This window comes from Bos taurus, chromosome 1 (assembly GCF_002263795.3).
Source record: "Bos taurus isolate L1 Dominette 01449 registration number 42190680 breed Hereford chromosome 1, ARS-UCD2.0, whole genome shotgun sequence".
NCBI lineage: Eukaryota > Metazoa > Chordata > Mammalia > Artiodactyla > Bovidae > Bos > Bos taurus.
In genome coordinates, this window is record NC_037328.1 from 143,978,507 (window position 1) to 144,049,295 (window position 70,789).

The following is a 70,789-nucleotide window of genomic DNA, read 5'->3' on the forward strand; positions in this document are numbered from 1 at the left end:
CGCCTGCACCAGCCATCCTCCTGCAGGTGAGGAGCCGGAGGCTGGGTGTGCGTGTCTGTGTTTGCACGCGTGTCTGCATGTGCACATGTGTCTGTGTGAACGGTAGCCTGTCCGAGGCTGATAGTTCGGGTCCCTGGAGCTGCCCTTTTGGACTTGGGGTCTGTCTCAGACCCCGCCCTGTGACCTGGCGATGTGGGTACAAGGGTGTCTGAGACATTGTTTTCTTGCATTTGACTTTTTAGAGTCAAAAACCTGTGCAAGTGGCAGAAGTTGTAAAGTGTTGCCCAGAGACTGGGGCTGGGGCTCCTGTCCTTGGGGGTGGGGTTGCAGGGTGAAGGGGGCCCTGGGGCTCCAGTGAGGGGCTGGGGAGGCAGTTGCTTGGGTGACCAGCCTCCAGCCGTGGATGGATCCCAGGCCTGGTCGGCATGACTGGGACCAGGGTGCTGTGTGCCCAGCTGGGCCCTGGTGGGTGAGCTCTCCTGTTCTAACCACAAGCCTCTGCTCTCCTCCCAACACTGTGGGGACATCAGGACCCATGATGCAACTGTCCCCGAGAGGACCATCTGTCATTGGGCATTTATGCTGCGAAAGGACACGTGAGGCCAAGAGAACACGGGTGTGTGTGCTCAGAAGGGTAGTGTGAGAACCCAGTGCATGCTGGGCACGGCCTCCACAGCTCCCTGTTCAAGTGTAGACAGGATTGAAATGGGAGTGCAGAAGCCAGAGCCACATTCATGAACCGCTGGAGAGTTGTAAACTGATCAGGTTAATTTGTAACAGTCTCAAGATCTACCCTTTAATCACCTTTGCCCCAGACTTCCACATCTGCTGGGAGCAGCTTCAGCCCCTGTGCAGGTGCTCTAAGAAATCAGCACAGGTCAGTGTTTCTCCTGTTAATAGTAAGACAGTCCACAGCAGGGGTGGTAGCTCCATGGAGCCACAGGGACTCAGGACTCTGACTCCTCAGTCCACAGCTTCTGTCCTCCTGGTTGTGACCTGCTGGTCTCAAGAAGGCTGCTCCCCCCCTTGCCATTTCATCTTCATTCCAGGTAGGAAGGAAGAGTGCATATCTGGGCCGTTTCCTTTTAAAGGGCTTTCCCCCAAGTTCCCCTCAGTGGCCTCCACCTCCCTCTTCCTGGCCAGACACGGGGTTCCCACTGGTCCCCTCTCCTTCCTGGCTGGGCCTGTGCTCGTGGACAGGATGTCTGTCCAGTTGGTACAGAAGCAGCTCCTTCTGCCACTTGGCAGAGCAGTCATTTTCCAGGAACTGTGTGTGTCCTTGACCCTTGGCCTGAATTTGGATTCTCTGTCCTCCCTCCTCACTGCTCTGCACGTGGGTGGCTCTTCACCGTGGACTTGCACTTCTTCTTTCAGTGTGGGGGCTGGTCAAGTCCCGGCTTCCAGTCTCTGAAAATAAGAAAAAGAAGGAGGCGGCCACAGTCTCTGGCTCCTCTCCGCACTTGGGGCCAGGCCAGCAGCCGTGGGCAGCAGTGCGCTCTCCCCTGGGCCCTGCAGCGCCGTCCCAGACCACTCTCCTGGCTGCTTCTGCCTTCCTGGCTTGCACAGAGTGAGTCATGGGTGAAAAGCCCCCATCTCCAGGCACAGGCAAGAGGCAGGATCTTTTTTCCCATCCTCCTAGGAGCTCCTGCCTCGCCAACGGGGCGGGGCTGAGGGCAGGATAAAAGCCACCTCGTGGGACTTAAGGGCCTTTGGGACTTGTCCTGCAGGCTGGTGCCCAGAGCCCAGGTAAGGGTGGCTGGGAGCTGCTCCCCACAGGGCCTCTCTCCTTCCCTCTGGAAGAGGCTCCAAGTCCTCCTGGGGAGAGGGGACAGGAGGTCAGGGCCACGCATCTCAGGTCTCCAAGTCTGTACCCTCTGTGGGCTCACGTCTCCCTGAGCTCCAGCTGCAGGAGAGGGGGCTGGGTTAGTGGTCTATCCAGGGTCCCTCCCCGCCTCTGCTGGCCTCCAATTTTGAGAACTTGCTCCTCATTAATGTGCTGAAATTTTTCATGGTTTGTCTGTCTTCACCCTGAGCTTCAAAAGACAGGCAAGGACCAGGGACCCAGAGGTCTTGTGTTCACCCATCCTGTGTCTGCCTCCAGCGCACCACACTTGACCCTGCTTCCATCAGGCTGTCATGGCTGAGTGATTCCTGGGTCTGTAGTGTCTCCCAGTCAGGGTGATCAGAAGCTTTCATCTGCCACAAACATTACACAAGTAACCAAACGGCAGAGCTGACGGTCCAATGTGCGATGCCTCAGACCTTGAAAACTAAGTAGCCATGAGAGCTAAAAACACACAGACTTCAAAGACTTGGATGAAGGGGTAATACAAAACATCTCATTACTGCCTTCTTAATATTGATTGCCTGTTAAAATGATGACATTTTGACTGTACTGGGTTAAATAAAATACATCACTAAAGTGAATTTTACCTTTCACTTTTTAAATGCAGTTTAAGATCCCCCCAGGCTCATGGTATCACCCTGTGCCAGCCTGCTGGGGTGCCACCTCCCTGATTTGCCTGGGACAGACTCTGAGTCTGCAGGGGAGGGCGGGGTTGGAGTTGGGGGGGGCGGTGATTGGCTGTCACTTCTGCCTTTCTCCACAGCCATATCTTGGGGATTATGTCAGGTTAACATGCAAGGGCTGGAGGAAGCTGTTCTGAAGGGTGAGGGTGGTGGCAGAATTAGGGGTGTGAAGCAGGGAGATGCCAGAGGGTGGGTCCCTGCCCAGGGGCTATGATGTGGAGAGGATAAACCTGGACCAGTAAGTACTTAGGTGTGGTGGGTTTTGTGCTACAAAAGAAACACAGAGACAGTTGAGAGAAGCATTCTGGGTGGTCTCGCTGGTGGCTGAGTTTCCCTGGAGCTGACATTGGTCGGCTGGACCGGGCAGAGGTGAGTGTTGGGCAGGGCATCTTGTCATCTACCCCTGTGAACTCCCCCTGGCCTCAGCGCCCATGACTTCCTGATCTGATTGTTTCAAGGAGTCGTGAGCTCTTCCAGGTACCCGGCCTCTCTAGGTGCCAGCCGTGGGGAGGGCCAAGGCCTGGGCTGTGGAGGTGCCCCGGAGGCCTACACTCCTGGACGCACAAACAGCAGGAGCCCGTGTCGAGGTCAGGGTCACTGGAGAAGTCTGACGCTGAGCACGTGAAGTGTGTGTTTGGAGTCAGAGCTTTCTCCTGATGGAGCTGGTTCTGTGAGCCAGCTTGCAAAGTCTAGAAAACATGCGTTGTGTCTGGGTGCTCAGGGCAGGACGAGACTGTAGCTCCCATCACGATGAGACAAGACACTGTGAAGCGAGAACGGTTGTTCACTAGGGGCTTACGAATGGCAGCCCGTTTTCCTGCCTGGTGTGGAACCGGGGGAGGTCAAAGTGACAGCCGTGTCACTGATCTGTTGAATGTGACTTAGGTGTCCTACAAAGCCGGACTTCCTGATTCTAAGCCCCAGACTTGCCCACCACCCATGGGCGACTGCAGCCCCCCACTGTAGGACAGGGCCACCCCAGGACACTCAGGCTGGGCAGGCCTGAGGACGGGCAGTCTGCAGGTCGGGGCAGGAAGGAGAGGCTGACACCAAGACCACTCGTGCTCAGAGGACGGGGGTGGGAGCAGCCGGAGGCCTGGCATGTTTTCCCAGTGGTCAGAAAATGCAAGTTCAACTGCACAGGGCCCCAGAGCCTGACCAGTAGATCAGGAGACACCAGGGTGGCCCCACAGTTAGGGCATCCAGGTGGGAACCAGAGGGCTCCTATCTGAGCCCCAGAAACTGGGGAGGGGGTAGTTAGCTTTGTGGGCTCTTGATAGCATGTGTGTGCCCATTGGAAAAGACGTCTTTTGATCACAGATGGGCAGGAAGGTCCCTGAGAGAAGGCTCCTAGTAGTCTGGCGTCCCAGGCAGGGACGAGCCTGCTCATCGGTGTCCCTCCACCCGCTGTGCCCCTAGGTGGTGGCGGGGACGGTTCATCCACAGCCTGGAGGCTAGCACATGGTGTGGTGCAGGAGGCGGGGTCATGCCCTCGGAACTGTGGAAGCCTGTGCTTTCCCAGGAGGAGCGGGCGGTCTGGCTGTGTTCACACGCCCCCGGTGAAGGATGAGGCTCCACTGTTGCCACACTTGGTCGGCCCGTGAGAGTCAGCCCGGCACGGGGCATGCAGGCCAGCTCGCCATCACACCGTCACCCACAGGGCTCTGGGACGAGGGCAGTAAACTGAGCCTGGGACAGCCTGTGGGGCTTAAACAGGAGCAGATTCGGGCCAGAGACAGGCAGGTGCCCCAGCAGTGGGGTGCCTCAGACTCTCCAGACGCCAGGGCTGGGAAGAACGCTAAGAGTCACAGGAGTGCACGGACGTCCTGGGCACACTGGCAGCTGAGCGAGTGTGGGCCGGGCTCTGCGGCCAGTGTGACCGCAGCCCGCGGGGATACCCAGTCCCACCGAGGGCCCACATCTCGCAGAGACCAGGTTGTGAGCGCACAGAAGTGTGTGTTCGAAGGCGGTTTCTCTTGTCCCATTAGACACCCTCTTGGAAGGCATGTGTCAAGTGATTAAAGCACTGTCCGCAACTGGGCTGAGTGGAAACTGCTACAGCTTTTTTGAGGACTAAGATGGCAGTACCTTTAAAAATAGAAAGTCTGTTTACACTTTGATCAGCCTTTTTTTTCTGGGGACTCTATCTAACCGAAATACTCAACAAGGGCTCTAGGATCCATATAAGGAGGCTCAATGTAGCATCGCTTGTAAAGGAGAAACGTCGGAAGTGACCCAAGTGTCCTCAGAAGGAGAAGGGTGATGTGGTTACCACATCTGTACAATGAAATACCCTGCAGCTGACTTTACCAGACTGAACGCAGTGACACTGACACCAGCGGTACTGGGCCCTGGGCTGCCCACCCCCACCCCACCCCTGCCACCTCCCCGGTCGAAGTGCTTTGCAAGAGTCGCTCGAAACCTGGTGACTTAGAAACTGCCACTGTATAGAGGAGGACACGGAGGCCCAGGGAGGCATGTGCACTTCTCAGGGGCACGCAGCGCAGTGGTGCCAAGACCAGGTTTGATCCCAGATGGTGCTGTCCTCGGTCCCCACTGCTTTTGAAGAGGAGAGGTTTGTATTGACCCGAGAGTCTCCTGCTACCATGCTCAGGCCACTCAGGCTGCTGCCACAGACTCCTCTAGCCTGGGGGCGGACACAAGCAGGCCTTCATTTCTCACAGTTCTAGAGGCTGGAAGCTCAAGGTCAAGGTGCTGGAAGTTTTGGTGTCTGGTGAGAACCCACTTCCTGGTTCCCTCCCCACTGGGTTTCCAGCCCCTGGTGCTGCCCGGGGAGGTGGGAGGTCCAGGTCCAGCCTGGCACCCTCCTCCTCTTCCTATGAGACGCTGCTGTGCCCCGGGGCGGGCATCCTGCCACGAGGAGCAGTGCGTCTGTGTGGTGCCGTCGCATTCTTGCTCTGCTTTCGCTCAGCACACGCAGGGGTGAGCAAGCCCTGCCCAGCTGCTGCCCTGAATGGATGTAAACTATTCGGTCACTCGAGCAGGTCCTTGGTGTAGACACCTGGCTTCTTCCTGTGCCCCAGCATCTGTAAGTATCACAGGAAGAGCCTTGATGCTCACGGTGTCGTGGCTTTCACAGCCTCTCAGGTCTGTTTTCTTGCATCAGGAGATCACGAAGACCAGAATGAGGGTCGTGTACATGCCCGCCTGGGAATGGCTGCAGTGTACATGTGGCAGTCACTTAGCTGAAGGTTAGAAATGTTAACAGCAGGTTTAGTTGAAATGGTTAGGAACAAAGTAAGCTGATTCATATGAGTTGTTAAAAATCACGATAATTGTTCAAACAGATTTCATGATTGAAACTATATTTTGTTTAAAAATTGCCTTCATCCTAGGAGCTTTCTTTGTGGGTGAGTGTCCAGTGGGTGGTACTAGTTCCTGGAAACCAAGAGATTCACTAAGAGGGGTGTGCATATGTGTTTCAAGTCCATGCAGAATACTGGGCTGCTTAAAGTTATCTCCTAATGAACCAAAGTTGTCCACATGCCAGTTTCCTTTTTTCCTATGCTGTCATCTTGCTTCAAGGACCAGCAGGTAGTTCTACAGGTGCTTCCAAGCACTGGACTCTTAAGTGCCTCCTGAAGGCCTGACAAATAGTCCCCTCGAAAAATAAGTGTGTTCTCATTGTCTGAATGCCTGAGGTGGCCAGGGGCTGCCAGAGAGCCTGGTCCCAAGTCTTTGGAAGGCTTTGCAGGTGGATCCCATGTTATCCTGGGCCACCTACCACGCTTGCCTCTCTGCCCGTGTTCACTGATCAGCCTGTACAGACACCGCTGGGTCACTGCCGCTGTGCAGACGGCACTGCTGGAGGTCCCAGGAGGCAGGAGGTGGAGGTCCCGGGCTCCTCCGAGGCCCTGGAGACCTGGCCGTGGGTTTTCCTGGGCTCGCGCCTCAGGCTGTTTACTCGTGTTTGGTTTGCATAGTAACTTGTGTCCTCCAAGGGCCCCGTGTGGTTTGGAAGGGCGTGGTGTCAGCTGGTCCCCGAGAGCACTGGCCTCCTTCCTGGGGCCTCCGCCACCGCCAGCTCGTTTACCCGGGAGCTTTTCACGTGTGGGGATTATTTTTGTTATTTACGTATTTATTCACGTATTTAAAGCTGTGGGAGGGCGGATCGGGTTGAAGAGTGAAACACAAAACCTCCAGGTGTGCGGGTGGGAGGTGGCCCGCCACGGTGCTGCCCTGTGTGTGCGGGTGGGAGGTGGCCTGCCACGGTGCCGCCCTGTGTGTCCGAGGCCGGTTCCCAGCAGAACGTGGCCCTGGGCCCTCCGGGCACGCAGACTGGAGCTGGTGAGAGCATCCTCTCTGGGGATGCTGGGGCTGCAGACGCCACCCCTCCCTGCTTCCTCCGGGAACCGTGGAGAAGGCCCTAGAAATTCACGCCCTTTCCAGTTTCGTGCTGCAGGAAAGCACCAGGAGCTCCGTGTCTAAGCGGTCAGCGGGGAGGTCGCCCTGGGCCAAATATAGAGTGCGGGTTAGGGGACCCTGTGAGGAGGGGAGCCCAGAGAGGCCTTCGGGCCAGGAAGTCGTGGGTGAGCACTTCTGGCAACGCGTCCCTTATTGAGGGTGCTCCCCCAGCTCTGGCGCTGAGCTCACTGGATAAACAGGCTGCTGTTTATAAACAGCCAGGCCTCCCCAGCGGGCGGGCGGCCTCTCCTCAACCCGTTAACCCAATAAATGCAGCCAGTCAGTGAGCAAGAGGCCCTCCTGGGGCAGAGGTGTCCGGACAGCTGAGAACTGGAGGCAGGGCAGAGAACCCGGAGCACCTCTCCTCTGAGACCAACGCCTGTTGCTGCCCATTGCCCTGAGCGCAGGGCACCAGGGTTGACAGTGTCTTTGGGGAACCAGGGTAGAGGGTGGTGGGCTGAGATTTCATAAGTGTCTGAGGCGTGGAGCTGTGTGGACCAGCTCCAGGACACCCGGCCCCTGGGGACTGCTGGACAGGCCAAGCTCAGCTCCTCTCTGGACATCTGGAGTACAGCCAGCAGCTGGGGACAGCGACCGGCTCAGAGGCTGCGTTAGCCAAACTGATTTCCAATCCTGGCTCTGCCAGTAGCATGGAGCCCTGGGACAGTGTTCTGTGGAGTCTGCAGCAGCATGCTGGTCCTTCAGTGAGTAATGCCTGGACAGGGCCCGGCACTTAGCATGACGCCCCCGCCACTGCGTGTCTCCATGTGTCCACTTTCCACTTGACTCTTGGCTCCTAGTTTCCAGGGTGGAAGCTCGTGGGCTTGTGGATGCCGGGGAAGGGGCCTAACTCTCACAAGGATTCTGTCTCACCTCCTGCCTCATGGGCCCTGTGGCCATCCTCAGGGGCCGCTGCCAGACCCCGGGTATTCAGGGACACCACCTCCCCCAGCTGCCCACCCACCCTCCGAGCTTGGCTCCAGCCCTGTGACTGCGGCAGGAGGCTGGGGACAGGACAGGACTTGGGAATGTCTCCAAGGCCTGGAGTCGAAGGTGACCCTTGGGATGCTGGCAGCGGTGATTTGGGGGGCCATGACCTGATTTGTGCTTCAGATGCATGGTTAGTTCTGGCTGCATGTGGAGAGGCCTGGGGAGCCTTTCTGGAGCAGGGCAGAACCAATTGAGGCTCAGAAGGTCCTTACAAATAGCTTTTTAAATGAGAACAGGCTTTAGGGCAAAGGTCAAATCCAGGTGCTGCTGGTCAAGGGTCAAGGCAGGGCTGTCTGTGCCCTTCCTGGAGGTCTGAGGGAGACCTCAGCTCAGTGATGGGTCACAATCACACGAGCAGATGCACCAGGGGCACTGCCGGATGCTGGGGGCTTGCTCTGTAGCCGTAGGTCAGTGCACAGCTCTGGGGGAGGGGCTGGGTCATTCCTCATCAGGAGGGCAGAGGCTGTGTCCTCTCCTGAGCTCCAAGTGTTTCCCAAGGAGCCAGCCTCCCAGGTCAGCAGTTCCTCTGCCTTGGTGGGGATTAAGGGCTGGAAAGCCTTAGCCAGTGGGGATGGTGCTGGGCAAAGCTTGCAGCCCCGCCCATATGCTCAGCGGACAAGTGATGACCGCTTTCTCCCCTGAAGCTCCTTGGGCCAGGAGCCCGAGGCTGGACTGGCAGAACGATGTGTCTAGAAGGAGCCGTACAGTAGCCCGTCCAGAGGCACAGGACAGCTGCCTTGGTTCACATGGGGCCGTCCACACCCTGAAGCCTCACGGTGGAGCTCAGACTGATCAGGCTTCTCCAGCTGTGTATTTACCAAGCAGGACACAGGGCTGCGAGGGGGCCAGGCTGGCAGCCAGAGCGGCTAGGACAACAGCCGGTTCAGGAGACGGTCTTTTATGCTGAGTGCTGCAAAGATGTGGAAAGCGATGACTGTCCTTCCACCCCAACACAGCGTGAAGAGCCCTCTGGAAACCCCTCTTCGTGCCTCGTGCGCCTGTGTCTGTGCAGGCCCTGTGTTGCAGGGCCACCTCTGTCCCTGGGTCATCCTGTCTCACCTTGGCCGCTCACAGCAGGTTCAGACGTCCCAGACTGGGGAGGCTTCAGGGTCAGAAGACAGGCCCCCACATTTGCTTGTGCAGGGGTCAGGTTCATTCTGCACCTCTCCCAAGGATAAGAGGGGCATCTTCCCCCTTGGTTCTTTACAGGGACCCGTGCCCACAGCAGCGCTGGAGCAGCCGTGCCCACCTGGTACCCAGGTTTGACACTGGGCAGTGCGTGTGGTCTCTGGGCCCTGCCTGGAGTTCAGGACTCGGCCCCACACAGAGGACATCAGCCCGAGGGCCATGCTTGACCGGCTAGCTCACCGCAAAACCCGCCCCAGGCTGAGTAGGGGGCTGTCAGGCCACTGGGGTTCCTGCGTGTGCCCTCCATCCACAGTCCAGATGGGGGGCTGGATGGGGCCCGCTGACCTGTCTCCTGGCCGAGCCCCGTGACACCACCTGCTTACTGTGGCTCCAGGTTGCAAGCCGCTTACTGGATTAGTGGGCTCCCACAAAGCCCCCGCGGTGGCCGAGGAGAGGCCCGAGTTTTCTATGCAGCTCCAGTTTGTCTCTGAGTTGGCCGCTGAGACCCACAGGCTGTTGTGGACGGCGGGACCCAGAAGCTGGGTCTTTGCTGGGCAGATGGTCCCGGTGGCCGCAGCCCGACAGACCCCGGCAGAGCGGTCCTGGCCGTGATCCCTCCAGTTAACCTTGGGTCGGAGGCTGACCCACACCGGCCGCCAGGCTCCTCTCACCAACTCTCAAGAAGGACCCGAAGATGCTGGCCAGCTACTCGGCCTGCCTATTCTGGGGCGTCTGCACCGCCCTGCTGGCCGTGGCTCTGGCCTACTACTTCTACTGGTGAGCATGGCTGGTGCCCGGGCTGAGCTGTCAGGGCGGGGGACGGGGGGCCACACTTACTTCTGCTTTTGTTGTGGCTCTGCACACTCTGTTCTCCAGGCTGACAAGCGGTCCCTTGCGGCAAACAAAGGGAAGGTTGGCAGAGTGTCTCCCTGAGGTGGGAGCTATGCACACGTAGTCTGTAAATTAAGTGGGAAAACCATGGTTTCCATCAAAGGGATGGCACTTGTTGTGGCCATAAATGTTGAGCTGGTTTATGGCGGATCCCCTACATCCTGGGCACAGCTGCAACGGGCGTGCCCTCCAGTTCTTTTGGTGAACACAGGGAGGTTCTGGGTGCCCTCTTCCAGTCTGGCCCCTCACAAGGCTGGGGGCCTGGGAGCTCCGAGCCCCGTTTCCGTCTGTAGAGATAGGACACACTGATGTCCCGTCCCTGCAGGCGACGACCTCATAGTACACAGGGCTGATGGTAATGGCACCTCCGGGGGGAAGCAACCCACACAGGACAGCACTCGCCTGATGGGAGCTGTCAGGGCAGCCGTGTGGAAGGCCAGACCCTAGATCCAGAGCTAACTTTACGTGCTAGATCTGAGAACGGGGTAACACCCCATGGAGAGACGTTGCCCCTCTGAAGGTTCCATCCCGGGTTGGTTTCCTCAGGACACCCTTAGTCTGGTTTGGAATTGAGTTTCCTGGTCTGGAAGCTCCCTTTCCTGTAGATCGATTAGTGCTGCTTCTGTTTCTGAGGAGAAGGGGCTGGGCCTGCGGCCAGGTAGGCGTGACCCCAGCCCTCCAGGCCACCGCCCTCCCCTCCCAAACTTAGGGTGAATTCATGCATGGAAGTGTTTGCACTCGGAGCTTCTGCAGACAGGGCTGGTGCTGTTTACAGGTGAGGATTACATGGAACCAAAAGATAAACACATTAGTGCAGGGAGGAATTAGCCCTAATTCCTCATTAGACTTGTGTCCCTTATTAAATGGGTTTCTGGCCTCTTTGAGGGTGAGTAGCAGCAGTCGCTGGTCTGGAGTGGCCCCCCATAGGAGCAGCGGCCACTTACTTTATCACAGACTCCGGGACACTTGAGGGTGAAGAACCACAGCACAGGTGTGTAGTACCACTGCCCAGGGAGCCTCCGTGTGGGCCGTCCTTGTGCCCCAGGGGTGGAGTGGGGGTGTCTGTCACCCCGTGGTGGTCGGTGGTGAGTCCAGGTAGGGACGGGCCAGCCAATGCGGGCTCTGAGGCTGCAGGCCTGCTGGGCATGGGACCGGGCTGGGGCTGGGGGTGGGGGTTGGTGGCCGCCCTGGTCAGAGGCTACATGGGCAGGGGAGGAGTGGGCTGCCTTCTAGTCTGGTTTGTCCTCCAACCTGCCCTCCTCTGACGCTTCTCCTGGCCACCGAAACGTCGCTTGATCCATAAATAGGCAGAGACACTGTTCCAGGAACATTCATGAAGCAGCAGTGGTCTGACCAGAGAGTCTGACAGCCCCCAGTGAGTCCCTGAGGCTCAGAACTGGGAGGGATGTCAAGGGTTTCCTTCTCTGGGGCTGTGGAACCACCCTCCCTGGTCAGTACTGGGTGGGAGCACCGCCTTTTCCTTGTCTGTTCTCCCCAGTGACCCTGCATCCTGTTCCGGGCGGGCACTGGCTCAGGCCCCCTGCAGAAGGGCGACTGGGGCCCAGAGCTCACTGTTCAGACAGACACAGCTCAGCTGTGTGTCAGAGGGTGTTGGGGAGGGGGTCCCGCTCGGGAGAGGGCCCTTCATCTTTGTGGGTGGGTGCGATCTCCAAGGACAGGGTGGCGGCCTCCATGCGTATCTTGGACGCCTCCTGGGAACAGCACAGGGAGTCCAGCTGGAGACGCTACCCCTGGCGGGACCTGGGTGGTGCAGTCACAGCAGGCCCTGACACATCCCAGCACCCAGGACAGAGGCCTCGCTTCATCTCATCCTCTCCATGGGCTGGGACTCTGGTCGTAGCAGGCTCCGACTCAAGCCGGGTGTGAACCTATCACTGACAAGGGTGCTGGATGTGGCCAGCATGGTCTGGGGGAGAAGGGGCCCCCGCCTGGCGAGGGGGCCCCTTTATGAGGGGAGTCTGGTCTGGCAGCGCAGTGCAGTCATGGGAAGTGCTACATGGAACCTCTGACTGGGGAGTGAGGTTGGGGACTGTCACCACATCTGGGCTCCGTGGCCAGGATGGAACCTGCTTTTCTCAGGAAGCCTTGCTTCAGACCCAGGGGGAAGATCCCAGGACCCCACTACAATGTATAAGAAAATGCTGGGTCGGCCTGATGAATCCATTTAGACTGTGTCCCACTGCCCAGGAGTGGGTCACGCAGGGGACACTGCGGGAACAGGGAGGCTCTGGTGGAGGCAGAGGCGGGGGCAACCTCGTTGTCTTCGGAGGAAAATAGGAAGACTGTGTTGCCCTTCTCTCGTATTGAAAATATTTTGTGAGTTCCTTAACCTTCCTGCGAAAACTGTTTGATCCATCAGCTCAGGAATTTTCCTCATTTTTAAAGAAAAAAGTTCCTGCCACTGAGAAATACCCTAAGAGGAGAAAGACATTTTAGCATTTTGTGTGTAGCATATGCAGACTCACAGTGGTTGCCCTGGCGGAATTCTCACTTTTTGTGCTCAGTCCCACAATCCCACTGGTCCCGTCTGGGCAGGTGTAGTTGGAAGCCTCCTAAACCTGGCTTGGTGGTAAGTTTCCCTCCTTGCCATCTTAGTTGAAGTGTGGTTATCGCTCTGGGCTTTTGGGATGTTTCAGGGAGGAAAAACCCTAGCACCAAAAACCTTGTTTGAACTTATAAAAGAAGTTGTTTTTCATGTTGGTGATTTATAACCATGTCAAATAATCAGATTCCAACCATACTCTTAGAAATGAAATGTGTAAATAATAATTAAAACCCCACTAATGTAGAGTGAAAAGACCCTGATGCAGAGAAAGATTGAAGGCAAAAGGAGAAGTAACTGGCCAGACCATTTCTTCCCCGCCCAGCTCCTCAGAGTGCATATCAGTTGCCTTCCAGAGGGAGTGCGGCACTGAGACATTGCCAAAGTAATGTGACAGTGAGACCCTGTTGTACAAGCCGTTTCTTGGGATTAGCAGTTGAAGTATGCGGTTTTACAAATGCTCAAAATGATTCAAATATCTGCTGTTTGTAGGGAAAATAGCACCTTTGTTTGCTCACCTGGGAACCTGAATACCCTTTAAAACTTGGCTTACAAAGGATCTTTCAGATCTCAGCTATTTATAAGCATGAGAGGGACCCTTCTCAACCCTCAGAGCCACCATATGCTACTGGGCTAAAGGTTGCCTTATTCTCATCTTCAGACCAGAAACTGACATTCAAAATGACCATTTCATGTGCCAAGGCCACAGACAGGGGAGACAGGGGGCAAGAGTCCAGTGTCGGGAGCCCCGGGCCCAGCACACTGGCCCAGCACAGGCTCCTCCTTTTTGGTGGAAAAAACCTAAGCAGGTGTATGGGGTCCTGGGCGCTGAGGGTGGACACTGAGACACTGATGGGATTGAAACTTTCTTCAGGTCCTTTTTGCCTGACAAAGTGCCAAGAGGATCTGTTTTTCGTCTTTAAAGATGTTATCATTTCATTATTGTTCAGTCATATCCGACTCTTTTCGACCCCAATAGTCAATGTTAATTTATGCACTGAGATGTCTTTACTTTTTATGATGATAAGAATAGCAACGTGCACTGGTTTAAAAGAAATCAAGCAGCAGAAATGGCTGAAAGGACAGGTGGTTCTCCAGCGGCCTCCCGGCAGCTCTGCTGCTCAGAAGAGGAGCCCCAAGACTGAGTCCTGGGGCTTACTCTGCAGTTTGCGCGTGCCTCTGTTTCGTCACCTAAATTTCATTCAGTTCTCCGACAGATTTCCACTGAGTACCCGCCGTGTCCCAGGCACTGTTCGAGACTTCTGGTTCTCAGTGTGTAAGACAGATCACGCCCCACTCTCAGCAGCGGGACCTGTCCAGTCCTCGCTGCGAGTGATGAGGGGTTTAGTCAGCTTACATGCCTCCTGTCTTCTGTCCTTCGCTGTCACTAAGTTTTGTTATTTATACTGTTATTTTTAGTTATTTTACTGGCCCCTTAAAACTTTAATATACTCAACTTATGACTTTTTGTTGGATCAACTTAGAAATCTCTTATGTAAAATCTCCATTATGTAAAAAATTTGGGTTTAGGATGTTCATATTCTGTTGTATAATTGCAATTAAATTCTCCATGTTTATTTTATGGATTGATTATAAATATTGAAGGTCCAGAAATAGAATTCACAGTAAAATTTTAAAAAGTTTTTGTTCCTGCAAGTGCCACAAAGGAGAAACTAGAAATCTAAGCCATTAAATCTTTGCCGCTTGGAGGAGGAAGTTTTAGGTACCTCGTGAAGTGATTGTGGGAAATCGTGCCCCCTGTTAATTTGATTTACATTTGGGTCACAGTTGCCTTGCACAGCATTTTTTATTACTTGAAAATCTTAATTGCTTTTTTTTTTTTTTTTTTGAGAAAAGAAACATTCCTTCTTCAATATCCAAAACTTCTAGCTCCTTAATTGTATTCTTTGTTGAATAAATTCTGTTTTCTTCTTGAAAGATTTCCTATGTTAATTTTGACCAATTTCTTTCCAGGCCATCTATAAAGGTGTTATCCTGGCATTTCTTTTTATTGCATAACTGGTCTGTTTTTTCTTTTTCTTAAAAAAAGGAACCTTCATTAGATTCCTTCTTGTTTTGCTGGACTACATCCTCAAGTAATCTTTTCACAAAGGATGAGTAGAAGTTAAGTTTTCTGAAACCTTGCCTGTCATGAGGTTGCCATAATCTTTGTCTTCATTCTTTGTATGAGTCAGCATCCCACTAGAAAACAAATGTGTGAAGCCAAGATTAGTAAAGGGGGGGGTGTTTACAAAAGTGTAGGCAGAGATTAAGGAAAGCAATAAGGAGGTTAAAAATAGCTTGAGTTAACAAGTTCTTGCAAATAGTGTGACTTTTTTCAGCCTTTTCTGTGTGTGTGCAGTGGATGGGGGAGTAAATGGTCCAGGGGACAATAGGAGGAGAATCATGGAATTAAATTTTGCTGTTCTTGGTCCTAGGGTTCAAATTCTGTGAAATTTGTAAGGTGACCACATTTTGGATTGTGCTTAAGCTTCAAATCCTGGAGGAAACACCTGTTGTGTTCCACGGCCATTGACCTAAATAAAGGTTTCAACCTGAAAGCACTCAGGAAGAGAATGCTACTGGCAGTGAACATGCTTAATATGAAAATAAAGTATCTGTAGTACGAATGCATTATTATTTCTTGGTTTAGTCAATAGACCCATCCTTGGTCTATATGTTACAATTTAGAAAAATCTGTGGACTAGGAGTGAGAGAGTCATGCAGGAAAGAAGAAAGAGCAACTCAGGATAATCATTCCTGGTCCTTTTCCCAAAGGGAACAGGACAGAGTGTGGGGCCGTTCACAAGAGGTGGGGAGCGTTCCAACCCCGGCAGTGCCAAATGCAGAGGGCTTGGAGTTTCTATGCTGACCAGAAGAGGCTAAAAATTCGTAAGCAATTTGACATTTTAAATGTTGTGAAATCATTGCCACTGTAATAGAGATCACTTAATAGATTAAATTAATCCTTAGTGAGTCTTTGCCATTTCATGGATTTAATTTTCTTTTCTTGCACTCAGTTCATTTTTCTATTTTGCTACTTGGTCTTTATGTCAAGTAGAGCATCGTGTCCTGAACATAGGTGGTCTGTGACATCGTCTCTTAGGATACAGAAACAGTGACTGTCCACAGCAGGTGCTTCGTAAGCATCTATTGAAAAAGGAGAAAAGTCCAGCTCTAGAAAGAGCTAGAGAGGTCATCACGTGGCCTCTTGTTCAGGCGTCAGTGTTAACTCTGTCACTGCTGGACAGATCTGTACTGCCCACCAGACTCCCTGGGCACTCTTTCCACAGCTGTATTAACAGTCAACCCAGGAAATGCTTGTCTAGCATGCCTTTTAAGTGTAAGTAGGTGTTGTTGTATCGCGCATCTTTGGGAGCAGATGTTGCTCACATAGTGGGGCTGTCAGTAGGAGACGTGGCTGTACCTTCACCTGCTGGATTTGTCGTCAGTCCCTGTGCCGTTTCCACTGAGTGCTGGGTGCTGGGTGGGGACAGGGCAGTCAGGCTGCTGCCTCTGGTTTGCCCTGACGTTTAGGGAAGGACGTTGTGGAACAAGGTCTGCCCTGGAGGCAGCGCCTCCCTCAGCCCCTGACCTGTCCTCCCTAAGCAGGATGATCTTAAAGGGATCACAGAAAGAGCTTGGTTCCCCCAAAAGAATAGAAAGCAAGGCCTGTTCCTCAGACACAGCCCTGCTCTTTCTGGAGTGCCCAGCAAGCCTCTAATGGCATCTCATCCAAGGTCTCGGAGTCTCCTTCCCCCCAAGGATGCGCCTTTCATGGGCACCAGTGCCGTGGACCCATCCTTGGACACTGCTGTCGATCTTGCAGGCTACAGAGAGGCATCCTTAGGGGTAAACTGGAGACCAAAGGGGTGTGGTGTAAACCTAGGTGGATTTGAGGAAAACGAGGAAGACAAAGCCAGCAGAGGTGGGACCCCCCCCCCCCTTAAAATCTCATCAGACTCCACAAGCATTTCATATCTTACTGGAAAAGCTGACTTCAGGGTGAGAAGCTTGTTGTAGGGGTGCAGCAAGGAGGGGATGGCCATCAGTTCTCAGTACCTGCCCCCCCAACACGCACACACAGGAGAGGTCTCCCCAGCATCCAGCATCCCCAGGCTTCCCCTGGGCAGCCACTTGTCACCGGATCATCCCAGTGGGGCTGCTGTCCTTGAAACTCCAACCCCAGTGATGCAGTGGGATGGAGCCTCCCTGGGGGCGGGGAGTGTGCTACGGCCTTGAAGGCAGCATGTCCACCCCGACCCACACTTCTCTTACCATTTTCCAGTCAGGCTACTGGTAGGAAAGAGAGGAGCAGCATACTGCTTGCCCTCTGGGGTCCTAACATCCCAGGGTGGCACCTTGGCTCTGCACCAGACCAGGAGGCACCTCAGGGCACCAGCCCCCACGGGAAGTAGGTGTGCAGTGTTCATGGCAGTCTCCGTTTCACTTTCTACCTAACGTTTCACGGGTGTGATTATGTCCTTTGAAGCATGTGTATATCTGAGATGCTCTGAGTTGGTGTTCAGGCAGGAAACTCAAGTAAGAGGCAGCTGCTGCGTGACGGGTGGCCCTCCTCCTCTGATTTGGGGTGAGTCTGGCCTTTTCCAAACCATCCTGAATCTGGGCTGCCTGGGAACCCAGGAGTGGGCTCTTCCACCACCCTGGACAGAGGCCCAGATGGACATTTGAAACCCATTGAGTTTACCCCTTGGAGTCACGGTGTGTCTTTAATGGGAAACGTGACAGGATTTTTTATCTTTGTAAATGACCTTGTTCATCTTTTGAGGTTTGTGTTCTGCTTACTAAAAATCTCTTGTTAATGACCTGCAGACTCTAGAGTGTGTAGGAGAAGCTTTCCCAGGCTTGCTGCATGGGGTTCGCTGGGGGTCATGGAGGAAAAGTCTGCAGGAGGGGAGACCTTCCCACACTGCCCAGCTGAGCTGCCTTTGCTGACCAACTCCTCACATGTCTGCCCTGGGGGCTGGGTCTCAGTCCTGCCCCTGCCAGGCACCCACCTCGCTCCACATTTCTTGTTAATTGGTTGTCCTATAACCCCACATCTCTGATGGGGTCAAGAAAAGTCATGAATTTGCACTTTGTCTGGCATTATCTCGTGGCAGGGTGGGAGTGATGAGCTCTCTGCATTCCTAAGGGGACACCAAGACTCCATATAACTTTTTAAATTATGAAATATATTGTCCATGTAGAAAAGTGAATTAACAACCAATTCATTGAATAATGGGCTTCCTTTGTGGCTCAGCTGGTAAAGAATTGCCTGCAATGTGGGAGACCTGGGTTTGATCCCTGGGTTGGGGAGATCCCCTGGAGAAGGGAAAGGCTATCCACTCCAGTATTCTGGCCTGGAGAATTCCATGGACTGTACAGTACATGGGGTTGCAATAATTATAAAGCAAACACCTGTTTCTCTAAGAATAAAACGTCGTTACTAAAGGGCAGACCATTGTCACAAAGTGACATCCAAGTGGCTTCGCCTGTTTCGTGCATGTGCGTGTCCACGTGTGTGTCTGTGCAGGTGGACAGCTGCCTTGGTGTGCGGGGCACCTGCAGTGTCCTCAGGCCCAGAGGTTTGTCACAGGCCTATTGTGCAGTCATCAAGCTGGGAGCTCTTCACCTCCCTCCCACCTCCTGCCCCAAAAGTCACCACTACCCAGACCAGTAAGACCATCAGGACACCTTAGGAAAGACGGTCGATTCTGGAGCTCAAAGAGTAGGGTAGGTGGGGTGTAGGGGGCCCGGAGGTCCCCCTCAGGCCTCTGTCCCTGGGCATCTGTCCCAGCCCCTCTCCTCAGCCAGCTACCCCACTTCCTGCCTGGGGGCACTGTTTCCACAGTGGAAGCCCCCCGGGGACATGACAGCACTCCCCCCGCCCACCTGGTCCTTGGGGTGCGGTTTGCAGGCCCTTCTTCTAGGGCCTGGCAGGAGCTTCTGGCCTCCTTTGGCGGTGGCCCAGGGGCACAGCGACCCTTTAGTCCATGTGGCCCCTCTGGCCTGTGGTCAGGAGGGATGCTGGCTGTGCAGGGTGCCTGCCTCCATCCTGGGCAGCCAGAGTTGTCTGTCCAGCCTTCACCAGCTGCAGTGATGCCCCACACATCTCCCACAGGGCTGCAGACATGACAGTTGCCTCTTCCTGCATCCCAAGCCCTCTTCCTCCAGCCTGCACAGGCCCTCTGCAGCCAGCAGCACCCGCCCATCCAGAGTGTGGCAGGGTGTTGAGAGTCTCCGATGAGACTGTCAGGTGAAGGGCTTCATCAGCTGTCCCATAACGTTGTTCTTTCAGGAAGCTTTTCCTGAGGTGGCTCGTGATGACATGTGAGTGGCGCAAGCTTCAGGAGTCATGCTGCCGCACGTCACACACGTACGTGATAAACACGGTGTCCCCTAGTCAGCCTTGCTGGAGCGCCGTGTGTGGTATGCCAGGCCTGCGTGCACAGCAGGAGCGGACGTGGTGAGGGTGCGCCCACAGGGGTTCGGGTCACCGGAATGCCCACTGAACTGCTTGTGACTTGTGTCCCCTCTGCCTCTTGAAATGGCGGCTGCTAGTGGAGTCTCAGCTGCTCACCAATGCCACTGCCCGCAGCAGAGGTCCTTCCTCCTCACGTGGATCCCTTCATGCTCCTGAGATGGCCCCACGCCCATCCCTGGAGCAGTCGCTCAAACTGGGGGTGAGGTTACCTTTATGGCTTAGATCTGGGGCTGGCAGTCCCCTCCTGGGCCCAAGGATGGGCGCTGCTGCCACGGCAGAGCTCTCGGGTGGGGGAGGATTGTTACGGAAGCCTGAAGGAGCCATTCAGTATATCCTTTCGTGGTACTTTTCTTACCCCTTTGGTTGAGAGATACAGAACACCAAGAGTCTCGTGAGCCCAGTGATGGTTTTAGGTTAACTTTGTATCCTCTTTATTGTACATGCAGTAGAAATACAAGTTTGCCTAAAGGTAAGTGCAAAGGAACGTCTGCCGTGTGAGATGTCATGTGAGACATGTCCTGCGTCATCTGCTTAGTTGGTAGCAACACTCAGGACACTCGACTATCTGGTCTCCCCCTGGCAACTGCAGGGTCGCCTGGCCCAGCTGCCTAGGGCTCCAGGAGGCCCCTCCTTGTTAGCCGACTGCCCACCAGGCTGTTGGTCTGTGTCATTGGCCTGATGTCTGGTCACAGGCCGGGAACACACCCTGAAGAGCAGAGGCTTCGTCATACGTGATGGTACCTTGAGGCCGTTCCAGGTTCTTTTTCATGGTTGTTTGGTTTTCTTTGCTGTTTGTTTTCCCATGTGGACCATAGAGTCAGCATTTCCAGTTCCAGGGGTGAGGGAGAGAGGACCTCTTGGTGTTCCATTTAGGGTTCGATTACATCTGTAAATGAACTTAGAAAGCATGGCTTATGTGTTATTTATGTGTTACTATCTAACAAACCACCTCAAAAAGTCATGATTGAAAACAACCCCCATTTTCTTATCTCGCAATTCTGTGGGCCAGCGCTCTGGGCTATGCCCAAGAGCGCGGTCTGCTGCTGGTCTCACCTGGGGTCTCGGGTAGCTGCAGTCAGCTGGCAGCCTGCCTGGGGCTGTGGGTCCATCTTTGCTCCCTGGGGGCCCACCTTCCAGCTGGCTAGATGAAGTCTCTTCCCCTGGTGCCTCGAGGGTGCAGGGAAGCTGCAAGGCCTCTGAAGGCCCAGGCTCAGGATGGGATGTCACCCCATTCTGTTTAGGGGTGAGCTTTGCAGCCAGCCCAGGCTCCAGGGGCCGGGGAGCAGACCCCCACGTCTTGATCGGGGAGCAGTGCTGGTTTACTGGGTGTGAGCACAGGGGGCACTGTTGCCCTACTGCACGGCATCTTCCCATTTGGTTAGTTGTGCTTTCGTCTCCTTCTGGTCCTAAGGTTTACGCGTATGAGCTCTGTTTATTTCTTCTGAAGTTTGTGAGTAGGTATTTTCATTTTTTTTTTTTCCCATCTTTTTTTATCGCAGAGGTACCCAGGGCCTTCTCCACTGTGTTTTCTGTCTTTGCGTGTTCACCTGGAGGTGTGCCCACTGGCCGTGCTTGCTGGCAGCCTGGACGTACAGCAGGGCTCTGTGTCTTTCTGGTCACTGAGCACTTGTTGCCACCCGTCTTGCTTTAGAGGGAATCCCTGGTACTGAAATTCCAATTTTATTCCTTTTTGCTAGAGAGGAACTACAGAGCAGCCCAAAGAGACATGCATTGAAGATGGCAGAGCTCCCAACAGCCTGAGCCCTAGATGACCACTGGGGTGGAGCTGCCATGCTACCTAGGCCCTGGATGATCACAGGAGGTGGAGCTGCCAGGCTCCCTGGGCCCCAAATGACCTCAGCGGGTGGAGCTGCCAGGCTGCCTGGGCCCCAGATGACCTTGGGGGGAGGAGCTGCCAGGCTCCCTGGGCCCTGGATGCCCACAGAGTTGGAGCTGCCGGGCTGCATCTTCAGTGCATGGCTTCCTGGGTTGCTCCATTGTCCCAAATGACCATCTGGGACCAGTGGCCTGAAATCTGTTAAGTCAGAAATAAACAAACTTCTGTACTGGGCCTCTTCATCACTTCAGTTATAGCAGGTTATTGCGGAGAAGGCAATGGCACCCCACTCCAGTACTCTTGCCTGGAAAATCCCATGGACCGAGGAGCCTGGTGCGCTGCAGTCCATGGGGTCACTAGAGTCAGACAGGACTGAGCGATTTCACTTTCACGCATTGGAGAAGGAAATGGCAACCCACTCCAGTGTTCTTGCCTGGAGAATCCCAGGGATGGAGGAGCCTAGTGGGCTGCCATCTATGGGGTCGCACAGAGTCGGACACGACTGAAGCGACTTAGCAGCAGCAGCAGCAGCAGGTTATTGAACACTATTATCAGTAGAACATTGACTTCAGGCACCGTATTGGTTTTATTCCTTTCAACGTGACCGTAACCACTTATTGGTTCCAGCAGCGCTTTGGTTACAGTGGGTTCTCTCGAGTCTACACAGCATACACCTTCTACCTGCAGACATTGCTGGTTTCACTCTCCTTTTCAGTTCTTAGGTGTCTTGGTGATTTCATATCCTGATGAGGGTCGGACCAGCAACAGATGATTATTAGCAAAGAAATACATCGAATTTCTCAGCCTTATTGAAACATAAGGTGGTCCCTGTAAGTGAATTTACCCAAGAACTGAAACCAGCCCCATTAAATCTCAAAACTAGGATTAATCTAACTTTTTGTTGGACTTGTGAAAGTGCCTCCTCTGATCCCCAGCTGCCTTCAGTGCCATGGTGACCGTGACACAGCCCCTGGCGCCAGGACAAGGTCACCGTGGACAACAGTTGCTGCATTATGTTCTCATCTGTGATGTCACCATGGGTCCGCTGGGTCTGCGAGCTGGCCCCGCACCGGACGCCCTCCGAGGTGTGCCGTCCCAGGTCTCGGGCTTGCCTTTGCCCTTGTGCTGCCGTCAGCAGGATGCCTGCCCCCAGTGCCCCCTGCCCCTCCTTTTCTCATCTGGCACTTCGGCTTGGCTGTGGGCCAGGAGGCCACCCAGTCCTGTGTGTCCGAGCTGTGTTAAAAGCGAGAGTGAGGAGGAGCCCATCCAGGAGCTAAGGCATCTGTTGTGAGTGAGGGTTCTGCCTCCCTGGTACCCTGGCCAGCTGCAAAGAAAGCAATGGGGTTTATTCTTGGTTTTGGTTGTGTTCAGAACAGTAAATAATTGAGATTATTTGCCAAATTAAGATAAAATTAGTTGGCAAATTTGTCATCTAAATTATCTTAGGATAACTTAAAAATATCTGAGATGGTATCTCTCTACTGTCCTCTGTTTCGAATAGTCGGTCCAGTTCATAGACTTTTTCCTCCAGTATTTCCTGACTGGAAACAACAGAACTATCAACATGCAAAACAAAAATGTAAGGCTTGCCCTAGCATAACCCACCCCCCAAGCAGTCAGCCAGCATGGCCTTTCTGTCCTGCACCTTCATAGCAGACCAGGTCTGCTCTGTTTGCTCTGCATATAGGCACTCAAATGTGGGGCCAGTGGATAAGTGAATGGATGGATGAGTGGGTGGGTGGATGGCTTGGTAGATGGATGGATGGGTGGATGGCAGGGTGGGTGGATGGATGGGTGGATGAGTGGGTGGGTGGATGGGTGGATGGATGATGGATGGATGAGTGGGTAGGTGGATGGCTGGGTAGGTGGGATGGATGGCTGGCTGTCAGGGTAGATGGATGGATGGGTGGATGGCAGGGTGGATGGATGGATGGATGAGTGGGTGGATGGATGAGTCGGTAGGTGGATGGCTGGGTAGGTGGATGGCTGGGTAGATGGATGAGTAGATGGTAGAGTATGGATAGGTGGATGGATGGATGGATAGCTAGATGGGTGGATGGATGGATGGATGATGGATGGATGAGTGTGTAGGTAGATGGCAAGGTAGGGGGATGGATTGGTGGATGGATGGCATGGTGGGTGCGTGGATGGATGGATGAATGGGTGGATGGGTGGGTGGGTGGATGGATTGGTAGATGGGTGGGTGGATGGATGGATGGATGAGTGGATGAGTGGGTGGGTGGATGGATGGATGAGTGGGTAGGTGGATGGATTGGTAGATGGATGGGTGGATGGCAGGGTGGGTGGATGGATGGATGGGTGGGTGGGTGGGTAGGTGGATGGATGGGTGGATGAGTGGGTAGGTGGATGGATTGGTAGATGGATAAGTAGGTGGATGGCTGGGTGAATGGGTGGGTGGATGGCTGGATGGGTAGATGGATGATGGATGGATGGATGGCTGGGTGGATGGATGGTGGATAGATGGATAGGTGGATGGATGGATGAAGGGATGAGTGAATGGATGGATAATGGATAGATGGGTGAGTGAGTGGGTAGATGGTAAGTGAGTGGATGGGACAGAGGAAGAGAAAGAAGAAAGAAGGGAAGGTAACAGCCTTGGTTCCCTTTCATCGTGGGCTTTGAATTTGGATTGCATATAACTAAACAGCTCTTTTTAATCCTGTAACCCAGACTTCCTATCTAGAACCACAAAAATGAGGCACTTTTGGCGTGTTTAATGTCTTTTCCCTTTACTAACCACTGTGCTCAGGGTCAGCCCTGCTCAGGACAGACTGCCCCAGCAGGGCAGGATGAGGCTGCCAGCCTTCTACTGCAGCTCTTATCAGGAATGGGGCAGCAGGGCAGCTGAAGTGGTGCCCCCAGCGCTGGCCAGTTCCTGCCCCCGCACAGAGTCAGACGGCTGCCCATGGGGCGGCACTGGATGCTAGAGGCTGGGGGTGCAGTTTCCTGTCTGCACCGCTCTTCCAACTGTCAGAGTAGACTGCATTGGCAGAGGCTGGAGGGCAGGCGTGGGCCCTTGTGTGTGAGTAGAAAAGCGGTCATCCACATGCAGAGAGGCATTCACCTCCCTGCAGGGAGCAGAGCAGCTGTCTGGGTGGTGTGGGAAAGAGCAGGCTGGAGACTTCAACTTCAGTTTCTGTGGGAAGGGTTTGTTGGAAAAATGGTGGGGGGGAGGGGGGCAGAGGTGCCTGGGAGGGAAATCTGAAGGCCGCGCCGCCTGACTGGCTAGTTCACGAGGAAGAGAGACAAAGGGACCAGTACCAGCCTGACGAGCATCTGGTGGTGCCTGAGGCTGGTGCAGGGGGTGTGAGCAGGGTGAGGCTGGGCCTCCTGGGCAGCAGGGCATGGGCATTGCAGGATCTGAGAATGAGGCCTGAATGTTTGTCATGGGTGTATTCCTCTGCTGGGGGGACCGTGACACACACCACAGGCCAGGGGCTTAAACAGCAGTCATCAGCTCTCCTGTCCTGGAGGCTGGAAGGCCAAGGCCAGGGTGTTGGACACTGTGAAGGGAGAAGCTGCGTGTGGAGGCTGCCTCCCCCATGTGCTCTTGTGGTCATCCTTCTTAAAAGGATGCTGGTCAGATTGGATTAGGACCCACCCTAGTGACCTCGCTTAACTTGACTGCCTTTGTTGAGACCATATTTCCAAACACAGCCACTCGCTGGGGTGCTTGGGGGTGGTTAGGACCCCAACACACCCTTGTGAGGGGATGCAGTTCACTCGTAACAGAATGCTGACGTCAGGACTGGCAGTGGTCAGTGGGCTGGGCCCTTCTGGGCGTGGTGGTGAGCTGGTCCCGGTACTCCTGGCTCTGGCTCTCACCCTTACCACCCTGAGCCCCGAGCAATGTGGCCACGGGAACCCCAGGCTCAGAAATAGTGGGATAACCCTGGAGGGGTGGTGTCAGAACCACAAGGGGCCTGCTTGTGAGCCAGGGGCCTGGGGCGGGGCAGGGGCTAGGAGGAGAGTCTGGTTCGGCTCCCAGCCCTCCCTGCTGTATCAGAGCTCCGGCGACTCCTGGGCGGCTGGGGTTAGAGTCTGTCTGGGATTCACCTGCCCTGGAACCATGTAAGCACAGCCTTGCGGAGCCCCTGGCCCCGCCCCCTCCCCACCTGGCCACCTCTGCTCTGCGCCTCTTCTCCCGAGTGAGGGGCAATACTACCCTGTGTCTCCCCATTGGGGAGCGTGAATGCAGCCCCTCCCCTGCCCTGAGAAGGTGGGGTCCTGGCGGCTTGTACGGGACCACAAACCCCTCAGGACTGGGCTGTGTAGGTGCCAGGCTTCTGGAGCAACCTAAATCTTATCCAGTGAAGGACTTAGGCTCAGGTTTCTTCTCCAGCTCAGCAACAGCATCTGAGAATTAATGAAAAGGTGCCAATATATTTTATTTTTAATTGGAGGATAATTGCTTTACAGTGTTGTGTTGGTCTCTGCCATACGTCACCGTGACTTGGCCATAGGTATACATTTGTCCCCTCTCAACTTCCCTCCCACCTCCCACTATAGTTTATCTTAAAACTTTATGGAATATTAGTGGTTACCTTGGTCAGGAAAATCCCCTGGAGAAGGAAATGGCAACCCACTCCAGTACACTTGCCTGGAAAATCCCGTGGATGAGGGATCCTTGTAGGCTACAGTCTATGGGGTCAAAAAGAGTCGGACACAACTGAGTGACTTTTTTTCTTTCTGGGGGCATTAGGGGATGAATGGATACCTGTTATGCCTCATGTTCTCTACCCTACATGCATTCTTTTATTCCAGGACACACCATGTGTTTTCTAAAAGCACGTACCAGCCTCAGTGAAAGAGCTGTGTATTGCTGTGGTTTGAAGCATCTCGCTTGTGTCATTAGGCTAAGCACATCACAAAGGCAGGCATGGTCCCTACAGCATCCATTACAGGGGGGCAGTTCTGGATCAGAACAGGCTTGGCCCGTGAAATAAGAGCTAGGCAGGAGGAGGCGTTGACTGAAACTGTGGGGTCAGAGGCAGTTGGAGATGGCTATTAACTCAGCATCTCCCATCAGATGGTGGGCTCAGCCCAGCAAGCTGAACTTTTTCCTGCAGACTCCTGGTGGCCCTGCCTTTACCAGGTGGTGGCAGGGACGGGAAGGTGCAGTGCGCTGGTGGGTGCAGCCAGAGCCCCCAGCGACACTCTGAACCTGAATCAGTCACGAGGGAACAGCCAGACATCCTGTAGAGGGATGTCCTGTAGACATCAGGACAGCTGGCCCGGGCTCTCAAGTGGGTGGGCAAGGGGGTTAGGTCAGAGAACAGGGGCATGTGATCGAATGTCCCAGCACCCCTCAAGCAGGGCCTGGATGGAAAGAAGTGGTACAGGTGGTTTGGGGACAGTGGGTGAAACTGGGCTACAGATGGGATATTCAACAATATGCTTATGTTGGGGTTAAATTTCTCAGATATGATCATGGTATTTTATGGTCAGTCAAATGCCCAGATTCTGAGGAAAAATAGGCTGAACTGTTTCAGAGTGCATTTTCATCAAATATTCCAGAAGGAAAATTTAAATTTAGCCCATAAACATGAAATGCAAAAATTAAATTTAAATATTCATATGTATTTTTGTTATATAATGTTAGGTTAATGTGATTGGTAGAAGACTTTCAATCATAATAAATTATATTCTAATAAGTTTCTGTAGAGGAGGTACAGTGGAAATACAAAATCAAGGAGAAAATGGAATGCATTTCTTGACTTTTAAAGAAAAGCTTGCTTTTTTTGTATTTTGAAAATGTATGGGGGTGGTGGCTATCAAGTCACAGTGGCATTTCGATCCCACCACTTAAGAGAAAGAAGTCCCTGACTTATGGTGATTCAGATCATGATTTTTGGACTTTCCAATGCACATTGGGTGAAAACCATACTTCAGATTGTGAATTTTAACCTTCTGGGCTGGGGGCGTGCGGTCAGGCCCTCTCTCTGATGCTGGACAGTGGTGGCCACAGCCCCGTCAGCCCCACCATCACGCGGGTGAACAACCCGCGCTGGACCCAGATGGCTGTCCTGTTTTTTACTTTTAGTACAGTATTCAGTAAATCACAAGAAATATCAGCACTTAGTTATAAAACAGGCCTTGTGTCAGGTGATTTGGCCCACTGTAGGCGAATGTGGGCATTCCAAGCACAGTTAAGGTGGGTGGGGCTCAGCTGTGATGTTTGGGAAGTTAGGTGTATTAAACATATTTCAACTTAATGACGGAGAAGGCAGTGGCAACCCACTCCAGTTCTTGCCTGGAGAATCCCAGGGATGGGGGAGCCTGGTGGGCTGCCGTCTATGGGATCGCACAGAGTCGGACACGACTGAAGTGACTTAGCAGCAGCAGCAGCAACTTAATGATATTTTCAACTCATGGTGGGGTTATTGAAATGTAATCCTGTTGTAAGTTAAGGAAGATCTATATATTTAGGCTTTCCTTTAAGTGTATGTATGTATTTTTCATCTGGCTGAGCTGGGTCTTTGTTGCTGTGTGTGGGCTTTCGCTAGTTGCGGTGTGCAGGCTTCTCTTTGTGGGGCTTCTCTTGCTGCGGAGCACAGGCTCTAGGCCCACGGGCTTCAGTAGTTGCGGCCTGTGGGCTTAGTTGCCCCGTGCCGTGTGGGACTTCCTGCACCAGGGATCGAGCCTGAGTCCCCCTGCATTGGCAGGAGGATTCTTGACCACTGGACCACCAGGGAAGTCCAGATCTGTATATTTAAAAAGTGAAACTTCACAATATACCAGAATTTATACCCCTTGCATATTTAAACTTGGGTTTAAAAATGTAGAAATCGACTTATAGTTTGTCTGGTGATATATTTTTTTTATTTAACATTTTTGATGTGGAGCATTTTTAAAGTCTTTGTTGAATTTGTTACAACATTGTTTCTGGCTTATGTTTTGGTTTTTCGACCAAGAGTCATGTGGGGTCTTAACTCCTTGATCAGGGATCAAACCTGCACCCCCTTCATTGGAAGGAAGTCTTAACCAGCAGATCACCAGGGAAGTCTTGTGATATATATAGTTTTGAAAATATTTTCAAGGGGCAGGCACAAGCCAGTGCTCTTGGGGGCTGCAGAGTTGATGCTTTCCCCCTTGCCGGCCTGCAGGCCTTGGGGGGAGCTGGGGAGGGTGTGAGCTGAATGGGCAACAGGCTTTCTTCTGCAGGGGGCGGGGCTGGTAAGCCCACTGTCATCGAAGGCCCCCCAGGTTAGTGTATGTGACTGATGTGTTATTAAAGCATTCAGGCCCGGGTGGCCCAGAGGTGGTGGGCGAGAGGCAGGGATGCCTAAACAGATGGTGGCCACTCTGTGCTCTCATGGGGGTGGGTTGGTGGGGGGCCTGAACTGCAACTGCTGATGCTCCTTAGAACAGGGTCTGGCCCACATCCAGGCACTGGAGACAGACTGACAATCTAGGCCAGTGGCCAGCAGCAGGGGGGCAGTCAACTCCTGGTCCACCAGAGTTCCGGGAAGGGGGTGGGCGGCCATTCCAGACAGGGGTGAGCACTTGCAGCAGCCAGTCCAAGAAAAAGGTGTGGCTCATAGGGCCTCTGTGGATGGACGTCCTTGACCAGAGATTCAGGGGCTGGACTGGGACTGGCAGGTGTTAAACGGCTTCCTGAGTGGAGGGCTGTGTCCATGCAGAGGCTTGCAGGGAAAGTGTGGGGCCAGAGATTGCACACCTGCTGCCGTCAGCAGGTGCACAGGTGAGCGGACAAACTGGAGATGGTGCTCCCACCAGAGACTGGATGGCAGCCGGGCTGGGCCCACAGATGGATACCCTGTGCGCCTCTTTATGTGAACCTTTAGAAAAGGAAGACTGATCCAGTGCCTGAATGCCAGGAGGTGCTGGCAGGAGTTGGGGAGCGTTGACTGGGAGGCGGGGCATTGACAGGGAAGGGGGCGTTGATGGAGAAGGTGGCATCCGGCCTCGGGTCCTTCCTTGTCCTCCTAGTGCCCCCCACGTGGCCGCAGACTTCACCCCCCCACACCCTCATGCAGCCACTTGGCACCCAAGGGCAGACGGAGGGCACCGTCTAGAGTCATGTGGCCTGGTCTCCCACTCAGCAGTGGAGCTGCTTGTGCCCCGGACAGCCTGGCATGGCCCACCCTGGAGGCCTCCCAAGCCTGTTCCACCCTCACCCCAGAGTGTGGGCACCTCTCTGGAGGACCTGGAGCGGCGGCCAGCGGCTGCCAGCTGTCCTGTGCCCAGCTCTGTTGCTTCTGTCCACAGGGGGATTTCAGGGCTGCTCACAGAACAAGTACAGCCGTGAAATGTGAGCTTCTGGTTTCACGTTTGAAACCAAGAAACCAAACTGCTGTTGAAGGGAAGCGGGGGAGAAGCTGACTAGGTTCCTGGGGGTCACCCCTTCCACCTTAGACCAAAACAAAAGCTTTTCAGCTAAAAAAGTCCACAACGGCTTGTGAGTTAAAAGGCATTAGTTGAATGTTTTATAGTGATTTCATGTGTAGTTTTGATTTTTTAAATAAGATGCTAAAACAAGAAAAGAAAAATTACCTATCATGGCTTTAGCTAGAGATAACATGCTGCGCTGCACTCAGTCGTCTCAGCCATGCCCAGCTCTTTGTGGCCTCATGGACTGTAGTCCACCAGCCTTCTCTGTCCGTGAAATTCTCCAGGCAAGAGTAACTGGAGTGGGTTCCCAACCCAGGGCTTGAACCTGTGTCTCTTACGTCTCCTGTGGGCGGGTTCTTTACCACTAGTGCCACCTGGGAAGCCAATCGCTATTGATATTTGTATGCATTTTTCTAGTCTTTTCTTTCTTGTATATATGAGGGTGTGTGTATGTGGTATGTGTATTTGGCATGTGTGTAGTGTGTATATGTGGTGTGTGCATGGTATTTGTGTATGTGGTGTGTGTGTGTACATGGTGTGTGTGTATTTGGTATGTGTGGTGTATGTGGTGTGTGGGTGTGTACATGCTGTGTGTGTATGTGGTGTTTGTGTACATGTGTGTATATGTACATGGTATGTGTGTGTACATGGTGTGTGTGTATTTGGTATGTGTGGTGTGTGTGCATGTGGTGTGTGTACATGTGTGTATGTGCATGGTATGTGTGTGTACATGGTGTGTGTGTGGTGTGTGCGTGTGCGTGCATGGTGTGTGTGTATATGTACATGGTATGTGTGTGAACGTGGTGTGTGTGTATGTGGTGTGTGCATGGTGTGTGTGGTGTGTGTGTGTACATACATGGTGTGTGTGTGTGTGGTGTGTGGGTGTGTACATGGTGGGTGTGTGTATGTGGTGTGTGTGTACATGGTATGTGCATGGTGTGTGTATATGTAGTGTGTATGTGTACATGGTATGTATGTGTGTGTGCATGGTGTGTGTGTGTGCATGGTGTGTGTACCTGGTGTTGGTGCGTGTGTACATGGGGTGTGTGTGTATGTGGTGTGTGTGTATGTGGTGTGCGTGGTGCCTGTGTGAACCATGTATCAGCTCCCCCTCCACCCCACACGTCCATCCGTCACTCTCAGGAGGGAAGGGCCTGAGGGTGCTGTGGGAGCCGCGGATCTGGGCTCTGGCGAGACCACTGTGGACCCCTTCTCCACTCGCCGCCCCTCACGCTGGGGTCCCTGCGCCCTCCTAACCGCTGCCCTGTCTTTGCAGGACGGCCATTCTCAGTGAAGGACCCTGCACTCGCTACTGAGCTGTGGCCATGGGCCTGCTCGCCTTCCTGAAGACCCAGTTCGTCGTGCACCTCCTCATCGGCTTCGTCTTCGTGGTGAGCGGGCTGGTCATCAACTCCATCCAGCTCTGCACGCTGGTCCTCTGGCCCGTGAACAAGCAGCTGTACCGCCGGCTGAACTGCCGCCTCGCCTACTCGCTCTGGAGCCGTGAGTGCTGCCTGCGGTGGGCATGGCATGGCGGGGGGAGGGGTCTGGGACAAGGACAGCCACCTTTCTGCTGGACAACCCCAAACAAGCCAGTGCAGGGTTCCGTGGGGTTAGTGCTTGTGACGATGAAACAAGATGGCCGTGGGCTCCACAGCCGGGAACTAGGGGGCCTCTCCTGGCCGCGAGGAATGTATGCAGTGCTCAGCCTGAGCCCTTCACTGGGCTGAACCACGCAATTTCCCCATACCCGAGCCTCTGGACCCACAGAACGGTGGCTCCGTGTGGTCTCACACGGTACCCTGGATACCTGAAAACAAGCACCGTGTCAGCGCACCACGAGTAGGCCCGACGCCTGCCGGCACGCAGCCGTCATAGGCCTCCAGCCCCCAAGCCTGGAGCACTCCCCTCGAGTGGCCTGTTATCACATGTAATTACTTCAGCATCTCTCTCTGAAGAAAAAGGACCTACCTGTCTCTTAATTAAATGTTTAGGCATGCACAGATGTTACCTGTGTGCACTTGTGATGTGCGTGCATTTGGGTGTGTAGTCACGCTCACCTGTCAGAGATTAGGAAGCTTGGTGACGACCCACGGCTGGCGAGGGGAACACACTGCAGGTTGGGGTTCCCAGGCACTTCTTTGGACCCATAACAATCAGCAACTTAAACAGTTCTATTTTTTGACCCTAATTATTCCACCAAATAAGAATGTAACCCAGAAAGATATCTATAAAAGTACGTATATGCACAGATATATTCATTTTTCCAGGTTTATATTAACTAATATAAAAATGAGCAGCCAAAATGCCCACTAACTGTGCTGTGTCCACTGGATGGAGGCCCACACAGCCTCTAAGACCAGCAGGGGCTCTCTCTTTCCTGGTATAGAGAACCAAGTTCAAGATACATTTTTAGGTGAAAACAGAAGCTAAAAACAAAGTACAGAGGTGCTACCATGATTTACTTTTAAAGACGCGTGTGATGTGTCTGCACTGGCGTGTGGCCGTCTCTCCTTAGAAAGTGTGGAAGTCAGAACAGAAAATGTGGCTGTCCTGGGAGTGGGGATGGGAGGGACTCTGCTGTTTTTTCCTTACAATTTACTTAGCATAAGAACACCTTTCTTCTACAATGAAGAGCAGGTAGTACCCATTTTATGTCCTATGGGAAACGGTGAGTCTGTGCAGCTGCCCCCGAGACCTCCCCCTCCCCAGTGTAGGAGGGCAGCTGAGCAGGCAGTGAGGTGTCCAAGCCCAGGTGTGCGTGCCCCCAACAGGGGACAGCAGCCCCGCCCATGCTTCCAGCCATAAACAGGCGAAGGTTTCAGTTCCCAGCTGCTTTTTTCCTAAATAAAAGGCCACCTTCCTGTGTGTGAGAAGGAGAATTAGAAATACTGCCATGCAGAGCAGTTAGCAGCGTCACCAGGGCAGATGGGTGCATGCCCAAAGGGCAAATGCTGACTTGTGAAAATCACAGCCTCCACTGGCAGTAGCGTTCTCAAGTCAAAGCACTTCTGCACAGCCAGACTCTGAGTAAAGCTGGCTTTTTTAAGGCTGTAAATAAAGGAAATCCCTCAGCCACACCCCTGCCTCTCCGCAGAAGAGAGTACTAAGATGGGGTATCAGCACTGCTTCCCAGGGCCCCACCTTGGCAGCTCCAAGAGACGGGCTGGGTCTCAGCCAGGACCTTGAAAGTTTGCTGAAATGAGCAGACTGGCAGTGCCCATGGGGTCAACAGAGGCAAACAGAAATGTGCTTTTGGCCTGAATTAGTCTCTAATTCAGTAGAATCACATAGACTGAAACAAGTCATATATGAACTCAAAACAATAAACATACAACGGAAGATTTAGACAAAAGACTACCCAAAGTCCCCAGATTTGAAGAAGAATCAAGGAGCACTTCTATGCATGAAAATTGTAATTATAATAATTTTTTACAGTAAAAACTTAGTGAATCTTATATCAGATTAGACACAGCTAGTAAGCAAGTGGGTGGACTGGACAATAATATGAAGAGCTCACCCCGACTGCAGTAGAGTGACAAGATGAAGAATAGGAAACAGGAGCTAAAGGAGGTAATGAGAACATGCAGGTCTATGAAACGGGTGTTGGACTCTGTCCCTGAGGAGTGAATAAGGACAAGCACTGTTGGAGGAGATGGTGGCTGAGAATTTTCCTGAAGGGAAAATTCAATGGTCAGGACTCAGCACTTTAGCTACTGTGCCCCAGGTTCAATCCCTGGTGGCCATGCTGGCCATTGGTGGGACAGAGCATCCTCAACACGCCGCCTTTCCACAGGCAGCTCTGCCAGACCCACTCTCCCGAGGGCTGCCTGTGTCTGTCTGTCTAAAAGTTGGTTCCTCCTCGCGGCCCCCACCTGGGCCAGACCTCTTGTTCTGGCCAGAAAGGCCCGGGTCCTGAGTGCTGCCAGGTGAGGGTGTACACTCAGCATGGCTTGTTCACAGTAGCCAGGATGTGGAGATGGCATCCACGTCCATCAACAGACCAACGGACAAGCAAAATGCCGTCCATTTGGACAATGGAGTACTATTTAAGAGGAAGAAAATCCTGCTGTTTGTGACAGTATGGATGAACCTGGAGGGCAGGACATGGAGGGAAACCAGGCAGTCGCAGAAGGACCAAGACTGCCTGATTCCTCCTTCAAGGGATCCACATGACCAAGCTCAGGGAAGCGGAGCAGAGAACGGTGGTGGCCGGGGCTGGGGGAGGGGAAGTGGCGAGCTGCGGTCCGATGGGTGGGAAGTGTCTGTTACCCAAGAGGAGTGAGTTCTAGAGCCCGCTTAGGGCCTGGAGCCTGCAGTTAACAGGACTCTGCTGTGCACTTGGACATCTGCACAGAGGGAGGCCTCAGGTTGAACGTCCTTACGGTGATAAGGAAGGACACCTCCTCGTTCCCAGGCAAACTGCTCTAGAGGCAGCAGCCTCAGCCACCGGCTCTTCCTTGACCAGCTGACACATGGAGGCTTCCCAGAAGGAAGCCGAGGAGGTGCAGGAGCAGGCCGTCACCAGGCTGCTCGTGGTCTGTCCCAGCCCCAGGGCCCTGCCGCCTGGGGAGGGGGTGTGGGTGGGGGCGTTGGCAAGTCCCCAGCAGCCACCTGTGCTTTCAGATGGACAGGTCAGCCTAGCCTTGGACCTCTTTCTTCTTAAATAGCAATAAGGAAGTGAAATTCACCCACTTAGAGCGTGGAGTAGTCCTCCCCATGTTCCCCCCGCCATCTCTCCCCCACCAAGCCCCACAGTCACTAATCTACTTCCTGTCCGCGTGGCTTTGCCTGTCCTGCGTGGTCCACGTGATGGAAGCGTCCACTGCGTGGGTGTTGTCTGACTCCCCACACTCAGAGCTCCGTGTTTCCCAGGTTCATCTGCATCCTGCTGCGTGTCAGGCCCACGTCCCCACTTCGGCTGAACGATGCTGCCCTGTATGGATGTGCACTGCCCATTTCTTCATCAGTTGTCACCCTTCTGGGCTGTTTCCACTCTCTGGCTTTGTGAATAACACTGCCAGGAACATCCATGTTCAAGTTTCTACACCGACATCTGTTCTCATTTCTACTGGGTATCTTCCTGGTGGTGGAATTGCTGGGTCATCTGGTTACTCTGTTTGGAGCATAGACGCAGCTGCCCTGTTTACATCCCCACCTGCAGCATTGGGCGTCCCAGGCCCTCTGTTCCTCGCTGGCACATGCTATTTGTCATCCATCTGTTGGATGGCAGCTGTCCTGTGAGTGTGACGCAGTGCCTGGCTGTGGCTTCGGCCTGCACTTTCCTGATGACCAGAGATGCCAAGCATCTTCTCATGTTGGCCATCTGTAAATCATCCGTGAACAACGTCTGTTGAAGACCTCTTGTCTTTCCATTCCTTGGACCTTTATTCACAACTTGACTGTTGGATGGAAGTGGCCAGGCTATCCCAGGGGCATAGTTTGCCCCTGTTGGTGGGCCTCCATCTCCTCAGGGCCCTGGTCCCTTGATGGAGCTTATGGCGAGTGTGTCCTGGAGCTGACCCCTTCATGGCCCGTCCTCTCCATGGTTTGAGAGTGTGCACGTGTCGTCTCAGAACTGGCCTTCCATCCGGTCCCACCTCATGTAAAAGAGGAATTTGAGAGCCCAGTACATGGGGGGAGCTGTGTGTCTCCTCACTTCTGTCTGGGCTGGTGCGGACCCTCATCGGGAAGGAGAAGGCAGCCCCCATGCCAAGTCCCATCCAGTGCCCTGGCAACCTCTGAAGAAGGCACAGTTGTCTCCTGCCAACAGGGAAGCAGGCCAGGAGCCCACTGTCTAAGTGCTGGGCTGTCCTGCCTCATCAGCCTTCCCAGGGCTGGTCCTCTCTGAAAACCGATAGGTTGGTGTCCAGCACACAAAGGACAGGTCTCTGAAATCCATCCTGAGCCTGGGAGCTACACTTCGTGGTCTGAGGCCACCCTTCTCAGGATGCCTGGCCATGGTGGGTGTGACACTCACTGCCTGGCTAGGTGCCCACTGCCTCCCCAGCCACCTCATCTGGGGACACAATGTGTGCCACCCCATGGGTCCAGAGCACGTGTGAAGACCATAGTTGTACGTGATGATACTGGTGTCCACCTCAGCCCTTTGTAAAGAGTAGTGTGGATGAGAGTAACAGTGCTTAACACGTGTCAGCCAAAGACCCCCCCGAGGGGGACCCTGGTTTTATTCACTTACTTCTGTATTTTGGAGCTTCCTCTGAAACTTTCCACAGAGCCCCAGACTTAGTTTTGGGGGCTGAGATTGGAACTCCACCACTTTTTCTCTGAGCTTTGGGAATAATAATAACAATAACTCAAGTTGTCTGCTAGAATCTGATGTCATTTATAGGCAGAGTGCCTGGTATACAGTTGGTATTCAATACCTTGTAATGAAATAATAATAATATAATTATGATGCTGTATCCTCTTAACAAGTGAATGTTTTGTTCACCATCTCATCCAATGGGTTATTTGATTTTTAAGAAAAGTGAAGATCTGATTTTTTTAAATATATATTTTAAATTAAGTCCTTTAGATATGTTGATTACCAAAAACAATCCACCTAAAATGGGTTTCCTCTTCCATTTCTTCTGGGTTTTTTTTGGCTGCTCTGGGTCCTCGCTGCGGCACACGGGCTTCCTCTAGTTGCTGTGTGCCAGGGCCGTGTCCCCTGCATCGCAAGGTGGATTTCTAACCATTAAGCCACCGGGGAAATCCCCCTTTTTTTCTGCTTCCATTTGACTTCTTCCCTGACTTTTGCTTAGAGAGGTAATTATAGGTTTAGAAAACTTAATTTATTACACACACACCATCGAAACTCATTTCCAGCAGAAAATCCCAATCTGGGTGATACTGTGCAAGCCCCGCCCACGTCAGGGAGCAGGGAGGGAGGGCTGGCCGGAGCATGGCGGTCTACACCTGGCTGACGTCCCCGCATGTGTCCGCAGAGCTGGTCATGCTCCTGGAGTGGTGGTCGTGCACGGAGTGCACCCTGTTCACCGACCAGGCCACGGTGGACACCTTTGGGAAGGAGCATGCAGTCATCATCCTCAACCACAACTTTGAAATTGACTTCCTCTGTGGGTGGACCATGTGCGAGCGCTTCGGCGTGCTGGGGGTGAGCAATGTAGGGGTCCCAGGAGGGTGTGGGGTGAGCGACATGGGGTCCCAAGGAGGGACTGGCATGGCTCCCTGGGCGGGTCTGGAGTCTCCAGGGCTCTGAGTTTTCGTTGGCTCTGTGTTTAGCCCCTGGTCCCTCTGGGCTAGGCATGTGAGCATGGCTGACCACATGGGTTCTGGGACTGCAGGCTGCCCCAGGGCTCCCTCCTGAGTCAGGTGTTACTGCCTTTCCTTTGCAATCCTTCCCCGTCGGCTCAGCTGCCTCAAATGAGAAAGGCTGAGGGGTCCCCTGCAGGGAAGCCCAGTGGGTGGTGGCCCTGGCATCATCCTCAGCAAGCCCCCAGCCTGGCAGCCGGAGCAGCCCTGAAGGCCCAGTATACCCTCTAGGCTCCCCTCCCGCCCGCACGCCCGCATACCAGCGTCGGCTAGATCTGCCCATGGATTCTCACCTAGTGGCACCCACACTCTGGGGCCCTGCCCATCCCAATGGCGTCATACTCAGTGCCAGGGTCTCCCGATGACAGCCAGTGCTAAGGGCTGCCTGCAGGGCGCTGCCCGTGGGGACTTCGTGGCCATAATGCACCAGCTGCTCCCCCTCTCTTCAGAGTTCCAAAGTCCTGGCAAAAAGGGAGCTGCTCTACGTGCCCCTCATCGGCTGGACGTGGTACTTCCTGGAGATTGTGTTCTGCAAACGGAAGTGGGAGGAAGACCGGGACACCGTCATCAAAGGCCTGAAGTCCTTGGCCAACTACCCCGAATACATGTGGGTGAGTGAGGCGGCGGGGCAAGGCCACACAAGCTGTGCTACCTTGGGCATCAGGAACGCAGCCAGGTTGTTAGTTGTAAAGCCAACAAGAGCCTCTGAGCTCCAGGGCCACGGCCCCGCCCCATGCACCTACGGAACCCCTCTTAGCCCACCTGCTTCCACCTGCTCCAGGTGGGCCCCGCACATCTGGGCCCACACAGAGGAGGTCCTGCTGGGCTGAGTTGGGAGCACCTCTGGAATGTTAGCGGAGAGTCTGCCCAGGCCCCCAGGCTGTTCTGTGGAGTCAGGTGTCAGGACAAGCCCTGTGAGCCGCAGTTCTGTGGGTCAGCGTGGACTTCAATTCCTAGGAGGTTTGCACTGCACTTAGAGCAGCCACCCTTCAAGAGCAGAGTGGAGCCTGGGGGGTCCTTTCTGAGCCCCTTGGTTGGAGTTTGACTGACAGCCATCTGAAATGATCGGTATCAATCGGTTTGAAATCAGTTCTTTGTGATTCTTCTTTCTGGTCTCTGATGGCAATTATTTGTGAGCCGGCTGTTTATGTATTTAGTGTCTGTAACTCACGTTGTGGAGAAGGAAATGGCAACCCACTCCAGTATTCTTGCCCGGAGAATCCTATGGATGGAGCAGCCCGGTGGGCTACAGTCCCTGGGGTCGCAAAGAGTCGGACATGACTGGGTGACTTCACTTCACTTTCACAACTCACATTGAGGCAGAGGGATGGGAGATTTTGCTTTCCACAGGCCACCTGGAGGCTGGCACCCAGGGACACCGAGTCTCACTTCTCTCCAGGAAGTGTCTTTTCAGTCCCTGGGAGTAAGTGCGGTGCTACCACTGTCTGTGAGGAGTCGTGTACAGACGTGACCGACGCATCTCTAACTGGCCTTTGTCCCCCACCACGCCCTAGTTCCTCCTGTACTGTGAGGGCACACGCTTCACGGAGAAGAAGCACCGCGTCAGCATGGAGGTGGCCGCCTCCAAGGGGCTGCCCGTCCTCAAGTACCACCTGCTGCCTCGGACCAAAGGCTTCACCACCGCAGTGCAGTGCCTCCGCGGCACAGGTAAGAGCTGCCCGCCCTGACCACCACCACCCCACTCCCAGCACAGTGGGAAATGGAATCCGTGATTTGCCAGAAACCAAATCAGTGTGTTCTGTGTAAGCTACAGAATGCCAGTGGCATTAAAAGGAGATCTGAGTTCGTGGGTTTACGTGTTGTAAGATTCCTGTGTCATTTTTTGAGGTGATAAAATACTAGTTAATGGAAAACAACTAAAGTGATCATTTTTTAAAAGTATGTAACTGAAAACCTGATAAAGGAAAAAATATATATCCAGTTAATCCAAAAGGACGGCAAAATCAAAGAAAGGGACAAAGCATAGGATGGATAGGAAACAGCCAGACATTAGCTTTAAACACAAGTGACTCAACTACACGCCCCAGTGAGAGATGGGAACCCTCACAACGGGCATCCAGGTGAAGAGCCACAATGGGCCAAGCTGCTGGATGTCACCTGTCACCCTCTGCACCCTCCCTGCAGTCACAGCTGTGTACGACGTCACGCTGAATTTCCGAGGAAACAAGAACCCGTCTCTGCTGGGGATCCTCTATGGGAAGAAGTACGAGGCGGACATGTGTGTCAGGTGAGCTACTGCCGCAGGCGGGGGCGGGCGGGGCCGGCGGGGCGGGCCGGCGGGGGTGGGGGCGGGGCCGGGACCGAGCCAGCCTGCACCTTCTGCGCGGCTCCTCCCCTCTCCAGGACGCCCCCACGCGGAGGTGCTGGGGCATTCCAGCATCCAGGACCCGCGCATGATGGGGCCTGTACAGAGCAAAGGAGGCTGCGCCAGGTGCAGGCAGAAGGTTCCAGAAGCTCCAAGGGAGGCGTGATCCCTCCCAGTGGAGGGAGCAGAGGCTTTGGGAAGAGGCTTTAGAGAGCTAAGACCTGCCAGTGAGTAGGCTGTTCATAGGCAGGAGAAGGACAAGCTGTCCCATCCTGAGCAGCATGCCCATGTGATGCCCTTTTCATGGTGTACAGCCATCTAGACCACCTGGGAGTGATGGTGGGGTCAGGGCCATGTCCTCCGCCTCCCTCTCCTGGCGATCGCGGGCTGAGTCGGCAGGTTCTGTGCTAGCCAGCCTGAACCCCCTTGGCTTAGAGGCAGCCAATACAGAGGCACATCAAGCTGAGTAACACAGGGCTGCTTGGGATGGTGGGATCCATGTCTGTAACGAAAGATCAAGGTCGGGGACTAGAGTTGTGTTGCAAGGTCATTCCTGTCTCACAGCCACACTCTGACCTCCACATTTCTCTGCCTCAGGAAAGGAAGACAAATCACCCACAAAGTCTGGTGGGGGGGCAGGGGGGTTGACACAGTAGTGGCCACCAGGGGCTGGTGATTTTTCTGGGGCCCTGGAAGGTCCCGTCCTCCTCAGGGAGCCCTCGAGGCAGATCTTGGTCTAGCCCCTGGGTAGTAAGGGGCTCCAGGCGTCCCAGATGTCCATGGTCAGAGCCAGCAGGTTGCAAAGCGGTTGGTGGAGAGGGGACCTACCTGGTCCAGCTCCAGACTGGTGCTCACACCTGCCCCCAGGTTGCACCGCCCTCCGCGTGGACATTCAGCTCCAGTGGGGAGGACTGGTGCTGTAATCTGCTCTTTTTCTCCTTTGTTGCAGAAAACGAGGGGCTGTACTCAGTATCTTAACAGATATATTTAGAATTTTGGAAGGGTTCAACTTACTGCTTTGTATTATGTACCGTTTGGGTGTTTTGGGCAAAAGCAATATTCCATTGTAATACAGGTATTACACATACCTGTAATCAAACAAGTCAGGGTTCGCACGACCCAGTGGAGTTTTGCTTCATTTTCCCATCCCCTACTGAAGATGCCCCAGGGGCCTGTGATTAGGCAGGGCCAGGGCCATGGGGACTGTGGCTTGAGGCTCTCCTGTGTCCATTCTGGCAGTTGGGGCCAGCATCCTCAAAGTGGCTTGAGTCGACTCTAGGAGATAGTATTCATATTGATCTCATCATTTAAAATTCTTATATATTTCATGCTTCATACATCAGACATACAACAGAACCTGTATGTGGTATCTGTGCAGTTAGGGGAGAACAGTCAGTTGAGTTTGACGCTGTGGGCAGTCATCTCTCTGCAGACAAGCCTCTCCTACTTCCTTTCCTTCCCGAGGTGGTGCCTGTGATGAGTCCTTCAAGTGATACCTCTCGGTGTGGTCTGGGGACTCCTGCAGTGCCCCACACCTTCCGGGTCCACAGAGATAAACCGTTTTGTTTACTAAGGGGTTAGCAGTCTTATTCTGTCCTCTCAGTGCACAGCGGAGTCTCCCGGAGGCTGCGTGATGTGTGGTCAGATGTCTGATTGCATGTTCTTGTAAAAATCCTCTTTTCATTTTCACCCACAAAAACCAAAGTCCTCAACTTTTAGAGGAAAAAAAAGGTTGATATTCCTTCAACATAGAAGATTTGCCTCTGGCTGTGGAAATTTCTCCTGTCTCTTCTCTCACCCTGGGCCCTCCGAGCGATAGGCAGTCAGGCCCGGCAGTGACCGCGGTCCGCTGGTTAAGTGCGCTCGGCGGCCCCTGCTGGCGATCCTCAGGTATTGCAGTGCCCTGGAAAGAGGTCCCGGTCTTACCAGGTAGATACCTCCCATCCTGGGGCTGGTAATTCAGCTGGTGATGTGATTTGTACACAAGCCACTGTCCCAATTGAAGTCAGCATTTGTTAGGTGAGATTAAATTTTCAAAATCTCTTCAGCTTTTCAGGCAAGTAGATTTCATTTGTGAAAGATGAAGTTTTCTTTGCCTCATGAAAGACACTCTCAGCGATGATCACATCCAAAGACGAACTGAAAGACCAAACCTGCTGCTGAGGCTAATGAACAGTCCCTTCCCAGTGGGGCTCACTGCTCCTGTCCATGGGGACACTCCTGAAGTGTCTCCGTGCAATGCTTCAGTGCTCCTGCACATTTGAAGCGCCTGCCAGGGCCCTCCGTGATCCCCCGCCGTCCTCCGAGGCACGGGACACTGCTCGAGGGCAAGTTACTTTGATGTTTGTGTGTTCTTAGAAATTGAGAGCCAGATTTGAATAGAAACGGCAGGACTTCATAAACTGTACCAGGAGAAGGTGAAGGCGCCCAGCTCCACAGCCCCCCCCCACCTCCAGCCCTACCCCTGGGGCCTCACAGAAGTTCCTGATGCACAAGAAATTACTTTCCCCTGTTTCAGTTTGATGTCATCTGGTGATTCACTTTGCTTTCAATCTTCTTAATGAAACAGGAGATTTCCTCTGGAAGAGATTCCACTGGATGAGAAGGAAGCAGCTCAGTGGCTTCATAAACTGTACCAGGAGAAGGTAAAGGCACCCAGCTCCCCCCACCTCCACCCCTACCCCTGGGGCCTCACAGAGGTTCCCAAGGGGCAGCTAACAGGGCAGGCAGGTAGCACGTGGACTGCCTCTAGAGACAGGCGTGATGTGCCACTCTCAAATTCTTCTTTCCAATCCTTTTCTGCATCTTTCATTTTTCCTAACTTTCAAGAAATTAACAAACTAGAGGAAAGTGTACTGGACATTACAGTGCTTATATAACCATTGCCGATAATATCACATTTGTTTCATTTTGTGTAAAAGAAATTGTAGGTATGCAACACACATTGTATGTGTGTGTGTATACATATGATTTAATATGTAAGAGACACACTATAGATGACACGACAGCTTTTTTGGTGACCCCACCCAGTCCCTCCTCCATTCCCCTGACATGTCTCACCCCTGACTCTTAGGTTTGTTTTATACACACGAACATACAGGGCACTAGGTTCTCATCTTCAGCAACAAAGAAGCTCAGATAATCAGAAAGCCCTTCTAGTATAAAACACATACCCTTTTATAAGGGTTTTAGCCAAGTAACAGGCGCTTCCCAGGTGGTGCAAGGGTAAAGAGTCCACCTGCCAATGCAAGAGACACAGGTTCGATCCCTGGGTCGGGAAGATCCCCTGGAGTAGGAAATGCAGCCCACTCAAGTCTTCTTGCATGGAGAATCCCATGGACAGAGGAGCCTGGTGGGTTCATGGTGTCGCAGAGAGTCAGGCATGACCGAGCACACGTGCAGCAGCAACCAAGTAATGTGTGAAATCTTCAGAGGAATTTAAGCAAACTTTTAAAATTAAAAAAATACAATGCATATCCTTTTAAATGCACTGACAGGTGCTAAAAAAAAGTAAGGGACCTCTCTCAGGAGCAAAAGAGGAGGTGGGACTGGGAGTCAGCCGGGAAGACTGTGAGTGGAAGCTCGAGGAGTCTGTTGGCCCGCCCACCCTGTGGTCTTGAGTTCTGATGCCTACATGGAAACAGAAAACATGGATTTGACTTCACTCGGGGCTGGAAGTTAGAACTGAAGACCCTGATGAAGCTGGGACCCTGTCGGACTTTCATCCTCATGGAGGCTTGAAACTGGAAACTGAACCTGCCAGCACAGGAGTGACTTTGAAGCTTGCCTTTCCCCTCTGAGTCTTGAAGCATCTCCCTGGTGATTCATAATCACAGCACTGTCCTTAAACAGGTGCGGGATTGACGTCAGACTAACAACATAGTTCAAGAACAAAATCAAAATATCAGCATAAAACAGTGGTTCCAGGTGAATCTCTCTAGAGTCCCTGAGAGAAGCACATGTAAAGCTAGAAGAGCACGGCTCCAGACTCAGCTGCTGAGACTTCTGCTGGAGACGCGCTCGTAACCGAGACCCGCCATGCGTGGGCACGACAAGCAGACAGAAGATTAAAGCCTCCTGAAACTTCAGCTGTGGAACCACTACTTGGCAGAGACTCAGATCAGCTTGCTTGAAATGACTAAGCGAAAAAGAAGGGATTGAGGACTTCCCTGGTGGTCCAGTGGGGAAGAATCCACCTGCCAATGCAGGGGTCATGAGTTCAACCCCTGGTCCGAGAAGATTCCACGTGCCTTGGGGCCACGAAGCCCACGTGCCACTGCTGAGCTCGTGTGGCACAACTACTGAAGCCTGTGCGCCCTAGAGCCCACGCTGTGCAACAGGAGAAGCCACGGCAATGAGAAGCCTGCACACCGCAACCAGTCGCCCCCACTCACCACGACTGGAGAAAGAGCACGGGCAACAACAAAGACCCGGCACCGCCAAAAATAAAAAGTGACAAATAAAAGAAGAAGGGATTGAAAACAAAAGAATAAGACCTATTAAAAATGGAACAGATTTGAGGAAACCCAAGTAAGATAGACAGGCATGAGAAATCTAGTAATTGACAGTAAAATCTTAGTTAACAGATTAGATAGAAGATTTGATACAGCCGAAGAGAGAATTAGAAGCTGGAGTCAAGACTGCTGGGAGAAATATCAACAACCCAGATATGCAGATAACACCACCCTCATGGCAGAAAGTGAAAAGGGACTAAAGAACCTCTTGATGAAAGAGGAGAGTGAAAAAGATGGCTTGAAATTCAGCATTCAAAAAATTAAGATCATGGCATTTGGTCTCATCAGTTCATAGCATATAGCAGGCGGAAAAGTGGAAGCAGTGACAGATTTTATTTTCTTGGGCTTCCAAATCACTGCGGATGGTGACTGCAGCCATGAAATTAAAAGATGCTTGCTCCTTAAAAAGAAGGCTATGGTAAACCTAGACAATGCAGAGACATCACTTGGCTGACAAAGGTCCATATAGTCAAAGCTAGGGTTTTTCCAGTAGTCATGTAAGGATGTGAAAGTCGGACCATAAAGAAGGCTGAGCACTGAAGAATTGATACTTTCGAGTTGTGGTGCTGCAGAAGACCCTTGAAGAGTCCCTTGGACTCCAAGGAAATCAAACCAGTCAATCCTAAAGGAAATCAGTCCTGACTATTCATTGGAAGGACTGATGCTGAAGCTGAAACTTCAATACTTTGGCCACCTGATGCGAAGAGCCAACTCATTGGAAAAGACCCTGATGCTGGGAAAGACTGAAGACAAAAGGAGAAGAGGATGGCAGAGGATGAGATGGCTAGATAGTACTACTGACTCAATGGACGTGAGCGTAAACTCCAGGAGATAGTGAAGGACAGAGAAACTTGGTATGCTGCAGTCCATGAGGTCCCAAAGAGTTGAATACAGCTTAGCAAATAACATCAACAAAGGTTTCGAGGAAATTACGCAGCATGTATCACAGAGGAAGTGAAAACATAAAAGGAAAGTTAAAAGATCCAGAGGCTACACAGATGTCCAGAAGGTAACAATTATCCCACCAGAGGATCAGGTGGGAAGAATGATAAAGCGCAGTTGTCAGGGATAACCATAAGACTTCCAGAGTTGAAGAACACGGGTTTTGTCAGGTTCAAGAAACACAAGTCAGGGATGGGATCAATAAAAAGAATGTATGTACATACATATGTGTACACATGCACACAAACATATATTACAGAAACATACATGAAATAGGATAAACAGGGAACAAAGAAAATAATAACAGCATAAACTATTTAAGCAGAAAACAAAGCTACAAAAGAGGAACCAGTGCACCAAAAGATTTCTTTAAGCATATTAATAAAATGGAAAACCTCGGGCAAGGCTGACCAATTAAAAGAAGGAATACAGTGTGTGTGCATCCCATGGTGGATGGGCAGAAAGACGTGCATGAGGGTGCAAAGGAGAGTGTGTCTCCGGATCAGGGTTAGTTTTTAAAAGTTGGAACCTCTTACAAAGAAGAGTGACATCTCCCAGAAACAGTATTTGCTTATTTAGCAGGAAGTGAGAAATAACCTAAAAGTGCATTATTAGAACATAGACACATTGTTTATTCATTTTCTGGGATTCAGTTAAAATGAATGAACTGCAGGCATATTCTAACTGAATCTTGAGAAAGGTGTATGAAAAGCAGACTGCGGTAGGCGTGTGATGTGATGCTACTCACAGAAAAGCACACAGCACAGGAGCGGTCCCGGACGTTGTCATAGAGGTGCCCATGCACGGGGTGCAGGCGTAAACCCTCCTGGGGAAGGAGACCGCACTGGCCTTTGGGTGTGTGAGGAATGGCTGACTGGTCGGGACGGGAGAGACCACCACCATCTGCATCGTCTGCTTAGGGGCAGGCGGGCAGAGTAGAGCGGGCTGAACAAACGGGCTTGAAAATGTTCTGGAACCCCACGGGAAGGGCCCTCGGGGTTGGGGGGCACGTGTGGGCACCCTGAGGTGTCCTCACAGATGTAAGGGTTGCAGCTGCTCCTGAGCTCTCAGGACTATGGTGCCCGCCCCATGCCCCCTGGGTTGGCAGGGGCAGCTGGTGTCTGACCACACACTGGAAGAGGCTGTGACACTGGGTATTTGTCAAGACCCCTGCCCTGTTTGTAATGTAATGCCAAACATAGCTGAAGAAGCTAAATGCAGAAAATAAAACAGAAAAAGGTGAGAAGAGGTGAGACCCAAGCCCCTGAGGTGATTAAGATCACGTGGGTGTTCATCTTTTTCCAGACTTGGCCCCAGACACATGCCTCATCATACATATTTTTATTTATATGGAATTGTATGGCACTTAGGTTCTTCAGAAAACTCAGACTATCGTGAGTGTATGTCCTTGCTGGCACGTGACATGTCGTAGCTGCAGAGAAGTCTGTCTCGGCATCTCGGCCGCTCAGTCAGGCAGCTGCTGCTCGGTGTGTAATGTGGCCCCATCTCCCTGTCGAGGATGCTGTCACATCCTCACCTGCTCCCTGTCCTGCCATCATTAGCCGCCAGGACACGGAGGAAGGAGAGGTTAAGTAGCTTTCTGTGCATGACCCAGCCAGCGGGCCATGGACTCCCAGCAGCGGTGGCTGCCACCCTCGCTCTGGAGGTGTCGCCAGAGATGGTGCAGGGCCCAGCAGATGCTGCAGTCCTGGGGCTTGGAGGTGCCTATTGTGCCCAGGCATGGGCTGATCATTTTCCTAGGAAACTTGCCTGATCGAAGGGTTTATGTTTCTCAAGCTTTTGATATGAGCCAACCACATATGAATGTCATGTCAGCTTCATCCCGTGGCCCGTGTCATGTGGTCCATCCACTTTAGGTAGAGTCATTTCTTGCTTTTGGGTTATAACAACAGCACAGGAAGGCCACTGTTCTGGTTGACTCTTTCAGGATGCGCTGCAGGAGATATATAACCAGAAGGGTGTGTTTCCTGGGCAGCAGTTCAAACCCACCCGCCGGCCATGGACGCTCCTCAACTTCCTCTTCTGGGCCACGCTCCTCCTGTCTCCTCTCTTCAGTTTTGTTTTGGGCGTCTTTGCCAGTGGATCCCCGCTCCTGATCCTGACGTTCCTGGGGTTTGTCGGGGCAGGTAATGAAGGGGAATGATGGCATGGCTCAAGGGTGGGAGGGAGCCTTCCGTGTGCTGGTGGCCATGCCCAGGCCTGGAGATGGTCACCCGGCAGCCGGGATCCAGGCCGAGCCTTGCCAGCCTCAGAGAGCATCTCTGACCACTGAGCCACGGGGCCATGACGACCTCCACCAGATTCCAGAAGGCTGGCCAGCCGGCCTGCCGCCTGCCTGGCATCTCGGGCCAAGAGCTGTGTGGGGAGGGTCCTGGCCACTGGGTCTGCACTTGGGTGGCTGGGGGCGTGGGCTGGCATGCTGGGCCGAGGTTCCCTAGGACACTGCCATTGCTTGCACTGTAGCAGTCGCAGGGGCACTAAGTGTCAGGCACTTCAGCCCCTCAGCCCTGGCTGAGAACTGCAGGCCTCAATGGGCCCACACCCACCGCTGCTCCCCGCTACCCAACCCCACAGGCTGACTGGGTGGGAGAAGGGCAGAGGACCCACCGCCCCTCGCTCCCAGGAAAGTCTGAGGTCAAAGGCAGGCCCCTCCCCCCATAGCGACTTTTCCAGGTTGATGGCAAGGCGATCAGCTAACCTAGCCTTTTTCCTGTTTTAAAGCTTCCTTTGGAGTCCGCCGACTAATAGGAGTGACTGAAATAGAAAAAGGCTCCAGCTATGGAAACCAAGAATTTAAGAAAAAGGAGTAATTAATGGCTGTGATTGAGCACACATAACCTGACGGTGGTATCCAATTAACTCAATTAAAAACAGAACAACGCACCTAGAGCGGGGGAAAAAGACACTTAGAAACTATTTTTCTTATTAACTGGTGACTAATATTGACCAATAAAACTTGAGCCAAGAGTAAAGCGGTCGGCAGACCTGCAGATGGAGACGCCAGCCTCGCCCCTGCGCAGGAGAGCCGGGCTGAGCGCCTGCTCTGGGGGGCGGCCGCTCCCGCCCCCAGGGATATGGGGGCTCCCCCGGCCCGAGGGAGGCTTTGGAAACGTTCTCTTCTCGCGCTTAGATCCCGTTTTCGGTTTTTATCGATTTTCTTGGGAATTTACCCCGGCCCTCGCCTCTTCCCCTGCACCCCCTGCGGACTCTACCCTGCTCCCGCTGAGAACTGTGTGCCTGGGTCCCCAGGCCCCCAGAGCACCTACCGGCCGCTACCAGCCCGCACCCGGCCTCCGGGCGGCGGGGACGTGGCCTGGCGAAAAGCACACTGGGCGGGGCTGCGGCGGGACACGCCCCCTCCCCCGGAGCGCCTACCTGCTGACACCTTGAATCCGTTTTAAAGCGAGTGGAGCCAGAGAAAACGCGGTGAGATGTCCAATTCTGCCCATGCCCGGAGCTTAGCTCCTGTCCCCCTTGCTCCCGGCGGACAGCGGCCTTTCATCCCACCGGGGACAGGGCTGCAGGGGGCCCGCCCCCCACCCCCAGCAGGGCCGGTGCGCCAGGGGCGCTATGCACTGGAGAGACCTCGGCCGCAGGGCTGGCAGATACTTTGAAAAGGCGGTGTCACATCACCCTGTCTTCTAAAGGTGATTGGAGACTGTTAACACTGAGCTTTTTAAAGGTTTTGTTTTCACAGTTGACCTGATGGAAACCAGAGGTGGGGAGCCTTCCCCACTCCGTCACCTCCCTTCTGAGCAGGTGCGTGTGTCCAGGAGGATGTTGGCCTTTGGGGGAGGCAGGGGAGTCCCTAGTGTCCGGGCAGCATCCTCTCCAGCCTGCAGCCAAAGGGAGGCGTTTCCTGCACTCTTGGGCCTCTTGGCCTGGCGGGGCTGGAAGCCTTGGGGTTGCCCAGCAGGGTGGACCTGGGCCGCCCCTCCAGCTCCGCCACCCGCCTGCATCCAACTTTCTTCTTAAACTTTCAACTTGCTTTTTTAAAGTCACACTCCCCTCATCTTTTTTAATAAGGGAAAGAAAAATAATGGGTGTTATCTCTGCTGTCCTGTAACCAGCATTCAAAATAGAGGCAGGTTGAATTTTCTGGGGTGGGGGGGGGTGGAATGAAAGAAAGAGGAATGGGCAAAATTATAAACCAAACTGAAAAAAATAATTATGCATTGGCCCTAAGTCTGAATTCTGGGGAGACCTGTGGAAACAGCAGATCGCCTTTATAGTGACACTATTGAATTTTGGGTCGGTGACCTTGGTAATGGCACCAAGGTCGCAGGGACGTGCCCCGCAGTTCTGTGCTCACTCACAGTGACCCCGAAGGCACACATGTCCTCTCGAGGCTGGGCACTGAGACAGTGTGGAAGCCAGCCGCCCTCTGCCCCAAAGCTTGCCTCCCGCTTCCCTTCGGGCGTGGAGCCTGGCACGCAGTAAGGCCACTTCCACCTGGGTGAGCGGCTCCCTTAGATCTTGTTTTTCTTCACATAACATGCTGCTCACCTGTGTGTGTGTGTGTGTGTGTGTCATTTGCTAATCCACTCATCCCTGAAGAGCTTAAAGGAAGAAGTTGAAGGGCACTACTGTGAAGCTACATTACCTGGAAAGTGCAAATTTAGATCTTTTACCATTTAATTAATAGTTCTTGCTTCCTAGCCAAGTTCCCTCCCCTTGAAATTGATACACAATATGTAAATTCTATACTGAGTCAGTAACCAGCTGTGAAGACTCCTGGGTGAATGGAGATTGAGACCACGTGTAGGTTTTAAATCTCAGTGACTTCCTTCTGATTTAACAAAGATTAGCTTGTGCATTTGAATACCAAGCCCTTTGAGAGCAATAAAAATTACACCATGAATGTTTGCTTTTTTTTTTTTTTTGGAGGGGTGGATCTTGCTTTTCATCCACTTCAGAGGGAAGAGGGGGGAGGCTCCTTTAGTTTTTTTAAATTAATAAATCTCAGAACAGTGCTTTTCTTACTTCTTCTCCTTTACCCCCTTTGTTACTGATGTTCTCATTGTCCAGAATCAGGCTGAGTGTTGGGACAGTCCTCCTGGTCACCACCGGGGAGGATGCACTCCAGACCCAGCACATGTGGCCCCAGGTCGGATCGGGCGGGACCAGGAATCCACGGTGTTGGGTGACCGCTCTGCCAGGGGAGAGGTTTGCTGAGTCTCTGGAGGTGTAGCTTTGTTGCTGCAGCAGCGTCCAGAGCCAGCCCCACTCCCACTGGAGAGACGAAAGGCAGCAGCTCCAGGCCTTGGGTCCCTCCCACAGGTGCCCGGTGAAGGCCGAGTTCTGAGTCCAGGCCGCGGGATGGTGTATTTCTCAGCTCAGGCCCCGGTGCTGTGTCTTCTGTTGCCGACACACGTGTCCTGGTGCCGCCTGGCAAGTAGAGTCTGGGTCCTGGGCCCTCCTTGTGTGTCCAGCCGTCCCTCTGGGGGGTTCCAGGGGCTTCTGGGGTGCCTGCACCACTGCAGCACGGTGGCCGTGTGATAGGTGCCCCTCTCATGGTCCTGTGACAGCCCTGGAACAGGTGAGCAGATGCTGGGGAAAGGCTTACCTGCTCAGGGGAGACCACTGACAGGATTTTTAACCCCAAAGAAGTGACCCTGGTCATCAGCTCCTTGGTGACAGTGTGCTGGACGCACAGCCCTGTCTGAGCCACAGCCCCCCTCTGAGAAGCAGAGTCAGACTGAAGAGATGGTCTCTGTATGAACTGCTCAGTAATGACTTGAATCAGCGACATGAGTAGTACTTGCTTGTAAAGGTGACGCAGGCGTGACCGCCTGCCAGGGCAGTTTGGAATCTCCGCCTTGTTTGCCCGGTCACCCCCCACCCCTGTGTGCGCCGTGGCATGTGCTCTTTTTCACTCTAACTCAGCCGCTGAGCACCGATGTCCACCTGCAGAAGAGTGGTGCATGCAGTCACGTGCAGGTCAGGCGCTGTCTCCAAGCTGTCCACACCCATGTGACCCCTGTTCGTGTCAGATTTGAAGAACAAGTCCCTCTCAGCATGTTGCTTTGTCTCTGCCTGAGACACCTAGAGACAAGCCACATAGAGTCTTCGGAGCCCGACTGACTTTCAGCTGAGCTGACCCTTGTGTACCGTGTGCTGTGAGTTTCTCACCACAGCTGCATGCAGCCCTGGCACGCACCGTGGCAGGCAGTGGTACCTTGTGGTTTCCCCTGGCAGTGTAACCAGGCTTAGGGGTTAAAATCGTCAGCCCAACGTGCCCACCTGCTTCCCTCTGAAGACAGCATGTCCCCCCTCTACGTGCCTGCCCCTCTCTAGCAAGATAGCTCCTGGGCAAAGGCAAGCCTCTCCCCAGTGCCCTTGGGGCCAGCCACACCCCTGACACCCCCAGACTTGTCCTGGGCCGTGAGTGGTGCTGCAGGCAGGCAGACTTTCCTGTGGGTTCTGCATCCTTGCATGTCAGGGCCAGGACGCACTTAAGCTGGGACCTTTTTGGGGTAGGTGATGTCACACTACATTCTGCTTGATGCAGGGGTGGACATGCATGAATTGAGTTCACCCCCAGCACTGGCCACTAGCTGACTCAGTGCAATGGAGGCATTCCTACAAATGCCCCGGAAGGAAATAAGAGCCCTCGGGGGAACCCAGGAACTCAGGGCAGTTGATTCCAGTCAGGCTGGCAGCAGCCGCACCCTCCTTTCAAAGACAATTGAAATGCTTTAAAATCTGAAGCTTTGTGATGACAAGTTCACTGGGAGTTTTCTTTTCCTATAAACTTTTCAGTTTCTTAACTTTTTGTTTGCAAAAGTATTTTGGACAGAAGTGGAACTGTGAATGAGATACTGAAATGCACTAAATTGTGTTAACTGGAGTTACTTGATGCCATGAAGAAATGCATCTGATCTACTCGTATTTATTGTCTCAGAATTGTACGTGGTGACAATCAAATGTTCCTTGCCTACATACCAGGAAATTCAACTGGCTTCTGAATCATAACGATCGTCAGCAAGTACTGTAACTGTAAATGAAAATCTCTCTCTTTGGAAAACAACACAAACCATCGACCGAAATGTGCGGGACAGATGTCGGCATTCTTTTTCCAATATTGATCCTCTGCCGTACCTGACCGTTGGCCAGCTTCAAAGGGTGATAAATTGTATACAGGGTGCAAATGTACTATATGGATGCTTCCTTTTGTACACTTCGTTTTTACAATTTTGCTACTGCTTTGTGTAGTGGAGGAGAGCGGTATTTTTGGTCTATGGGAGCCTGTCGGGGGTGGGGGGTGGGGGTGGGAGCTAACTTCGACTCTAAACGCCTGTATCCCGTGAGAACTGGCTGCACTTGCCGTGTGCTGCAAAGGTTGCTTTGTGCTCGGGTGTGCTCGAGCCTGCCTGAGCGGCGGTATTTTCTAGATAGAATGCTGTGGGCGTCATGCTTGTTTATTGAAATTGCTGCTGTGAAAGCGAGGGATAAAATATCCACACTATGAGACAGTGACTGCCTGCCTCCTCCTGTCCCTGTGCTGCTGGCCCGCGGAGGGTTTTCCCTGGGCACTTCTGGCCCTTGGGTTCCCTGCCTGCAGGCACCCTGAGGCTTGGACTGTTTCTGGAGACTGTCCTGTGATGACACTCTATGAGCCTCCCCATCTTGTGAAAGTTGCTTTTGGAAGGGAACTCAAGCAGAGCGATGGTCAGGCGAAAGCAAGGCAGAAAGATCAGCTGGTGCCTAAAGCATGCTCACTGACCCCTCTGCATAAAAACCAGTCTGAAAAGCCATCTAGGACAAAAAGGTTTCCAAAGTAGGCATGTATATATCAAAAACTATTTTTTTGTAAAAGCAAATTCACTCTGTGGAGAAAACCCAGGAACCCTTCTTTATAAAGAAAAATACTCTTGTCAGAACCAAGAGCTATTCCAGGGTCTGATTTGTCTGTCTTGTGAAAATAAATCGAGCTAAAAGACTCATGGTGTCACTTATGCTCTGGGCAAAGCCCCGAAGACATGCCTCTCTGCTCTGGGGCCAGTGCCGGTGGTGGGCATCTGCCCTGAGACCTGGGAAAGCCAGGCTCCGCTAGGCTCTCCTGACCCACACGTGTCTACCCATGACTTGGCTTTGCAAGTATATCCTGAACTCAGAGCATATGTGGACCGGTGCATGCCTACAGGCCCCCCATACACATGTGTACTGGTGCACACGCGCACACACACGCACAGGTACACACATACCCCAGACAGCAAAGGGAGAGCTTGAGGTGGTCATGTAGGAACAACCCCATTAGGAAATGGGATGAAACCCCAAGCCTGCCCTGGGCGCTCCCCTGCCCCGTATCTCCTCCCTGCATGGAGCCTGAGCACAGCCTGGTCCTGGCAGTTGCACAGGTATGGGTTTGAAAGTGCTCCCTAGAGGCTGAAACCTCAGTGGGGAGTTGAAAGTGTCCTGTGGTAGCTCAGAGGAAGGGGGCGAGGACGGGTGGTCTCTGGGCTCCAGTTCCACCGACTGGCAGGGTGTTCCACTCATAGGAGCCAGACCTCCTGCCAGGGCTTGGAGACTTAGAGGGACTCTGGGTCCTGTGGGTCTGAGAGCCCCGGGGAGGGGAACCCTGTCTGGGAAGGCGCAGCACACCTGCCCTGAGGGCTCTCCACCTCCCCCGGGGTCTGGGTCACCACTCAGGACTGAGGGCGTTCCTCCTCCCCCGGGGTCTGGGTCACCACTCAGGACTGAGGGCTCTCCACCTTCCCCGGGGTATGGGTCACCACTCAGGTCTGAGGGCTTTCCTCCTCTGCCAGGGTGTGGGTCACCACTCAGGACTAAGGGCTCTCCACCTTCCCCGGGGTCTGGGTCACCACTCAGGACTGAGGGCGTTCCTCCTCCCCCGGGGTCTGGGTCACCACTCAGGACTGAGGGCTTTCCTCCTCCGCCAGGGTGTGGGTCACCACTCAGGACTGAGGGCTCTCCACCTCCCTCAGGGTCTGGGTCACCACTCAGGACTAGGAAGCTCTGGATCATAGCCCCATCAGACTGTGCTAAAATGTTACCACTTACTGGTAAAGGACTTCAGTGACACCTCTTATTCAACAGTCAGTCCCTTCTGCCCAGGACTGTGTAAGAAAACCTGACCCACTGGGCCTACCCACGGCCATGGATGTCCCATCAACCCTATGAATGGCAGGGCGGAAGCTGCTGCCTCAGGCCCCTGCCTTCTGGATGCCACACGGAGCTGTGCAACTGTCTTGGGATGGCCCTTCAGTGCCCAAAGCCAGCCGGGCAGGTAGGAGTTGTCGGCCCCTCCTGCTCAAGCCCTTTTCTGTGGCTTCCAACCAGAACAGAGGCTGAGACCATTGCCCCTCTTCAGTGAGAGACTTGGTGCAGAGGGAAGTGGGTGCTGTGTGCCCTGGTAAGGCTCAAGGTCTGGAGGAGTGTGCCCTGCACGGAGCCGCTCCCAGGGCCAGGGGGTTGGAGAGACGCCCACCTTCCAGTGTGGGAGGTATGTAGTCCAGACACCCCTCCTCGGCCTCGCTGGCCTGTCTCCTGGGGACAGCCTGGCACATCTGTGGTGTCCTTGGCACGAGGGTGAGTGCTCACCGTGCTGAGTCGGGACAGCTGTGAGCAATGCACTGGCGAGAACTGTTTCTTCCCGGTGGCTCAGTTTCTTGCACACACCCCAGGATCTGATGAGCTCAGGGTTGCTGCGGGTGGGAGGTGGAGGCACATGTGTGCACCTTCCTGCCAGGCCACGCGGCAGACGGGCCTCAGAGCCCAGCGTGGCCACTGAAGCTGAGCTGCCCCTTGCGGTATTCCTGTGTCCTGTCCCCAAGAGGGGAAACTCATTTTACTATTCTGAACGCTGTTCCCGCTTTGACTTTTTTTTTTTCCGCACTGGCTGGTCGGATCTTAGTTCCCCGAGCTTGGATTGAACCCAGGCCCTCAGCTGTGAGAGCTCAGAGTCCTGACCGCTGGGTCTGTTGTCACAACCGTGTGTTAACAGGTCAGCATGTGGAATCTCCTCAGGAGACTCCCAGAAGACTCCTCCCACTGGTAGATGTAAGTGACCCACGAGGCATCACTGGGCCTTCCTCCTGCTTGTCCTTCATCCCAGAATGAGCACCCAGAATAGCCAGCCAGGCACTGGAGCGCAGTCTGAAGATCGAAGGAGGCCATCCCTCTGGACAGCAGCCAGCAGAGTGGATGCCTCTTGGCGGGACAGCCAGGTCTCCAGAGTTAGGGGAGGTGGGGAACTGGAAGGTGGACCTGGGGTCTCAGCCAACAAATGGTTTCCAGGTCCTCCAGGCCTGCTGAGCTCAGCTGGCCACCCCTCCCCATGCCCACCGGTGCCCCGAGAAGCAAGAGAGCTGACCTTACACCAGTGACCCAAGAAGCAAGAGGGCACACCTGCCGAGTCCCGTGCTGTCAGCTCCCTCCCAGAGGGAGAGACAGAGGCTGGCTCACCCAGTTAGGAAGGGGAAATAAGGGCTGGTCACCTGTCAAAGGCAGGTTTTCCTGCTGTACAAGGGAGGAGAGCCAGGGAGGCTTGAGCCCTAATCCCCATGCCAAGGCAGGGGCTCTGGAAGGCTGGGTGCCCTGAAGGAAGGGCACAGGGCAGGGGTGCGGGCCATGGCCGGGCCACCAGGGTGAGCTAACTGGACATGCCAAGGCTCCCCAGGACAGGAGGTGGTGTGTACATTGGAGCGAGGGGCCCAGAGGTATCGACTAAAAAAGTCACAGCTTAAAAACTTAGAATTATATTTATTTATGGGAATGTTTAGGGCTTCAAGCCTGGGAGACAGGTCCCAAGTAGTCCCAAGAAACTGCTCCAAGGAGGTGGAGGAAAGAGTCAGGTTATACAGAAGCTTGCAACAAAGGGAGGCAGGCGCTCTGAACATAAGAGGCTATTTTAATTAAGGAAAACCAGATACGTCAAGTTAAGGAATTTAGTAGTTCTTTTCTATGTATTGGAAGATGCAAGCATCTCAGCTCAGTTCAGTTCAGTAGCTCAGTTGTGCCCGACTCTTTGCGACCCCATGGACTGCAGCACGCCAGGCCTCCCTGTCCATCACCAACTCCCGGAGTTTGCTCAAACTCGTGCATTGAATTGGTGATGCCATCCAACCATCTCATCCTCTCTCTTCCTCTTCTGCTCCTGCCTTCAATCGTTCCCAGGATCAGGGGCTTTTCTAATGAGTCAGTTCATCACATCAGGTGGACAAAGTATTGGAGTTTCAGCTTCAACATCAGTCCTTCTAATGAATATCCACGACTGATATCCTTGGATCTTCTTGCAGTCCAAGGGACTCTCAAGAGTCTTATCCAACACCACAGTTCAAAAGCATCAATTCTTGGGCACTCAGCTTTCTTTATAGTCCAACTCTCACATCCTTACATGACTACTGGAAAGACCATAGTTAGCTTTGACAAGACGGACCTTTGTTGGCAAAGTAATGTCTCTGCTTTTTAATATGCTGTCTAGGTTGGTCATAACTTTTCTTCCAAGGAGCAAGTGTCTTTTAATTTCATGGCTGCAGTCAATATCTGCAGTGATTTTGGAGCCCCCCCAAATAAAGTCTGTCACTGTTTCCAATGTTTCCCTATCTATTTGCCATGATCTTAGTTTTCTGAATGTTGAGCTTTAAGGCAACTTTTTCCCTCTCCTCTTTTATGTTCACTGAGGCTCTTTGGTTCTTCACTTTCTGCCATAAGGGTTGTGTCATCTGAATATCTGAGGTTTTTGATATTTCTCCCTGCAGTCTTAATTCCAGCTTGTATTTCATCCAGCCTGGCATTTCTCACGATGTACTCTGTATATAAGTTAAATAAACAGGTGACAGTATACAGCCTTGATATACTCCTTTCTCAACTGGGAACCAGTCCGTTGTTCCATGTCCAGTTCTGACTGTTGCTTCCTGACCTGTGTACAGATTTCTCAAGAGGCATGTCAAATGGTCTGATATTTCCATGTCTGGAAGAATTTTCCACAGTTTGTGGTGATACACACAGTCAAAGGTTTTGGCATAGTTAATAAAGCAGAAATAGATGTTTTTCTGGAGCTATCTTGCTTTTCAATAATCCAATGGATGTTGACAATTTGATCTCTGGTTCCTCGGCCTTTTCTCAATCCAGCTTGAACATCTGAAAGTTCACAGTTCACATACTGTTGAAGCCTGGCTTGGAGAATTTTGAGCATTACTTTGCTAGCGTGTGAGATGAGTGCAACTCTGCAGTAGTTTGAACATTCTTTGGCATTTTCTTTCTTTGGGATTGGAATGAAAACTGACCTTTTCCAGTCCTGTGGCCACTGCTGAGTTTTCCAAATTTGTTGGCATATTGATTTGCTGCAGCACTCTCACAGCATCATCTTTTAGGACTTGAAATAGCTCAACTGGAATTCCATCACCTCCACTAGCTTTGTTCGTAGTGATGCTTCCTAAGGCCCACCTGACTTCGCATTTCGGGATGTCTGGCTCTAGGTGAGTGATCATACTATTGTGATTATCTGGGTCGTGAAGATTTTTTTTGTATAGTTTTTCTGTGCATTCTTGCCACCTCTTCTTAATATCTTCTGCTTCTGTTAGGTCTATGCCATTTCTGTCCTTTATTGAGCCCATCTTTGCAAGCATTTTTTTTCCTTTATGGAAATGAGTATACAGCAGAAGTTCAGAATATTCAGATATCTGGATCACAGACGTCTTCTGGAGATAGATTGATTTTTACAAGTAAATCAGTGTATGAGTAAATGAAGAAATGTAAAGATGGGTAAATATAAAGAAAGCTGGGAATGGACCAATTATGTGAGTATGTAACAAACATGGATTATTATTATACATTATTATAGCACTGAATGGAGAAGGACATGGCAACCCATTCCAGTATTCTTGCCTAGAGAATCCCAGGGACAGAGGAGCCTGGTGGGCTGCTGTCCATGTGGTCACAGAGAGTCGGACACGACTGAGTGACTAAGCACATAAGCACAGGCTTACTGAAATCATGTGTTTCTTATATACCTCATCTATCTGGAACCAGCATTCTGTTTCTTGATTGTATTACTTCCTTAGCTCCTTGTTCATGCTTCCCTGGCAGCTCAGACATAAGAGTCTGCCTGTAATGCAGGAGATCCAGCTTCCACCCCTGGTCCAGGAAGATCCCCTGGAGGAGGAAATGGCAACCCACTCCAGTATTCTTGGCTGAAGAATCCCATGGACAGAGAAGCCTGGCGGAATACAGTCCATGGGATCGCAAAGAATCAGACACAACTTAACAGAACAACTTAGTTTCTGGTTCACCAGTCGGTTCACTGAAGGGAGGGGCGGCAGCTGACAGCTGCTGGATCACAGGCATTGTCCTCCCATTTGGGCATCCTCTGGGCTCAGTAATTCACATTTGGAGGCCTGAAGTCACTGATGGCTGTGACATCCTCGCTTACTGATATGGCAGGAAAATACTTCATTTCACAGTGGTAGGCCCTGACCTCCCCGGGTACAGGGCAGGGAGAATGAAGAGGCTCATTGAACATTTGCTCCCTGGCCCTTTGGGCAGGGGAGGTTTACATATAAGGGCGGAGGAGGATTTGCCTAAGCAAACTGCCCTGAGGGGGCTCCAGGGGTCACTTGTCTAGCACCAGGTGGAGCTGGAACTGGCAGGACATTCTCCTGGCAGAGCTGAGCATTTTAAGGTGGGGTTGTTTCCCTTCCTTGGTAGCTCAGATGACAAAGCATCTGCCTGCAATGTGGGAGACACAGGTTCGATCCCTGGGTCAGGAAAATCCCTGAGTCGGGAAGAGCCTCTGGAGAAGTAATTGGCAACCCACTCCAGTATTCTTGCCTGGAAAATCCCATAGACGGTGGAGCCTGGCAGGCTACAGTCAATGGGGTCGAAAAGAGTCGGACATGACTGAGCGATTAACACTTTCAACTTTGTCTCAGGGCAGGGCCCCGAGCTGTCAGCAGCTGCCAGAATCAGATCAGTCTCAGTGAAAGGTCTGGACGGTTCTCAGCACCCTGCAGACAGGGGACAAGGGACAACCTCCCTGCCCTCATCCCCTGGCCATTATGCTGGCTCTCCCCTGGTGTGGCCTGGAGGAGCCTGGAGTTTATGCAGCAAGGGTCATGAGAACTGGAGAGCAAAGGAAAGCCAACCTGCACAGAAGCTGCTGGAAGGAACTTGGGAAGGTCAAGGCCGAATGGTGGGGGGCAGGGAATTTCCAAGGGGAGTCCCGTGGTGACGCTGGAAGTCTCCAGGCAGCACTTGATCAGAACTGTCACTCGCCCCTGGGTTCTTCTCTCTGAGGCCTGGAGGCAATGGAGGTGGGTGGTGAGGGAGGGATGGGGTTGTTTGGAAAGGAAGTCCCAAGATGAACTCTTCCAAGGAAAAAGAGCTGAAGTGAAAACAGAGCATCACCAACAAATCAACTGTCAACCAGAGAATGTACAACATGAGAGTTGAGAGTGGAGTTTTACCTGGGGCCAAATGAGGACTGCAGCCCGGAAGACAGCACCTCAGAGAGCTCTGAAACACTGCTCCAAAGAGGTAGCGGGCGAAGGTCAGTATAAGGAGGGAGGGGGGAAGGTCAGTATATAAGATTTTGGTGAAGGGAGAGTTCAGTGCAATCAAGCACTTACTTTACAAAAGGTTCTCTGCTAGTCACCAAGAGCCGATGTCACCAAGAAGGGATTTAGTGCTTTTCTAGATATGAAGAGATGGAAAGATTGGGCTTGTTAGGGGAAGCACACTGCCCACGCTGGCCAGGCACCATAGTAACCATTTGTGTGAGTTATTTTACGACTGGAAGTGCTAGTAAGGAACATGGAACTAACAAGCTACCACTAGCCAGAAGAGTCATATCTTTTTGCCTTTTCCTTCTGTTTATGGGGTTCTAAAGGCAAGAATACTGAAGTGATTTGCCATTCCCTTCTCCATTAGATGGAAGTTCGTAACATTGTATAGGAGGTGGTGATCAAAACCATCCCCAAGAAAAAGAAATGCAAAAAGGCAAAATGGTTGTTTGAGAAGTCCTTACAAATAGCTGAGAAAAGAAAAGAAGCTAAAGGCAAAGGGGAAAAGGAAAGATATACCCATCTGAATACAGAGTTCCAGAGAATAGCAAGGAGAGATAAGAAAGCCTTCCTAAATAAGTGATGAATGCAAAGAAACAGAGGGAAAAAAATAGAATGGAAAAGACTAGAGATCTCTCCAATAAAATTAGACATACCAAGGGAGTATTTCATGCAAAGATGGGCACAATAAAGGACAGAAATGGAATGGACCTAACAGAGCAGAAGATATTAAGAAGAGGTTGCAAGAATACACAGAAGAACTATACCAAAAAAATCTTCACGACCCAAATAACCATTATGGTGTGATCACTCACCTAGAGTCAGACATCCTGGAATGTGAAGTTAAGTGGCCCTTAGGAAGCATCACTACGAACAAAGCTAGTGGAGGTGATGGAATTCCAGTTGAGCTATTTCAAGTCCTAAAAGACGATGCTGTGAGAGTGCTGCAGCAAATCAATATGCCAACAAATTTGGAAAACTCAGCAGTGGCCACAGGACTGGAAAAGGTCAGTTTTCATTCCAATCCCAAAGAAAGAAAATGCCAAAGAATGTTCAAACTACTGCAGAGTTGCACTCATCTCACACGCTAGCAAAGTAATGCTCAAAATTCTCCAAGCCAGGCTTCAACAGTATGTGAACTGTGAACTTTCAGATGTTCAAGCTGGATTGAGAAAAGGCCGAGGAACCAGAGATCAAATTGTCAACATCCATTGGATTATTGAAAAAGCAAGAGAGTTCCAGAAAAACATCTACTTCTGCTTCATTGACTACACTAAAGCCTTTGACTGTGTGGATCACCACAAACTGGAAAATTCTTCGAGACATGGGACTACCGGACCACCTTACCTGCCTCCTGAGAAACCTGCATGCAGGTCAAGAAGCAACAGTTAGAACCAGACATGGAACAACAGACTGGTTCCAAATTGGGAAAGGAGTACATCAAGGCTGTACATTGTCACCCTGCTTATTTAACTTATATGCAGAGTACATCATGCAAAATGCCAGGCTGGGTAAGCATAAGCTGGAATCAAGATTGCAGGGAGAAATATCCACAACCTAAACAGATAAGGACTGATGCTGAAGCTCCAATACTTTGGCCACCTGATTCGAAGAGTCGACTCATCAGAAAAGACCCTGAAGCTGGGAAAGATTGAAGGCAGGAGGAGAAGGGGACAACAGAGAGTGAGGTGGTTGGATGGCATCACCAATTCAATGGACATGAGTTTGAGCAAGCTCCAGGAGTTGGTGAGGAACAGGAAGCCTGGTGTCCTGCAGTTCTTGGGGTTGCAAACAGTCAGACACGACTGAGTGACTGAACCGAACCGGCCATTTTCAATATTGATTCTTCCTGTGTGGAACATCCCATTCCTCCTCTCATATAATCCTTTTTCATGTCTTGCAATAAAGTTTTATGATTTTTTTCCTTATAGATTATACACATCTGCTCATAAGTACCAGCCACCCATTCTGGGCTTAGATCCTTCTGTGTGTGGGTTAAATCAAGCTAATCCTAACCCTAACCTTACTTTGATTCTCCCAAACCTCTATCAGTTCAGTTCAGGTCAGTTCAGGCGTGTCCTACTCTTTGTGACCCCATGAACCGCAGGACACCAGGCCTCCCTGTCCATCACCAACTTCCAGAGTCCACTCAAACCCAAGTCCATTGTGTCAGTGATGCCAACCAACCATCTCATCCTCTGTCATCCCCTTCTCCTGCCCTCAATCTTTCCCAGCATCAGGGTCTTTTCCAGTGAGTCAGCTCTCCACATCAGGTGGCCAAAATATTGGAGTTTCAGCTTCAACATCAGTCCCTCCAATGAACACCCAGGACTGATCTCCTTTAGGATGGACTGATTGAATCTCCTTGCAGTCCAAGGGACTCTCAAGAGTCTTCTCCAACACTACAGTACAAAAGCATCAATTCTTCGGCGCTCAGCTTTCTTTATAGTCCAACTCTCACACCCATACATGACCACTGGAAAAACCATAGCCTTGACTAGACGGACCAAACCTCTATATCCTTAGTTATTTCTATCTGCTCAGACTACCATAGAATTGTGCTCATTTCACGTGCTAACAAGGTAATGCTCAAAATCCTCCGAGCTAGGCTTCAGCCATACACAAACTGAGAATGGTTCCTATTTTTATTAGTAAAGATGTGTTTGAGCCGAGTTATAATGATTTAAAATTCACGACCTGAAACTGCAGTTACTTTTGTACCAAGGAGATCCAACCAGTCCATTCTGAAGGAGATCAGCCCTGGGATTTCTTTGGAAGGAATGATGCTAAAGCTGAAACTCCAGTACTTTGGCCACCTCATGCGAAGAGTTGACTCATTGGAAAAGACTCTGATGCTGGGAGGGATTGGGGGCAGGAGGAGAAGAGGACGACAGAGGATGAGATGGCTGGATAGCATCACTGACTCGATGGACATGAGTCTGAGTGAACTCCGGGAGTTGGTGATGGACAGGGAGGCCTGGCGTGCTGCGGTTCATGGGGTTGCAAAGAGTCGGACACGACTGAGCGACTGAACTGAACTGAATAGTTCCCTGTGCTATACTGTAGGACCTTGGTGTTCATCTGTTCTCTATATAATAGCATCATCTACTAACTTCAAACTCCAGCCCGTCCCTCCCCTACTCCCCGCCCCTTGGCCACCGCAAGTCTGTTCTCTGTATGTGTGAGTCTGTTTCTGTTTCGAAGATAAGTCCATTTGTGCTGTGTTTTATTTTAAATATTTATTGACTGCATTGATTTGGCTGCTTCAGGTCTTAGATGCGACACAAGGAATCTGGGTTGCTTCATGCCGGACCTTTTGTTGGGGGCTCCTCGGTTCTGTCACACAGATTTAGCTGCTCTTCAGCATGTGGGATCTTGGTTCCCCAACCGGGGATCAAATCCCTGTTCCCTGCATTGCAAGGCAGATTCTTAACCCACTGGACCACCAAGGAAGTCCCCCACTTGTGTCGTATTTTAGATTTCACCTATATTCCCAGGTGGCATTAGTGGTGAAGAATCCACCTGCCAGTACAGAAGACATAGGAGATGTAGGTTTGATCCCTGGATCAGGAAGATTCCCCTGGAGGAGGAAGTGGCAACCTGCTCCAGTATTCTTGCCTGGAGAATCACATGGACAGAGCAGCCTATGCTCTGCACTCCATAAGGTCACAAAGAGCTGGACACGACTGAAGCAACTTAGCATGCACATTAGTGATAGCATATGATATTCGTCTTTCTCCTTCCGACTTACTTGGTATGATAATCTCTGGGTTCACCCATGTTGCTGCAAATGGCACTGTTTCATTCTTTTGGATGGCTGAGTAATATTCCATCGTTTATATGTACCACATCTTCTTTATCTATTCGTCTGTCGGTGGACATTTAAGTTGCTTCCATTAACATCCTTTCTTAAAGTAATAACCCCTGAGATCATGGACATTTTTCACTTTCCTTCCTACAGTGCATGTGCCTAGGGCAGTGTTCACCTCTGTGTCCCCCACTCCCGACCACCCCCAGATATTTCCCAGCACCTGCAATTCTTTCTCATTTTTACCCCCAATGTCACTGTTGCTATTTTCACAGAGAGTTCCCGTTTGCCTGGATTCCCCATGTCTGAACTTCTGGGCTTGATAGCTCTCTTCCATCTTAGAACCCCCTGCTAGGCTCATTGTTCTCAGAACAAACCTTTGGGAACTTCCTCGAGTGGGTCTGTTGGTGGTAAACAACTTTAGCTTTTCTGCAAATGTCTTTGTCTTGTCCTGGTTTTGAAATGAAGTTTGGCTGTGTGACTAGTTACAAGCCATCATTGCTTTCTCTCAGTATTTTCAGACAATTTCCACTCCTCTTGCTCGGAGGTCTGTGGACAGGATCTCATGCCTGGTTGCAAATTCGTCCTTTCTGCCTGTTCAGAAATCCTTCCTCCTCTTTGTCTTCGCTGTCTGCAGCCACACTAGAATGTCTGCACATGAATTTGTTTTTATCTGGCTTGAGGTCTGATTTGCCCCTTGCCTCTGAGAATACAGTCTTTCATGAGTTCTAGCAATTGCTCAGCCATCACTGTGCCTCACATTTTCTCTTTTCCCTGTTCCTTCCTGCGTTCCCTCTATAACTCCAGCCAGGTATGTCCCGTGCCTGCCTGTCCATCCCCAGGCCTCAGACCCTCTTTCCTGTGCCCCACCTCTGCGTCTCTCTGCACGGCATTATGGGCAATTCTGTCCTTCTGCCAGTTGGCACATTCTTTCAGCAGCCACATCTAATCTGCCCTCTAAACCGTCCATTGAGTCTTTTTGAAAAAGTATTTATTTATTCATTTTTGGTTGCACTGGGCCTTTGATGCTGCAGGTTTTCTCTGGTTGTGGTGAGCAAGGGCTCACAATGAGGATTGCAGCGGCTTCTCTTGTTGCTGAGCACAGTCTCTAGAGTGCGTGGGCTTCAATAGCTATGGCACATGAGCGTTTTGCTCTGTGGCACGTGGGATCTTCCTGGACCAGGGATTGAACTGGTGTCCCCTGCATTGGCAGACCAACTCTTAACCAGTGGACCACCAGGGAAGTGTGCCCATCCACTGAGTCTTAATCTTAAATTTTACATTTTTATCCTATGTTTTTAAAAAAGCACATCCCTCCTCTTTTTCACATAGTATCATGTTCCTGTCCCATGCTTTTGATCCCCTTTCAATACTTGAAACATTCTGGATGCACAAAACCATGAATGGTTAAGCCCCAAAGAGTCTTCAGTCCTGGAAATACTCCTCACCCAGCACAGTCAGGGCCAAGTAGCTCTCCAGGGAGGTACCTCCTTTCTTGGATTACGAGACCATTGGCATAAGGGGTGTGAAGTGGCCGGCGGCGTCCATAGCTTTATTTCTGTGCAGAACTTAGTGTACCCCCAGTGGAGCATCCCCTACATTTCCCCCAAACCAGAGCCGCCAGTCCAGCAGGATCTGCGTTTGCAGGCATGAGAGGCACACATTTTGCAGGTGGATTCTGGAGTTAATGGGGAGAGGAGCCAACTCCACCCCTCCCCGTGAGGAGTCTGGTTATGAGGGGACATTACTGTACCTTATGCTGTTGGCTAAATACACAGACAGTGTCCTGGAGCTAACACCCCACCCCCGAGGACACTGAGCTTTGGCCCCACTCAGGGGTTTTCTGAGGCTGGGCTCCCAGCAGCATGGGGAACCAGTGACAGAGCTGGGTCTCCGTGGCCACAGCTCTTCTGCTACGATGTGAGTCCCCGGTCTGTGGCTGTGATGTGTGAGGTCTCCTGAGCATGGACTGGGCTCTGCAAGGACCCTTGGAGAGCAGTGTGGGCTCAGGTCCTGGCGTCCCGGGAGCAAGCCCCTGGCTGGAGCTGACATCCCCTCTGGTGGTGATGACTCGCTGCCCCCTCCAGTGAGGACGGGGGTCTCCTCTCACCAGTCTGCCCCTAGCTGGCTGGTTGAGCTCCTTGAGAAAGGAACCCTTGTCATGGACTCAGCAGCACAGCCTTCTGCGGGCAGCTTGGACATTCTGCCACATCACCCTTGGAGAGCTGGAGTGGGAGTCGCCTTGCAAGTGGCCGGGGAGTGAGATGCTGACACCCGCCCCTGGGCCATCTGGCCACCTGCTGTCCTCTGTGCGGATGTTTTCTGTGGATGGAGGTGGGACACAAAGATGCACACACTTTGGGCCACCCCTTTAGACCCATCCATGTTCCCTAAGGCAGCATACAAGGCCTTCCCCCCAGACCTTCCGGTCTGGTTCCAATCTGGTGCTCCCAGGCCATTCGCCGCTGCCCAGAAGTCGTCTCGTGGCATGCCCTCAAGCCACCTCTCCTTCCATCCAAAGGCAGGGCACCATGACCTCTGTGATCTCTGCTCACTGGCCCTCGGGCCACCTGTGTGGGCTGGGGTGCAGCCATGTGTACGCTCCTTTGCACTATCATCTTACCAGGCTGAGCCACTCATACTAGGCTGCCCCCCTAATAGTGTCTTAGGACTTAGGGGACACCCCCAGGTGGCCAAGGTGAGACTGAGGGGGAGGTGTCAGGGTGACAGAGGTGACAGGAAGGTCTGGACCACAGTCTGGGTAACTTCCTCATCCCTGGGCTTGAACCCAAACGTCCCATTTCCATCCCAGGACAGCGGCTTTTGTACCCGCCTAACCTTATGACAGGGGTTTGAGAGCCCCTAGCTCAGGAGGGGCAGTTCCAGTCACACCTGACGTCGGTGCTGAGTCCTCAGGACCTGCCAGGACCCAGAAACTGGAACAGTATCTAGTTCCCTGAGCCAGAAGGACTGGCATCACACTACAACCCAGGGGGGCCCTTCCTGCTACCCCCAGGGAGCCCGGCTTGGTGTCTGCATCCTGGACCACGGCACTGGCCATAGAGAGTGGCCACCAGAGCGCCTGTGCAGTGGCGGGGCCCACACTGGTGCCCACCCTCTGCTTAGTGGAGAGCGGGGGACTTCTGGCCTTCCTAGGACACTGGTCAGATGGAGGACTCTCCGACCACACAGGTGCATCTGCTGCAAGTCTCTGCCCCCTGAGCCTCCCACCCCTCCTCCACACCCTGGCCAGGCAGTGCCAGCATCTCTATGGGCTACAGGGAGTTACCGTGGCCACACCAACCGGCCGGCCCTTTCACAGCTCATCAGGGTCATCCAGACACCCGCCCAGTGCATTAGGGATCCCGAGTTCTGGGGCACAGAGCCCAGGCTCACACCCTCTTCCTTGCCCGGCCTTACACTCTGCACCACCATCTGCCCCCTACCATCCAGTCCCCCAAAGACCGTGACTTCCTAGGAGCCAGTCATGCTAAGTTGCTTCAGTCATATCTGATTCTATGCAGCATACCCTACCCCATGAACTTAGTTCCCAGGCTCCTCTGTCCATGGGATTCTCCAGGCAAGAATACTGGAGTGGGTTATGCCCTCCTCCAGGGGATCTTCCCTACCCGGGGATCCGACCTGCATCTCTTGCATCTCCTGCATTGGCAGGCGGGTTCTTTACCACTAGCACCACTTGGGAAGCCCTCTTAGGAGCCAGACCCTGCACTAAAGTGAACAGAGCCCGCGTTCCTTTGCTCAGGCTATGCTCGGGCCTGGCTCTCTCCTGACTGTTCTGGAATGAGGGGCTGGTGTCACCTGTGACACCTGACTCAGGTGGGGCCCCTGTAGGTCTCCAGGGAAAGGGGGGGCGCTCCCCTTGTAAGCGCGAGGGAGGCTGCTCTCCTGGACCAGAGCTGGGGGGAGTTAGCTCAAGGTTTGCGGGCTGGTCTAGTGAGTTTCCCTCCCGGGTCTCAGGGTCCCATCCCCACCCCGTGCCTAGTCCTCAGCACAGCAAACTTGTCACGTGGCCCGGTCCATGGCCAGAATGCCTGTGGCTCTGCCTCCTTTGTGTGACTGGCCATCCCAGTGATCCTGAGACTGTCCTGAAAGTCCCATGGCCTTGGATACAAGCCCTTTTGTCTCCCAGAGTTAGTCACCTGCTTATGGTCAGATCCTGGTTCCAATTCAGGACAGGTCGATTACTGGTGACTGGGGATCCAGGGACAGAAACTGAGACCCTTGCTGAGGGCACAGGTCGGGGCACTGGAACCGTGGTCATTTAAATCAAGGGAGCTATCTCATAACTAATACTACATTCAGTCAAGGGGAATTGAGGACCCCAAGAGTAAGCAATAGGTGCTTTCATTTACTTCAAAAATGCAGAATTAAGAATGAACAAATGTAGTAATATGTAGTGGAGCCATATGTAACTTTGTTCTGTATTTTCCAAGTCTCCAGTAAATGTGTTATCATACTTTCATAATTTAAAACATAAAGAAGAAAGAGGAAAAAAAGGGATTAACAAATGTACAGGAAGTGAGACTAGTTAGTTCAGGGACTGAGGTTGAATTCATCTGGGGGACTCAACCGGCCCAGCGCTCCTCTCAGACTTTCCAGTGAAGATTGAGGGGTCATCTGGGGACACAGCCAGAGCAAGGATGAGCACAGTGGCCAGCTCTTGGTGGGCACGCTGGGACCCTGCCTGCAGGCTTTGGTGGATGGAGGGGTCACCACCTCCTGCAGCCACCCCAGGGCCTTTCTGCCACCCGGCTGGAGCCTCTGTGACCACACAACTCACTTAGAGAGTGGCCTAGACTAATGGCCACTTAAAAATGCATGACCTTGGCTCCGGCCAGGTCCTGGGTAACATTGGGAAGATTGATCCTGAGTCTCTCCCGCAGGGTCCCAGGGGCCCTGGAACCAGCATCAGCTTCACCTCCCGCCCACCTTCCTTTGCCTCTGACTCACCCCTCCTGGGGCAAATACTGCTGCCCTGAGCTTTGTCACCAGCTTCTCTTGTCTCATGGTTGTCTGCCCAGCTGGTTCAGAGACTGTGCGTGTTCACGGCACCAGGATGGACCTCAGGCTGCGAGGGCCGAGGCTGCTGAGTGGCCCATTTCCCACGCAAAGACACCAGAGGGTCAATAACCCCCATGGGTGGGTTTCCCGTCACCCATCCCCTACGGCTCCCGGCATGTCCCAGCCTTGCTCAGGCTGCAGGATCTGGTTCTGGCAACCCAGCAAGGCACTAGATTATGGACTGGGGCTGCAGCTCCCCTACCAGGAGGGAGGGTCCTCCCAGGAAGTGCTGTCTTTGCCTTCAGATATGAAGGTCCCTCTGATCTGAGTCCAGCCTCTCTCGCAGGATTCTGCAGTGACCAGCATGGCCCGGAGCGCCCTTATGTCACCTCAGGGCACCAGTGAGCCAGGCTCTGCACTCAAGCCCAGTGGGTGGCACTTTGTCTGAGTACTTAGTCATCCCACTCCAGGGTCTGTGACTCATGGCATTAGCTGCAAGTGATCAGGACCCTGCTAACAGTGCCCTAAACCAGTCAGTTGTTTACCCATGCCGAAATAGAGCCAGGTCCGTGCTGACCTGCTCTGCAGCTTGACGAGGTCAGCGCCAGTGTGTTGTCTGTGCAGCCAGCCCAGGGTGGCTGGGTCTGAGCATGCCTGGCCTGGCAGAATCCACTGCAGAGGTCGTGACAGGCCCTGGGGTGTCAGTTGGCTGTCTTTGCAACATGCATGGCCTCCCAGCACCTGTGTTCTCAGGACGGCTGTCCCAAGGGAGCTTTAAGAGCCCAGCGGCCAGGGCTGAACCTCCACTTGTGGAAATGCTGCTGCTGCTAAGTCACTTTAGTTGTGTCCGACTCTGTGCGACCCCATAGATGGCAGCCCACCAGGCTCCTCTGTCCCTTGGATTCTCCAGGCAAGAACACTGGAGTGGGTTGCCATTCCCTTCTCCAATGCATGCATGCATGCTAAGTAGCTTCAGTTGTGTCCAACTCTGTGCGACCCTAAGGACAGCAGCCCTCCAGGCTCCTCTGTCCACAGGAAGTGAGCCCTGAGCAAACTGGCTGATGAGGAATTTGGAGAGAGAGGGGCCTGTCGCCCCAGGACCCTCCAGGAAGTTACAGCAGTTAGTGACAGCTGCTAGAGAAAGGCTGGTGTGCAGCAACTGCTGGGGTTTCTGTTTCCTTATTTTGTTATCAATTTCTGGTGTGTGTGTGCTAAGTTGCTTCGGTTGTTTCCGACTCTTTGTGACCCCGTGGACCATAGCCTGCCAGGCTCCTCTGTCCGTGGGATTTCCCAGGCAAGAGTACTGGAGTGGGTAGCCATTTTCTCCTCCAGGGGATCTGCCCAACCCAGGGATCAGACTCATGCCTCTTAACGTCTCCTGCATCGGCAGGTGGGTTCTTTACCACTAGTGCCACCTGGGAAGCCCATCAATTTCTGGTATTATCGCATTATGATCAGAAAATCTCATCTTTTCCTGTAGTTTGGAAATTATTGAAACTCCCTGTGGCTCAATGTGTTGTCAATGTCTAAGAATGTTCCAGTGCCACATGGAGAGGTGGTGCCGTCCCTGAGATGGCACTGGCAACGTCTCCCTCAGTTCCACTTTCTGGTCATCTTGTTGGGCTGTGAGTACAGTTTCTTTAGTGCTGGTTCTGCTGTGGACGCAGAGGAGAGTAAAGGCCCCTCTTACCAAAGGGCCAACTTTCTCTCTGTGTCTCCTGGCACAAGGATGTGTCTTAAACAACGTCCATTCCTTTCCTCCACACAGTGTCCTTGAAGAAAACATGCTCTGTCTGAGCTTTCTGGGAGGATGGCATATCTTCCCCCAACCCTTGCCATTTTGTCAGGCTGCCCGAGTCTGTAGAACTCTGCAAAGGGAGGGTAGGGGCGAGGAGGAGCCTGGGGCCAGAAGGGGCCGCTGGGCCTGGAGAAGCAGCCCCGAGGGCCAGACCAGAGACAGTGGTGAGCCCCTCACTCGCCTGGGGCCTCTGTGCCAGCTGTGGCCAGAGCAGGGCAGAGCGACACTGGCAAGCTCACCACCCGCAGGTCGGCCCAGCTCTGTTGCCTTCTGTGTTTTGGTCTGGGGCTCCTGGCCTGGCCAGTCAGGACAGCTGGCCGAGGCCTCGGGGCAGCCAGGCCTCCTTCAGGGTCATGGTCCTCAAACATTCATTAAAAGATTCAGGGAGAAAATGAGTTTCCTATTTAGTAAGTAGAAAGTGAAAGAGCAGAGTGAAAAAGTTGGCTTAAAGCTCAACATTCAGAAAACTAAGATCATGGCATCCGGTCCCATCACTTCATGGCAAATAGATGGGGAAACAGTGGCTGACTTTTTTTTTTTTGGGCTCTGTGGATGGTGATTGCAGCCATGAAATTAAAATATGCTTACTCCTTGGAAGGAAAGTCATAGCCAACTTAGACAGCATATTCAAAAGCAGAGACATTACTTTGCCAACAAAGGTCCATCTAGTCAAGGCTATGGTTTTTCCAGTGGTCATGTATAGATGTGAGAATTGGACTATAAAGAAAGCTGAGTGCAGAAGAATTGATGCTTCTGATCTGTGGTGTTGGAGAAGATTCTTGAGAGTCCCTTGGACTTCAAGGAGATCCAACCAGTCCATCCTAAAGGAGATCAGTCCTGGGTGTTCATTCGAGGGACTGATGTTGAAGCTGAAACTCCAATACTTTGGCCACGTGATGCAAAGAGCTGACTCATTGGAAAAGACCCTGATGAGGGCAGAAGGAGAAGGGGACACAGAGGATGAGATGGTTGGATGGCATCACCAATACAATGGACGTGAGTTTGGGTGGACTCTGGGAGTTGGTGATGGACAGGGAGGCCTGGCGTGCTGTGGTTCATGGGGTCACAAAGAGTCAGACACAACTGAGCGATTGAACTGACTGACTGACTGAAATACTCTTGATGCTCAAAACAAAGCATTCGGGGACTTCCCTGGCTGTCCAGTGGTTAGGAATCCTCGCTTCCACTGCAGGGGGCCTGGTAGGGGAACTAAGATGCGACTTGCTGCTTGGTGTGACCTTCCCCCTCCCTGAAAGTAAAGTTCAAAAAGAGCATTTATTACGTGTGCTAGCCAAGTTCCTGGTCAGCATACTAAACATATAGCATGTA

The 70,789-nt window shown here is 52.6% G+C and overlaps 1 protein-coding gene across 1 annotated transcript; it reads left to right on the forward strand.

Annotated features, from left to right (window-relative positions):
- Positions 1 to 18,182: 18,182 nt before the first annotated feature.
- Positions 18,183 to 47,208, forward strand: AGPAT3 (1-acylglycerol-3-phosphate O-acyltransferase 3; the record flags this gene model as incomplete). The annotated part of the gene is given in 10 exon segments (NM_001038046.1): positions 18,183 to 18,262; positions 18,828 to 18,905; positions 30,503 to 30,729; positions 36,177 to 36,346; positions 36,954 to 37,115; positions 38,019 to 38,172; positions 38,650 to 38,752; positions 41,400 to 41,475; positions 46,235 to 46,433; positions 47,029 to 47,208. Coding segments are annotated over 8 exon segments (1,131 nt in total). The 3' UTR covers positions 47,118 to 47,208.
- Between the last annotated feature and the right edge of the window lie 23,581 nt (positions 47,209 to 70,789).